This window comes from Anolis sagrei, chromosome 9 (genome assembly GCF_037176765.1).
Source record: "Anolis sagrei isolate rAnoSag1 chromosome 9, rAnoSag1.mat, whole genome shotgun sequence".
NCBI lineage: Eukaryota > Metazoa > Chordata > Lepidosauria > Squamata > Dactyloidae > Anolis > Anolis sagrei.
Window position 1 is genome coordinate 14790225 of NC_090029.1, and position 72089 is coordinate 14862313.

Below are 72089 nucleotides of genomic sequence, written 5' to 3' on the forward strand. Positions count from 1 at the left end.
GGGGAGGAGGAAAGAAGGAAAAAAGAGAAGGAGGAGACGGAAAAGGAGGAAGAGGAGGAAAAAGGAGGCGATGAAGAGAAGGAGAAGAAGGCGAAGAAAAGAAGGAGAAGGAAATGGAAGAAAAGGAGAAGAAGAGGAGAATGAGGAGGAAGATGAAAAAGAAGAGAAAACAAGAAGGAAAAGAAGAAGGAGGAGGAGGAAAAGGAGTAGAAGAAGAGAAAGAGAAGAAGGAGAAGCTGAAGGAGAAGGAGAAGGAGGAAAAGAAGGAGGAGAAGATGGAGAAGAAGAAGAGAAGGAGAGAAGGAGAAGAAGAGAAAGACAAGAAGGAGAAGGGGAAAGAGAGGGAGAAGGAGAAGGAGAAAAGGAGTAGAAGAAGTGAAGGAGAAGAAGGAGGAGAAGAAGGAGAAAAGGAGTAGAAGAAAAGAAGGAGAAGAAGAAGAGAAGGAGAAGAAGAGAAGATAAAGGAGAAGAAGGAGGAAAAAATATTTGAAAACAAAAAGGAGAAGAAGGAGAAAAAGGTGAATTAGGAGAGGGAAAAGTAGGAGGAGAAGGAGAAGAAAAGGAGGAGGAGAAGAAAATGGGAAGAAGTAGGAGGAGAAGGAGGAGAAAGAGAAGGAGGAGGAGAAGAGGAGGAGGAGGAGAATGAGGAGAAGAGGAAGAAGAGCAGAGGGAGGAAGAGGAAAAACAGAGGTAAAGACCTTTCCATCTTTTTCCATCTCTGGCATCTGGAGGCTGTGCTCAACTCCAGCCACAGGGAGGTGCTGTTGCTCCATCTTCCATGCCGAGGAGCTTTGTTGTCAGTAGACGTCCTCCTGATTAAGTTGCCAGCATGACCTTACGGGTGCCTTTTATTACCTCCCCATTTAAAGCAGTACCTACTTATGTACTCACATTGCTGTTTTTGATCTGCTAGATGAGCAGAAGCTGGGCCTGATGGTGGGAGCTCACCCCAACCCAGACTTGAATCATAGAATCATAGAGTTGGAAGAGACCTCATGGGCCATCCAGTCCAACCCCATTCTGCCAAGAAGCAGGAATATTGCATTCAAAGCACCCCTGACAGATGGCCATCCAGCCTCTGTTTAAAAGCTTCCAAAGAAGGAGCCTCCACCACATTCCGGGGCAGAGAGTTCCACTGCTGAACGGCTCTCACAGTCAGGAAGTTCTTCCTCATGTTCAGATGGAATCTCCTTTCAATCTGCAGCTTGGCGGTTTAATCTGCTGTGCTAAGCCTGGCCCCTTTCAAGACAAAGTGAATGTGACATTTCCACTGAAAGTTGATTTTAATTTGTAGAACTACTGTGGTGGCGCAGTGGGTTAAAGCACTGAGCTGCTCAGCTTGTTGACCAAAAGGTCACAGGTTCGATTCCAGGGAGCGGTGTGAGCTTCCGCTGTCAGCCCTAGCTTTTCCTAACCTAGCAGTTCAAAAACATGCAAATGTGAGTAGATCAATAGGTACCGCTCCTGCGGGAAGGTAACGGTGCTCCATGTGGTCATGCTGGCCACATGACCTTGGAGGTGTCTATGGACAACGCTGGCTCTTCGGCTTAGAAATGGAGATGAGCACCACACCCCAGAATCAGACGTGACTGGACTTAATGTCAGGGGACAACCTTTACCTTTAACCTTTACTACTGCTTTGATTTTTTTTTGCCAGTTGCTTGAGACTTCCAGTTGCTTGAGTTCCGGATAACTGAGAATCTACTATAATTTGTTAATGCAATGGGATGAGCTGTAAACAATGAATGGGAATGGTTTTCCCGAAGGCTGCTTAGTCCACCCGCGCAGGAAATCCAAAACCAAGAAATGGCGCCTCTGCTTGACATTCAGTACATCATAAATCCATATGCATGTGTATATAGCCTGGGGAGTGGAGAGGCAGAGACAAGGCAGCGAGGGGGCCTTCGCATCCGCCTTTTGTATGGAATATATATTCTGGAAGGTTTTGAAGGAGTCAAAAATGTGCGGGGAACAGGTGGCAGATATAAATCCCCAGCTGTGCCTTATGGCTTATTTTATTGCCATTTTATAATCTTGTCAATGCCTATTTTATGGCAGATTTCCCCCTGTATCCGACATTGCTGTAAATCTCGTAGCAAAATAAATGACTTTATGAAGGGTGGAAGTTACTATGGCGTCTCCTCCCTTCCTCATTGCAAAGAATTCCAAGGGATCCAACCAATGTATTGGTGGAGGAGAGGCTGCGCAAATGGTGAGCAGAAAATAAACTCGGCTGGTGGGACACGGGATTAAGGAGTTTGTTGTGTAACAGTTCTCAGTTCTCCCATCTATGGTCAGTCAAGCCTTTTCTGCTTCTATTATCCACTAGATGATGCTAGAAATAAACACTTAATCGCTTCAGAGGGTCAATGTTTAGTCCTTATTGGATGGATCTTACATTACAAGGCCTTCAGTCCTCATTTCAAACCATCATGTTAGATCAGGCACGGACAAACTTGGGTCATAGAATCATAGAATCATAGAGTTGGAAGAGACTTCATGGGCCATCCAGTCCAACCCGCTGCCAAGAAGCAGGAATATTGCAATCAAAGCACCCCTGACAGATGGCCATCCAGCCTCTGTTTAAAAGCTTCCAAAGAAGCAGCCTCCACAACACTCCAGGGCAGAGAGTTCCACTGCTGAACGGCTCTCACAGTCAGGAAGTTCTTCCTTATGTTCAGATGGAATCTCCTTTCTTGTAGTTTGAAGCCATTGTTCTGCATCCTAGTCTCCAGGGAAGCACAGGCATGTAGCCGGAGGGGGGGGGGAGGCTTGAGGGGGGGGGGGGGGCTTGAGGGGCTTCAGCCCCCCCCCCCCCCCGAAATTCTCATGGTGGTTCGTGAAAAGGCCTTATTGGTGCATTATTTAAACTATTATGTTTATTCCTATCATGATCTGATCACCATACTCAATATATCCCATATGCAAGGGGGTCTTGGGGTAACGATACAAAAGGTTTGCTAGGGTAAACCCTCTTTCACTCAGACTCAGCCCCCCTGAAACATACTCAGCCCCCCCCCCCCCCCGAATTGAAATCCTGGCTACCGGCCTGAGGAAGCAGAAAACAATCTTGCTCCCTCCTCCCTGTGACTTCCTCTCCCATATTTATACATGACTATCACATCTCCTCTCAGCCTTCTCTTCTTCAGGCTAAGCATGCCCAGCTCCTTAAGCCACTCCTCATAGGGCTTGTTCTCCAGACCCTTGATCATTTTAGTCACCCTCCTCTGGACACATTCCAGCTTGTCAATATCTCTCTTCAATTGTGGTTCCCAGAATTGGACACAATATTCCATGTCGTCTAACCAAGCCAGAATAGAGGGGTAGCATTACTTCCCCAGATCTAGACACTATACTCCTATTGATAGAGGCCAAAATCCCATTTGCTTTTTTGCCGCCACATCACATTGTTGCCTCATGTTTAACTTGCTGTCCGCGAGGACTCCAAGATCTTTTTCACACGTACTGCTGTTGAGCCAGGCATTGTCCCCCATTCTGTATCTTTGCATTTCATTTTTCCTGCCTAAGTGGAGTATCTTGCATTTGTCACTGTTGAACTTCATTTTCTGGGTCCTCCAGAAAACCATACTGAAAAACTGCTACATGCAGAGGGAAAGCAGAAAATGCCCCAGTTCTCAATGGCCCCAACTCCTCTGTTTTCATCAAAGTCCCTAGAAGTGTTAAGATCCCATTTTGAGAGAGAAACAGAAGGGAAAAATGGAGGTATTTTGGCACGTTTGGTCTGTGTGGTCCTTGGGGATAGGGAATTGGCCCCTGACCACAATTGCTCACCTCTGATCTATCTAAAAATGCAAGTCCAATTGTGTTTGCACTATTCATTTCAATCCATGCCACAAAGACTCCTGTTTTGACCAGATGTATGGGTTCGGTGTGCTTATGCCACTGCGTATGTAGTGCTGTGCAAGTAATGCCCATTTCCCCTCGTTCGTTCTCTCAGCAGCGATCATAAGGGTACATTAGACAATGATGCTTCATCACACCTCCTAGGCACGCTTAAGACCACATTGGGCCGCTTTATGCTCTCTGCTTGAGTTTAATGCCGATCATTTTCTTATGTCCTAGAATCCACATTATGGGCATAATGGGACTTGCCGGGCAGTATTTGTCAAACCTAATTGTGCCTTTGAATATGAGCGGTCCGTCTTCAAGATGCACAGAGCGCAACGCAAACCCCACCGAAGGGTATCTATAGATGTGCTTTTCTCCCTGCCTGGAGAACTTGGCCTCTTCGAACATTTAGCATCAATCTCATTTTGCTTAATTATTATTTTTAGTCTCTAGTCATGGTGAGGTACTGAACAGAAGTCCTATTATTTCTGTGCTCATTCAAGGAGTGCAAAGAATTGTTAGTACTCATAGCAGCCTGTAGCTGTCCCAATGCTTTGTTTTCTTTTTATGTTGAACCAAACACTTTTATTGCAATCCACAATATTTTGTTGTTGTTCATTTGTTCAGTCGTTTCCGACTCTTCATGACTTCATGGGACCAGTCCACGCCAGAGCTCTCTGTTGGTCGTCACCACCCCCAGCTCCTTCAAGGTCAATCCAGTCACTTCAAGGATACCATCCATCCATCTTGCCCTTAGTCGGCCCCTCTTCCTTTTTCCTTCCATTTTCCCCAGCATCACTGCCTTCTCCAAGCTTTCCTTTCTTCTCATGATGTGGCCAAAGTACTTCATCCTGGCCTCTGCTATTCTTCCCTCCAATGAGCAGTCAGGCTTTATTTCTTGAAGTATGGACTGGTTAGATCTTCTCGTGGTCCAAGGTACGCTCAGAATTTCCTCCAGGACCACAGTTCAAAAGCATCTATCTTCCTTTGCTCAGCCTTCCCTATGGTCCAGCACTCACATCCATAGGTGACTATGGGGAATACCATTGCTTTAACTATGTGGATCTTCATTGCCAGTGTGATATCTCTACTCTTCACTATTTTATCAAGATTGGACATTGCTCTCCTCCCAAGAAGTAAGTGTCTCCTGATTTCCTGGCTTCAGTCTGCGTCTGCAGTAGGGCTGGGCGGTTTCGTTTCGTTAATTCGTAATTCGTTAAAAATTCGTTATTTTTTTTATAACGAAGCGATAACGAACCATTCTGGAGCAACTTAAAAACGAAACGAATTTTTAAATTCATTTCGTAAATGCTTCGGATTCGTTATGTATTCGTTTCATTATCGGTTTGAGGTCGTTTCGTTATTATTTCCGCATGTCTGGGGCAAGTTTTATAGTTGTTTTTTGTTTAATTAGTGAAAAAAATTATAATATCACACCAACAGTCAACAACAGAGGGAGAGGGAAGCTTCAGAAGTTCCCCCTGTCCCATTTGGAGGTTTTTTAGCGTATTGCGCTGTCGCGTCCGCCATTAACGAATCGATTCGTTATTGTTTCGTATTTGTTTCATTAATGTTTCGTAATTTTTTTTAACATTTACGAAATTTCGTAAATATCGAACTTTTTAAAAGAAAAATTTCGGAATTCTTTTAAATATCGAAACACAAAAACCCCCAAAAAACGAATCGATTTTAGAAACAAATTTTTCCGTTGTTACCCAGACCTAGTCTGCAGTCATCTTTGCACCTAGAAATACAAAGTCTGTCACGGCTTCCACATTTTCTCCCTCAATTTCCCAGTTGTCAATCATTCTTGTTGCCATAATCTTGGTTTTTTTAATGTTTAATTGCAACCCGGCTTCTGCGCTTTCTTCTTGATTAGAAGGCTCCTCAGCTCCTCCTCGCTTTCTGCCATCAAAGTGGTGTCATCTGCATATCTAAGATTGTTAATGTTTCTTCCAGCAATTTTTACCCCAGCCTTGCATTCCTCAAGCCCCGCACATCGCATGATCTGTTCTGCATACAAGTTGAATAGGTTGGGTGAGAGGATACAACCCTGTCGTACACCATTCCCAATCTTGAACCAGTCTGTTGTTCCATGGTCAGTTCTTACTGTTGCTACTTGGTCCTTGTACAGATTCCTCAGGAGAGAGACAAGGTGATTTGGTATGCCCATCCCACCAAGAACTTGCCACAATTTATTATGATCCACACAATATTTATTTACAGTTTATTTACAGTATTTATATACCGCCTTTCTCACCCCTGGGGGGACTCAAAGTGGGTCTTTTTTAATTGCTTCTGTTTTACTTTGGTGATGCTTGCTAGAGTAAACATACATCAACATTCAAAATAGTAATAAACTGGAAGGAAAGGCCTTTCGTAGCCTTCTGAGGAACACACTTCCAAAATGAGCAAAGCCAAATTCAATCAATAGTACAATTAGGATAAGGCACTGTAATAATAGGGTGCCTATAGCAGAAACACCTTGTATATTTGTGAAAACTATGAATGGGAAGATACATTGGCCCAAATCCTATTTTAGTAGACCCACCAACCAAGGTAATCTATTCCACTGCCAAGCAGTTCTTATAGTAGAACATTGTTCCTACTATTTAGGTGGAATCTCTTGTCCCTTGAATCCATATTTCATGTGATAGTTTCTTGAGCAGCAGAGAACAAGTTGGCTCCACCTCCTATATGACATTCCTTCAGATATTTAAAGATCTCAGTCTTCTCTTCTCCAAGCTAAATGCATCCAGTTGCCTATGTTGTCCTTGGTTTCCAGGCTTATTGTTGCATCTAGACACATGCTATCCTGTCAGTGAAGAATGGCAGTACTTTGGGTGGGGTTAACCAAGATGATACCATCTACTGATGGAAAGCTGTAGGTAGTGTCTTGTGTTGGATAGAGTACTGGTCAAGGATTGGAGGACCTGGGTTGCATTCTTTGTATTTCCATGAAGACTACTTGAAATGCTTTGAATGCGATTTTCCTTCTTCTTGGTAGGGGGTTGGACGGGATGGTCCACGAGGTCTCTTCTCTCTATGATTCTATGATTCTAATCATTGGACAAGGATTGAGAGACCTAGATTTAATTCTTTGTACGTATTTCCATGAAGACCACTTGGTGACCTTGGACCAGTTATTAGTTCGACTAGGATTGGGAGACCTGGTTCAATTCTCTATATAGAATCATAGAATTATACAGTCAGAAGAGACCACATGGGCCATCTAGTCAAACCTCCTTCTACCATGCAGGAAAAGCACCATCAAAATATCCTTGACAGATGGTCATCCAGCCTCTGTTTAAAAGCCTCTAAAGAAGGAGCTTCCAGCAAACTCCAAGGCAGTGAGTTCTACTGTTGAACAGCTCTTCTCACAGTCAGGAAATCCTAATGTTCAAGTGGCATCTCATTTCCTGTAATTTCAACCCATTGCTCTGAGTCCTAGTCTCCATAGTTCCATGAAGATCACTTGGGCCAGTTGATAGCTGGATTAGGATTGTAAGACCTGGGTTTCATTCTCTGTATTTCCATGAAGATCCCTTGGTGGCCTTGGGCATGTTTATAGCTGGACTAGAATTGGGTTTCATTCTCAGTATTTCCATGAAGACCACTTGGTTGTCTTGGGTCAGTTAAAAATTGGATTAGGATTGGGTTTCATACTTTGCATTTCCATGAAGATCACTTGGTGGCCTTGGACATGTTAATAGCTGGACTAGGATTGGGAGACCTGGGTTTTCATTCTCTGCATGCCCATAAAGATCACTTGGTGGCCTTGGGTCAGTTAAGAGTTGGACTAAGATTGGGAGACCTGGGTTCAATTCTCTATATTTCCATGAAGACCACTTGGTGGCCTTGGGCCAGTTTATTTATTTATCGTGTCATCAGCAACCATTGTATTACAATTCTAACAGAGCAAAACAAACACAAAGATTAAAAAGAAAAAGAAAAAAAAAGGAAAGAAAAAAAAACCACACAGATTTTGTAAATTTGGTATTTGGTTAAATGTCCTTTGACCAGTATCTGGCCACTTGGAGTGCCTCTGGGGTTGCCGCAAGAAGGTCCTCCATCGTGCATGTGGCAGGGCTCAGGGTGCATTGCAGCAGGTGGTCAGTGGTTTGTTCTTCTCCGCACTCGCATGCCGAGGATTCCACCCTGTAGCCCCATTTCTTAAGATTGGCTCTGCATCTTGTGGTGCCAGAGCGCAATCTGTTCAGCGCCTTCCAAGTCGCCCAGTCTTCTGAGTGCCCAGGGGGGAGTCTCTCATCTGGTATCACCCATGAATTGAGGTGCTGGGTTTGGGCCTGCCACTTTTGGACTCTCGCTTGCTGGGGTGTTCCAGCGAGTGTCTCTGTAGATCTAAGAAAACTATGTCTTGATTGAAGTCGTTGACGTGCTGGCTGATACCCAAACAGGGGATGAGCTGGAGATGTCTCTGCCTTGGTCCTTTCACTATTGGCTGCTACTTCCCGGCGGATGTCAGGTGGTGCAATACCGGCTAAGCAGTATAATTTCTCCAGTGGTGTGGGGCGCAGACACCCCGTTATAATGTGGCATGTCTCATTAAGAGCCACATCCACTGTTTTAGTGTGATGAGATGTGTTCCACACTGGGCATGCATACTCAGCAGCAGAGTAGCATAGCGCAAGGGCAGATGTCTTCACTGTGTCTGGTTGTGATCCCCAGGTTGTGCCAGTCAGCTTTCGTATGATGTTGTTTCTAGCGCCCACTTTTTGTTTGATGTTCAGGCAGTGCTTCTTGTAGGTCAGAGCACGGTCCAAAGTGACTCCCAGGTATTTGGGTGCGCTGCAATGCTCCAGTGGGATTCCTTCCCAGGTAATCCTCAGAGCTCGGGATGCTTGTCTGTTCTTAAGGTGAAAGGCGCATGTCTGTGTTTTAGATGGATTAGGGATCAGCTGGTTTTCCCTGTAATAGGCAGTAAGAGCACCTAGAGCTTCGGAGAGCTTCTGTTCTACCATCTCAAAGCTCCCTGCTTGAGCAGTAATGGCACGATCATCAGCATAGATGAAACTCTCTGTCCCTTCTGGCAGTGGCTGGTCATTTGTGTAGATGTTGAACATGGATGGAGCAAGCACGCTCCCCTGAGGCAGGCCATTCTTCTGCCAGAGACGACTTGGAGACGACTTGGGCCAGTTAATAGATGGACTAAGATTGTGTTTCATTCTCTGTATTTCTATGAAGATCCCTTGGTTGTCTTGGGCCAGTTAATAGCTGATTTAACATGGCCAGTTAAGTAGTCATGTTAAATTGCTGAACCCTGGGCAACTTTCCTTTGGTTTTCTTTTGTGTCCTAATTTTCTTTGGAGGCTGGTTCTCAATAGGTGTCAGAACCCAGACAACTTAAAGAGCCAGATTCAGGAGTATGTCCAAAAGAATGGTTTGTTAACACAAAGCAAAGGGACTCAGAGACACTTACTTCAGTGTCCCTGGTCAAAACTCAAAAGTAGCAGCAAGTTTCATCTTAAAAACAAACTAAAGTAATAATCTGGATTATCCAGAGAAAAGATCCAGATTAAACTGAATTGCTTCCAAAGTTATGCAAAACAACACAGCAAATGAAGGACGAACAAACAAGAGCTGTGAAGCAAGAGCCATAGTCAAAAGAAGTCCGAGGTCGAAGAAAGCCAAGTCCAAAGTTGCGAGGTTCCAAAGTCCACGTAGGCAGCGTCGTCAAAAGCAGTCCGAAGTCAAGGAAGGGGAAATCCGCACTCACGAGAATTCAAGCCGAGATGTAACACGAATGGTAGCAGCAACCTGCAGATCCAGGACCCAAACCCAACACGAAAGCAGCAGCGACAAAACCCAAGGCACAAAACCAACACTTTGCCTTCTGCAAAGATCTTACATTTCAGTGCCTACTTTTATCTTACACCTCATCATCCAATGATGAGCTGACCTCCACCCCGTTGTTATTCCTTACAGCTGACTTTGCTTCTACACCTGAACGCCGACACCCATCCCTCCAACTCTTCCACCTCTCGTCAAGACTTAGTTCTCCCCAGGACTCCACAGTATCTCCCTATTGCCAATCTCCATCACCAGAAAACCCCGCAAACGTGTCACTTAGACGTTGGCTGAGTACATACATCTCGAACCTCTTGCACCTTGGTCCAATCCAGTGAGTCATCCCCATCCCCATCCCCATCACTCCCAGACCCATCACTCCCAGAGAAATCCATGAAACCCTCTTCTTCTGTGGGAGCAGTAAGTATATCCTGAATCTTCTTCATCTGTCACTCCTCATCCGATTCCTGCTCCCGAGTAACCCTCTTAGTTCTCTTATTCACATCTACTGAATCTCCTTCCTCCTCCTCACTCATTGACCCTTCACTCTCAGAAAACCCTTTGAAGGAATCTTCGTCAGTAGGTGACATAAGTATCTCCTGGATCCTTTTCCTCTGTTGTTCCTCATCTAGCTCTTGAGCACTCCTTTTCCCTCTTCTGCCACCCATACCACCACTTGTAGCATTACCAACAGGCTCTACTACAACAATAGGTTAGTACCCATGTTCTCCATCTGGGACACAAAGGTGATGATCCAAGAATATCCCTCAATGATATGCATTTTATATATATATATATATATATATATATATATATATATATATATATATATAGAATAGATTTTTATTAAGTTTTATTGAATACAGCGAAAGAGGGGGAATATAATCAAGAAGATAGTAAAGTAGGAAATTGATAGTGATAGGAGACTAAAAACAAGTGAGCTATTAGAAAAATATGTGCAAGAGAAAAAAGAAGAAAAAAAATACCCAAAAATACCGAAAAAATTCCAAAAATACAAGAGAAAATAATAATAATAATAATAATAATAATAATAATAAAAATAAAAAAAATAAAAAAGGACTTCCTTCTGATTCTGTCCGTATACGTTCTATTTAGTGTCTAATATTATATATTTCTTCTTTCCAGTTTGTTGTTACCTCAGTTCCATTAAATAATTTTGTACCCAATTCCAATATACTCATCTATTATCGACCAGTTTGTCTGTCTGATTGGGTTACCAGTGTTTTTTTTTAAGTAAAAAAGTTAGTTTGTCCATGTTTTTAATTTCGTTTATCTTCTTTATCCATTCAAATTTGTCTGGTACTTCTTTCTGCTTCCAGAGTTTTGCAAAACCCATCCTGGAGGCTGTTGTGAGGTACATGAATAAGATATCTTCGTTGGGGTCGAGAGTTATTTCCTTGTCTGTAATTCTGTTTAAAATCTTAAAAGATGATGCCGTCAAGGTGATGCATGCCATTTGCCAGCAAATATGGAAAACACAAGAATGGCCATCAGACTGGAAAAAATCAACTTATATCCCCATACCAAAAAAGGGAAATGCGAAAGACTGCTCAAACTTCCGTACAGTGGCCCTTATTTCTCAGGCCAGTAAGGGAATGCTCAAGATCCTGCAAGGAAGACTCCAGCAAGACATGGAGCGAGAGTTGCCAGATGTTCAAGCTGGGTTTAGAAAAGGCAGAGGAACCAGAGACCAGATTGCCAATATCCGCTGGATAATGGAGAAAGGCAGGGAGTTTCAGAAAAACATCTATTTCTGCTTCATTGACTATTCTAAAGCCTTTGACTGTGTGGATCATAATAAATTGTGGCAAGTTCTTGGTGGGATGGGCATCCCAAGCCACCTTCCCTCTCTCCTGAGGGATCTGTACAAGGACCAAGGAGCAACAGTCAGAACTGACCACGGAACAACAGACTGGTTCAAGATTGGGAAAGGCGTACGGCAAGGCTGCATCCTCTCACCCAACCTTTTTAACTTGTATGCAGAACACATCATGCGATGTGCGGGGCTTGAGGAATGCAAAGCTGGGGTGAAAATTGCTGGAAGAAACATTAACAACCTCAGATATGCAGATGACACCACTCTGATGGCCGAAAGCGAGGAGGAGCTGAAGAGCCTTCTAATCAAGGTGAAAGAAGAAAGCGCAAAAGCCGGGTTGCAGCTAAATGTCAAAAAAACCAAGATTATGGCAACAAGAATGATTGACAACTGGAAAATAGAGGGAGAAATCGTGGAGGCCGTGACAGACTTTGTATTTCTAGGTGCAAAGATTACTGCAGATGCAGACTGTGGCCAGGAAATCAGAAGACGCTTCCTTCTTGGGAGGAGAGCAATGTCCAGTCTCGATAAAATAGTGAAGAGTAGAGACATCAGACTGGCAACAAAGATCCGCCTAGTCAAAGCCATGGTATTCCCTGTAGTCACCTACGGATGTGAGAGCTGGACCTTAGGGAAGGCTGAGCGAAGGAAGATTGATGCTTTTGAGCTGTGGTGTTGGAGGAAAGTGCTGAGAGTGCCTTGGACTGCGAGAAGATCCAACCAGTCCATCCTCCAGGAAATAAAGCCCGACTGCTCACTGGAGGGAAAGATACTAGAGACAAAGTTGAAGTACTTTGGCCACATCATGAGGAGACAGGAAAGCCTAGAGAAGACAATGATGCTGGGGAAAGTGGAAGGCAAAAGGAAGAGGGGCCGACCAAGGGCAAGATGGATGGATGGCATCCTTGAAGTGACTGGACTGACCTTGAGGGAGCTGGGGGTGGTAACGGCCGACAGGGAGCTCTGGCGTGGGCTGGTCCATGAGGTCACGAAGAGTCGGAGACGACTGAACGAATGAACAACAACAATTCCGAGAAGATAGTATTCCGCTTTTCTCGGAATTTTTTTATTAAAAATTAACTGCATTTCTTTGTGAATGTCTTTCCAGTACTTCTGGGTGACTGGGCACGTCCACCATAAACGAAAAAAACTGCCGTCCTGTTCTGAGCATTTCCAACAGGCTTTCGATGTTCCGATATGCATTATATTTTAACAGGTTCTCATGGCGGTCCAGAAAATGGGAAGGGAAGCAAATGAGAAGACTAGGAGTATCTATTCTGATTGGCTTGGAGTGACCAGAACAGTCTTGTTAAGAAGTAGCCAGTAAACACCTGTCACCATCTGTAAGGAAACCTAATTGATTCCCCAAGGAACTTGCCAGAACTCCATCACCTTGTGATTAATGCACTCACACTGTTTAGAAACAAATAAACAAACATGTTTTAAATGACAATTAATGCGCTTAACATTCCAAACGATGCTTTGCATTCCCTCCCACTGAACAATGCCAAAATGGGGAAACAGTCCCTGGGTGGAAAAACTTCACTGTCGCAACAAAACAAAATATGGATAAATGATTCAAGAATTAAAAATGGAAAAACTAGGGATTTAACTCGTTTTGAGCGGAGCTAGTTTTGGATTTACTGAAACAAAAAAGTTTTGCATGCATTTAAAAAGAAAGACAAAACATTTTCTTAATACTGGGTATTTGTTAAAAAAGACAAATGTGGCTATATTGTCTATCATTTTCATTGGGAGATCATTATGTTTACAATATGTCTTTAATTAACCTAAGATGCACAATGTTCGCTTTTAATTTGTTTTAAGAGGAAGGGAAAAATCCAATTTGGGGCAAAATAGTAAAAACAATAGTGATCATGTGGACAAATTAAATTACGCAGGCATCATCTTTCGCCAATTGTTTATTTTTCAATAACAGAAAAAGAAAATGTTTTATGGATCATCTTGCAAACTGACAAGTGCCGTAAATCATCCTTTGCTGGATCGCTCAAATACATTTTTATATAATATCTTTGGTGTAGGAAGCAAAAGAATGCAGGAAAGGACAACTGCAAGTCTGGTATCTTTGGAAGTAAAGCACTTTGACTGCATTTTAATTGCCACAACTCAATGCTATGAATCCTGGGATTTGCAGTTTAAGGAGAGCACTCTTTGATCAAGAAGACTAGAGCTACAACTCCCATAATTCCATAGTACTGAGCTGCATTAATCCTACCGTATAGACTCACTTACAGACTAACTAGGTTTATTTAAGGATGGAGACAGACTCAATGTTGGCTCTTTAGTGTTTTATCTGGTTTAATTAATCAGTATCTTCCTCCTGGAATTAACTTAATGCTGAAATTAGAGCTTAAACCAATTAATTAAGACAAAAATTAAATGGAACTAAGTCTTCCCTTTCCATTAACCCCCCCTTCCTAATTAATTGATAACTTTATTGATTTAAATATTTAGCGCCTATCTTTGTGACTGCCAGAGCCAGCCTGAAACTTCACCAGAAATCCCTGCTGACTGCTAATATGCGGATACTTGCAGACTCTGAACCACACAGAGCTCCAAATGTATAACCATAAGGGGGAAACAAGAGAGGCTGGTTTTTATGGATCTTGGGAAAACTTTACACCGACGGGACCATGCTATATTTACTGATGGTTTTGCCACAAAGTCAGCAGACCTGATGGGATCCCTGCTGGTATCTTTAAAGAGGGTAGATCTGAGCTGACACAACAACTCACCAGCTCACTAAAAAAGTGTGGGCAACCAAGAAAATCCCAGCAGACCTCAAGGATGCCACCATCATTACCCTTTACCAGGCATGTAGCCGGGGGGGGGGGGGGGGGGAAATTCTCAGGGTGGTCTGCGAGAAGGCCTTACTGGTACATTATTTAAACTGTTATGTTTATTCATATCATGATCTGATCACCATGCTCAATATATCCCATACGCATGGGGGTATTGGGGTAACGATACAAAAGGTTTGCTAGGGTAGACCCTCTTTCACTCATACTCAGCCCCCCCCCCCCCCCCGAATCAAACTCAGCCCCTCCCGAAACAAGATCCTGGCTATGGGCTTGCCCTTTACAAAAAGGGGGAAAGAACAGAAACTATCAAGGTATCTCCCTTCTAACCTCAGTTGGGAAAATCCTTGTAAGAATTCTTGGAAACCGCATTCTCCCTGTGTCAGAAAACACCCTCCAAGAATCCCAGAATGGCTTCTGCCCCTCCAGAGGAACAGTTGACATAATCTTAACTGTATAACAGCTCCAAGAAAAATGCAGGGAACAAAACCAACCTCTGTACATGGCATTAATTGACCTCACAAAGGCATTTGACAATAAACTGCAGCGCTCTTTGGACCATCCTCCAAAAAATTGGGTGCCCTGACAAATTTGTGAACAACCTGTAGTATCCTCCACAATGGCATGATGGCAACAGTCTTAGACAGCTCCCAAACATTCTTGGACAGCTCCCAAAGTGACCAATTTAAGGTGGAATCAGGTCTCAAACAGGGATGTGTTATTGCCCCATCCTTATTTTCCATCTTCATTGCTATGATGCTGCCCCTTGTTGATGGGAAGCTCCCCGCCGGAGTGGAAATCATCTATCGGACAGATGGCAAGCTATTTAACCTCAACAGACTGAAAGCCAAAACCAAGGTCACAACAATATTTTATAGAACTCTAGTATGCCGATGATAACATAGTCTGTGCTCATTCAGAAGACCTACAGGTCACTCTAAACACCTTTGCAGAAGCATACATCGAGAAAACCAAAATGGTCTTTCAGCAAAAGGGACCAGCCAATCCCTCTGCAATGCTAGAAATTCAGCTTAATGGTGTAATGTTAGAAAATGTTGACAATTTCTGCTACCCTGGCAGCCACCTCTCCACAGAAATCAACATCAACAATGAGATACAACACCACTTGAGCTCTGAGTGTGAAGTATTTTTCTGAATGAAGCACAGAGTGTTTGAGGACCGGGTCATCCATAGGGAGGCCAATATGCTTGTTTATAATGCTGTTGTCCTCCCAACCCTGTTATATGCCTGCAAAACGCGGACCATCTATAGACATCACTCTCAACTCCTGGAATGATTCTATCAGCTTTGCTTCCAAAAAATCCTGCACATCTCTTGGGAAGGAGACAGGTGGACAAAGGTTAAAATAAAGACAACTAGCATTGAAGCGATGATCCTCCACCATCAACTCCCCTGCCACATTGTCCAAATGTCTATAATGCACAGATATCTATGTAACAGTATAACAACAATGGTTTCAATGGTTTGCGATTGAAACCATTGTTGTTATACATTGTCCAAATGCCCAAAGATCACTGTCTCCCAAAGCGGTTACTCTTCTTCCAGCTCAAGAACAGAAAACATAATGTTGGTGGACAAGAAAAGAGATTGAAAGATGGGCTTAAAGCCAACCTTACCAACTGTGGCATAGACAATGGGGGAGAAGTGGGAAGCTCTGGTCCTTGAGTATTCTGACTGGAGGTCAGCTGTGGAATTTGAAGAGGCTCGAATGGAGGGCGAAAGGGAGAAACATGTCAAGAGGAAGGAGGTGCCTTAAGCTAACCTCGACTGGGACTGCCTTCTATCTGGAAACTGATGTCCTGGCTATGGAAGATTTTTTGTTGTTGTGTCAGGAGCAACTTGAGAAACTGCATGTCGCTTCTGGTGTGAGAGAATTGGCCGTCTGCAAGGACGTTGCCCAGGGGATGCCCAGATGATATGATGTTTTTATCCTTGTGGGAGGCTTCTCTCATGTCCCCGCATGAGGAGCTGGAGTTGATAGAGGGAGCTCATCCACCTCTCCCCGGATTCGAACCTGTGACCTGTCAGTCTTCAGTCCTGCCGGCACAGGGGTTTAACCCACTACACCACCAGGGGCTCCATGGAAGAAAATGCAGATCAAGAATATGTCTCTATAGCCACCCTACACTTGGAAAACAATGATACTCAGACATGAGGGATCACCAATGGATGAATTAATATTTACTGAGTAGAGCAATGGAACGTGATTTCCTGCCTTCGTTGGCCGGTGTTTATTTTTAAGCCGTTGAGCCATGTTACGCAATGGTAACACATTCCCAAGCCAATGTTTGGATGGCTCAGTTCGATTCGTGCCACTTTCTATTCTTCTCCTCTAAGTCATTCTAGGACAATGCAGACGTATTAGCATTTTGCCAAAAGTACTATTAAGCATACAGTTGAAACACTTAGGGTAAATATATGCTGGCTTTTTAAAGCTCACCTCAGTTCATTTTAAAAGTGCATCAAGAAATTTTGGAGGTTCAGAAAAATAGCTCTAAATCGATACAAGATGTAGGATTGATTCCTGATTTCCTGAATACCAGGATTTATATTAACACCAAGATGTCATTTCCGTATTAGTTTGGAATGTTTATCATTCGGAGTCCAAAATATCTGGGAAAAGCAAGTATGGGGAAATGTGCTCTATGCACAAATTCAGAGCAATTCTAAAGCATCTTGTATAGAGATGGAAAGAGAAGCAAAAGCCATGCTCTCTCATGGATCTGTGGCCATTCCCGAATGATCTGACCACATATCCAGGCTTCACTTTGATACTTTTAAACTATGGATGTACTTGTCCAGTAGCCCACAGGCACTATTGATTTATATAACAATTTAATTAATTAATTTATTTCATACATTTCTATCCCGCTCTTCTCCCCACAAGGAGACTCAGAGCAGCCTCACATAGGCATCAACAGGCCTGTAGCCGGGTGTGTGTGTGTGTGTTAGGGGTTCAACCCCCCCCCCCCAAATTTTCAGGTTAAAAAAAACCTGGTTTACTCATGAATTTTAACTGGTTAACCAAATCCCCATGCGAAGTCTGTGAGATGCAAAAAAATTAAGAGTCCCTCCAGAACTGCAAGCACTATCTCAAGCAAATATTGACAATTTATTCACACGGTCATTACTTGCAGCAGTAGCCGATGTAGCGAAGCAACCAAGTTGTGTGTGTGTGTGTGTGTGTGTGTGTGTTGAATGCTCTCATTAAGGAGGCCAGACTTGGTGGAGGTGGTTGACAGGGGCGGAGCTGCAGGCTATTGAAGGCTGCTCTGCCCCCTGCTTTGCTCTTTGCTTCAGCGTGACCCTAACACCCCCCCCCCCCCGAAGCTTCGTGATGGTTCATAGCAGGAGATACATTCGGACAACTAATCTGGGCCTGAACTGTTCAGAGCTTTAAAGGTTAAAACCAGCACTTTGAATTGTGCCCGGAAACCAATCGGCAGCCAGTGGAGCTGATGCAACAGAGGAGTAGTACACTCCCTGTATGCCGCTCCAGTTAACAACATGGCTGCCGACCGTTGGATTAATTGAAGCTTCCGAGAAGTTTTCAAAGGCAGCCCCACGTAGAGAGTGTTGCAGTAGTCTATTCTGGATGTAACCGGAGCGTGGACCACCGTGGCCAAGTCAGACTTCTCAAGGAATGGGTGCAGCTGGCACACAAGTTTTAATTGTGCAAAAGCTCTCCCAGCCACCACCGAGACCTGGGGTTCCAGGCTCAGTGGTGAGTCCAGGATCATTCCCAGGCTACTGTGACCTTGGTCCCAAAGCACCGCAGACATGTGACTGATTTCAGTACACGAAGTAAAACATTAGAATACTTTGATATCTGGAATTCTATGTGCCAGTGCTGTTTGAAGATGCTTCTCTCCTGCATGGCTTGTTCCTTATCAAAGAAGCTTGTCAATGTACACTCATGTAAATAATATGGACCGGGCTACGGTGTAGTAAAAGGGCTACACATGTGAATACTTGCGCATCTGTTCTCAGTTTGCAAAACAAAACAGTTCCTCTCTATGCTTCGCGTGGCAAAGTCATGGGTGGCGACTGTTTGTTTTGCATGGAAAAAACAACCTGTCAGTCTCAAAATATCATCCCAAACAATCAAGGAGTAGGAGATTGCACTAGTTTTGTTCTCTCAATCTTTAATTCCCTATGTACCCTAAAAATATGCGCCCAGAGCACTTTCATAGTGTGCAAAGGGAAGGTTTGTATAGGGCATGGGGGGTTTGTGTGTGTATTATGGTAGTTTCTGCTGATTCTGGTGGACGCTTTGAGAACTGGCAGAAGCCCACAATTGTTGCATAACCCAGGGGGAAAAATCATTTAAGTGTTCTGTGTACTCGGGAGTGAAGGAAACGGCAATTTTAAATGGGGAAGTTGGTGTTTTGTAACACACTTTCTCTCAAGCCAACAATGTAATACTTTTTGATTACAGTCCAAACCCTAAAAATACATATCTTGGTGCAATGCAGATCCCCGGACACAGCCTCTTGGGCGTTTTTCTTGTTCAAACCACATAGCTCTTAATATTGACCAATTTGCATTCTAGGTTGATGTGAGTTTTCTGGGCTGTATGGCCATGTTCCAGAAGCATTCTCTCCTGATGTTTCACCTACATCTATGGCAGGCATCCCCAGAGGTTGTGAGGTCTGTTGGAAACAAGGCAAGTGGGGTTTATACATATATCTGTGGAATGATGTCCAGGGTGGGAGAAAGAACTCATCTGTTGGATGCAAGTGTTGCCATTTGCCACCTTGATTAGCATTGAATAGCCTGGCAGCTTCAAAGCCTGGCTCCTTCCTGTCTGGGGAAATACTTTGTTGGGAAGCATTAGCTGTCCCTGATTATTTCCTGTCTGTGATTTCCTGTTTTCTGAGTTTTGCCCTTTATGTACTAAGAGTGTTGCTCTTTATTTACCTATACACTAAAAAAATCCAAGAAATGCTCCCATTGGCAAGAGGGATCTTCTCACCTCTGCAGGAGTCTACCATATACCATGCAGCTGTGGACAAATCTACAGAGGAACCACCAAATGCAGCATTGCCCAGGCACAAGATCTGTTGAAAGGGGATTTGACTTTTCTTGAGGCTGTGTGCCTTGCCCGAGTTCAGAGCCATAGTCCAAGGTTCAAACCATGATGGCCCCTTCCATACTGCTCCTACATTCCAGGATCTGATCCCACATTATCTTCATATCCCAGATTATCTGGCAGCATATAACCCAGTTTGAAGCAGATAATCTGGGATGCGATCCTGGGGGTTGGAATGGATGGGCCATGAGGTCTCTTCCAATTCTATGATTCTATAGGGCAGTGTAGAAGAGTTCTGAATTCTCAATTCCTTCTTTTTCCTCCCTCCATTTCAGTCTTGCTTTCCTTCCTCCCCCACTTCTTAGTGACCTTGCCTTTCCCCCCCTACTTCCTTCCTCTTTTCCTTCCTTCTTTGCTTTTTTCCTTCCTCCCTTCCTCCTTTTCCTTCCCCAAATCTCTCCTTTGCTTTTCCTTCCTACCTTCCTTATTTCCATCTCCAGCTCTCCTTTTTTTTCTCCTTCTCCTTCCTTCCTTTCACCTCTCCTTTCTCCTACCTCCACCTCTCCTTTTCCTCCCTCCCTTGCTCTCTTTCCTTCTTTCTCCTCTCCTCCCTCCTTCCTCCCCAGATGCAAATGGTGGTGGTATCGAGGTGTGTGCGAATGACGGTGATGCTAGTAGCGGCAAGTCTGAACTTTAGGTCGTGGGCTGTGTAAACGACCTTGGCAGGTCATATCCAGCCTATGAGCCATAGTTTGAGGGCCCCTGTTTTAGAAGATGCCGCAACTATCGTGAAGGGATTTTCCCTCAGGAAAATAATAATAAACAAGAGCCTGTGATCTCCAAGTAAGTGCAGACACATAGAGAGAAAGAATTATGAAAGATTTTAACAGCCAAAACCATTTGTGCAAAGCCACCACGCTGTGCCCCAACACGCAATTAAGACACAAATCAAGACAGGTGGACACTTTTGTTATTTGTTTTTATTAAAAAACCAGAACCCATAGGGTTCATACATTCATATAAAATACAATCATTTCCCATTTTTACTCGGTTTTTACACTGTTTTACAGTTGCTGAGAAAACCCCCCACATTATTAAATTCATAATTGTGCAATATATATATCTTTAGGTGAAACATTCTGCCCTTAAATGTTAGAGGCAGACCGCTGCCTTTTCCATTTCAAATCAGTCCCTTAGAAAGGTAATGCCATGCTTCTGAATAACCTAAGGCCACAGTTTATTTGCAAGTAACCCAGAAAGTGATCCCAAGATTAAAAACAAAAGAACAGCATCTCGATTGGTTGCGCTGACGCCGCTTGTTTTGCCTCACAACCACAATGATATCAACCAACTGCCAACTCTTGTTGGTATTAGTCATTGTAAGCACCTAAGTTATCAATGTTTTACTTTTACTCTAAGACATGCATATTATACAGCCACGTTATTGCTATTCAAGTAATGGGAAGGAGCCAAGAAGGAGCATGTTTAGTTTCCTTCTGATGCAAATCTCGCTATATTATTTCATAATATTCTCATTTCTTAAAAAAGGCATAGGTGATCCCACAGAAAATTTGGTTTTAAGACAACTGTCGTTCCCAGAATAAGCTGCAATGTGGTCTTGGTTAAAGCGTTATAGGGATCTTTTAAAAAAACAAGTGGGGCATAGATGCCAGGAGGTTAAGTGCACTTTCTTGCCTCATTTAGACAAGCAAGATGGTCCAGACATTTCTAGCCTCTTGCACCAATAAATAAGCTTTTGCAGAAAAGAAGGGAACAACATTTGGTAACTCTGTTGTGAAATACGATGTATGGTTTGACTGGAATTGTATGAAAGACATATGGTTGGGGTCTATATAGTCTAGGGATGCCATCCTAAGATGAAGCCTGAAAAACTACAAGGAGGTGGTAAAGCATTCATGGACTACAATTAAAAGTTGCTGATGAGAACTGTGACAAGGATTAACTGTTAAAACTTTTTGGGGAAAAACAACATGTTTATGTTATCAGAGACAATGGCTCTTTAAGTTAAGGAAATGTTTACAAGGTTCCTTACATTAAGAAGGAAGTTAACACAAGGCTCCTTATGTTTAGGGTAAAGATTTTTCCCCTGACATTGAGTCCAGTTGTGTCCAACTCCGGGACTCTGGTGCTCATCTCCATATCTAATCTGAAGAGCCGGCATTGTCCGTAGACACCTCCAAGGTCATGTGGCCGGCATGACTGCATAGAGTGCCATTACATTCCTGCCGGAGTGCCATCTATTGATCTACTGACATTTGCATGTTTTTGAACTGCTAGGTTGGCAGAAGCTGGGGCTAACAGTTGGATCCCATGTCGCTCGCCGGATTAGAACCTGCGACCTTTAGGTTAGCAAGTTCAGCAGCTCAGCGGTTTAACCTATTGCACCACCGGGGGCTCCTCCTTATGTTTACCAACACCAATTAAAGAGAGTCAACATCTGCCCAGAATTGAGATGAAGCCAGGATGTTTTAGGCTGGAAAAAAATCTATCATTCATTTACAACTTTGGAACAATATGAGCAAAAAATATTGCTATGTAAGAGACCTTATTACAATCCAATCTTGCAGGATCTTGCCAGGGCTTGCAGCTGAGCGCCAGATGACTAGTAAGAGGCGCTCTGCACTCCGCTTGGTGCTCAGCTGTAAGCTCTGGCAGTCATGGGCACTTTGGGCCTGCAGGCCATACACACACTCTTAAAGAGAGTGTCTTTCCAAGTTACTGTGTGTTGAACAGTACAGGGGGGGGGGCCTTACTACTGATATTAAAAGATAATGGAGCCTGAAGAAGAGCCAAGGGCTGCAAAAACAGCATCAATGAGCCACAGACTGCATTTTGCCTGTCCGGATTCAGAGACAGGGGTTTATCCCACCAACCCTAACAACTCAAATGAATGCTGGAGAGAACCTGAGAATTAGTGAAATGGCCCTAAAACTGAGGGGAAGGAGAGTGTGGGACTGGGAAGCCCCTCCATGCTGCCCAATGGGACGAAAAATGTTGTTCATTCAGATGAAATAATAAAACAGCTGGGTTGTTGTAGGTTTTTCCGGGCTATATGGCCATGTTCTGGAGGCAATTTTACATGGCCATATAGCCCGGAAAAACCTACAACAACCCAGTGATTCCAGCGATGAAAGCCTTCGACACTACAATAAAACAGCTCATTCAGAAAATCCCCGTTTTCGGAAGCAGCGTTTGAAAACGAAAATGGGGCCATACGAATGAAACAAACAGAAACTGATAGTGATTCTATATAAAAGCACTCTGAAGTAAGTAGTTCGTGAATGGATGATTTGTGCCCACTGTACTTCAGAAAGGCCACACTTTGCCCACTCTGAGATCAGTCAGGAACCAGATCTGGTTACCTACTCCGCTCTCTCTCTCGTGCCATTGCACAATGGGCACCTCAAAGCCTCAAAGAACTAGAGACAACAAAAAGGAGTGTGAGTCTCCCAAAACAGTGACAGCCACATACACTCCCAGCAAAAGATGTCCCACACTTTCTGTTCCCACTCAGAAACTTATTAAAGAGGGAAACATTTGAGGGTAATGGGGTAAGGACAATGAAATAAAAACATATTTTTTGTTTTCTTTTTTTCACACAATATATAAATTGTATTACAGAGAAATTATATCCAAGATGGGATAGACTGAAAAAATTATCCCCATCTAAAATGAGCTAGAAGCAGTACAAACTCTGGAGTGACCTTTTGGTATTTGCTTATAACCCATATCCAAGAAAGAGGTAGGTCTTTTGCTTTTTCTGAAACGAGGCAATGAAGAGTGCGACTTTAAATTCTGATTAAATCTTCCAACACAGTGTCAAAGCCACGCGGCTGCCTTCAGCCCAATAGAATCAAATAGTTGGAAGAGACCTCATGGGCCATCCAGTCCAACCCCCTGCCAAGAAGCAGGAATATTGCATTCAAAGCACTCCTGACAGATGGCCATCCAGCCTCTGTTTAAAAACCCATTGACTCCAAATGGGGCCAAGCTGATGAAGCTACACATCTGGCTGCTCCCTACATCAGATCACAGCAAACCCATAAAAGCAAAAAGAGAAGCTACTCTATTCACCTTGCAAATAAATACTAATAAATACAAAAAAAAATCCCAGCAGGAAAACCCAATCTGCAAAGAAATTACAACAAAACCCATATTTGCCGTCACGGTGCTGTTCCTTCCACTTCTAACAATAAATGCTTGCAGCTTCATAACATGGAATGTAATACCATCATCTTCCATTCAAAATTGGAATGAGATTTAGTGCTAGTATTTGACTTGATGCCAGAGGTGCAATTTTTGAACTAATCTTGAAGATTCTTGTGAAATAGTGAAGTTGAAGAAGCACTTGAAACCTGTGCAGTGGATTGCAAGGATACAGACAAAATGATTCCATTTGCTCACTCTGCGTGTAACTTTTGCATCTCCCTGTTGCAACTTCCTTCCTTTTACTCTGTGCAGCAACTTCTATGGCTTCTCTCCTCTGATACATTCTGTCTTTCCATCCAAATAAAAGAGGGTCCACTTCATCCAGGAACGGTTCACTTTGCTTCTTCGGTGCCAACCAAACCACAAGGCTTTCCTTTCTTTCTTTCTTTCTCTCTCTTCTCCACAAAGAGGCACAACTTATTTGGACCTGAGACTTCAGGCACGGTTTCAAATTCACGGTAAGAATGCCGCTTTTTAAAAAAAGCATTTTAAGCAGAAAACAGACAACCAAAATCAAGACATCCGTGCCATCCGAGAAAGATGCAGTTATTTCCAACTAATCCTTATGCCATGATTGAAACCGGTTGACTGTCTTCTACTTCAGTTGGATGTGGATCAATCTGGAAAAAAAAATGAATGCATTTAATGTCTGGGATTCTAGAATTCATGTATGTTTTTTGGGAGGAGATATTGTTGGTGCAACAGGTTAAATTTATTTATTTATTTAGAACTTTTATATCCTGGTCTTCTCAACCTCCGCAGAGGGACTCAGGCCGACTAACAACAGAAAATGCATACACAAGCTAATAACATCATAATACATTAAAATACAAACAGAATAAATACATAAAGCCAAATCGTCAAGATAAAATCACATTCATCACAGTCCGCCAGTGTGGTGAGTAGTTATTAGGTTATTGTTGAAAACCTTGTGCTGCTGAACTGCTGACCTGAAGTCCCTTCAAGGAGATGGTGGCAGGATACAAGAATAAAATTGTTATTATTATGATTATTATTATTATTAAGGTTGGCAATTCGAAGCAGCATGTCCGGGTGAGCTCCCACTGTTAGCCTTAGCTCCTGCCAAGCAGTTCGAATACATGCAAATGTGAGTAGATAGGTACCAATTTGGCAGGAAGGTAATAAAGGTGCCCATGCAGATATGTCGGCAATATGATTGGGAAGATGTCCATGGACAACACACTCCTTGGCATGGAAAATGGAACATGAGCACCTCCCCATGGCTGGAATCTCCAGACACCAGAGAGTAAAAAGGGGCCTTTACCTTTGTCTGTGTACTGTATGTATTTGTTGTTAATTGTATAATGGCATTGAATGGTTTGCTGTGAGTTTTCCGGACTGCATGGCCATATTCCAGAAGCATTCTCTCCTGATGTTTCGCCCATGGCTATGGCAGGCATCCTCAGAGGTTGTGAGGTCTGTTGGTAATGAGACAAATGGCTTTATATCCCTGTGGAATAATGTCCAGGGTGGGAGAAAGAACTTGTCTGCTTGATGCAAGGGTGAATGTTGCAATTGGCCACCTTGATTAGCGCTGAATGGCCCTGCAGCTGCAAAGCCTGGCTGATTCCTTCCTGGGGAATCCTTTGTTGGGAGATGTTAGCAGACCATGATTGTTTCCTGTCTGGAATTTCCCTGTTTTCTTCCTCTTTATTTACTGTCCTGATTGAATAGCCTTGCAGCTATTCAATGCTATTCAGAGGTGGCCAATTGCTACATTCATACCTACCCCAAACAGACAAAGAGTTCTCTCTTCCACCCTGGACATCATTCCACAGGCATATAAACCCCTCTTCCCTAGTTTCCAAGAGACCTCACAACCTCTGAGGGTGCCTGCCATAGATGTGGGCAAAACGTCAGGAGAGAATGCTTTTGGAACATGGCCAAACAGCCTGGGAAACTCATAGTAATTCAATGATTCCGGACATGAAAGCTTTTGACAACACATGCCATTGAATGTTTGTCATATATGTATTCTGTAATCCACTCTGAGTTCCCTCGGGAAGATAGAGCGGAATACAAATAAAGTATATTTACTGCTTACGATTCTGGAATTCATATTTTTATTGGGAGGGGGGGGGATATTGTTTAAAGATTGCACAACTTCTCAACAAATCGCCCCTTACGAACCTGCGAGGACTTTAAGATCATCTAGAGAGGCCCTGCTCTCCGTCCCACCACCATCCCAAGTACGGCTGGCGGGGACGAGAGACAGGGCCTTCTCAGTGGTGGCCCCTCGGCTATGGAACGCCCTTCCTAGGGAGATTAGATTGGCCTCTTCGCTCCTATCATTTCAGAAGAATCTTAAGACATGGCTATTTGAGCAGGCATTTGCGAATACTGAGTAATGGATATAATAACGGAATAACTACATGACGGGACTAGACATTGTTTTAATGAGCATTGATAGAAGTATATTTTATTATAATGTGATGATTTTATTGTTGTTGATCTTTTATACTGTATATTGTATTTATGTTTTTGATGGCATTGAATTTTTGCCTTGTAAACCGCTCCGAGTCGCCGGAAGGCTGAGAGGGGCGGTATATAAATATACTAAATAAATAAACAAACATATTGTTTCGAAGTTAACTTCCCTCGACTTGGATCACGAAGCCACCCTGCATCTTAATTTTACCTCTGAATAGAGCGGAGGAGGCTGAAACCGAAATTCTTGAATGTAGGCAAACAGAGGGCAACACAGCTGTTGTTCATCACAGTCAACCGGGGCCGGGTAAGCAGTAACGTGTCGGGAAAACTCTTCCTCGGATACGATATCAGCATAATTGGGTGGGGCTAGAAGGCAAACAACATGCAAGTCAGTTCAATTACTAATCTGTTGGGGGCATTTATTTTTTGGCCACGAATCTGTTCCTAAGCTGTAACTCTGATAAATGCTGCCCCAAAACTCAGAAGTAGTCATTTCCTTTTAAGAAGCTGCAACTATTTTTGTACATTCCTCTGTCCAGCTTCCTAAGAGATCTGCAAAGGTTTATGCTGAAGATAAAAAGGTGTGTGTATGTATAGGGCGGGTTTTGGACTCTGGAAGACCAGGCTCCAAACTTTTCCTCAGCCACAGAAATCCACTCAAGTGACCTTCAAGCAGATCACACACTCTTGGTTTTAGAGAAAGGCAATGGCCTCCAAAAACCTCTTATATCATTAGAAAATCCATAGGAATAGACTTGGGAACACACACAAATCTATGTCTATAATAGAAGTCAGTGTTTGTATGTGGAGGGAGGACAGTGTATGTGGCAGCTTTCTGATTGGCTGCCACTTTCACACGTCACTGTGATCAGAATGGCTGGTGGACCTGGATCAAACTTGGCACGCATAACCCCCATGACGCCCTTTACATCCTGGTGAGGATTGGGGGAGGATGGACAAAGGTTGATGGGATCTGTAGTACTTTCAAACCCATCGGTTCCCACAGACCACTGTGGCCCCCAACAAAGACCAATAAAGAGCAAACTTGGCACACGGAATCCCCATGACCCACTCTACATCCTACTGCAGTTTGGAGGAGGGTATACCATGGATGATGGGACTTGAAGTACCTCCACTAACTTCCTGAGACCGCTGCGACCAGCATCCAATGACTGATCAAGACCAAACTTGGCACACATAACCCCCTTTACATCCTGGTGAAATTTGGGGGAGGATGGACAATGGATGATGGGATTTGTAGTACTTTCACAGACCACTGTGCCCCCTCCCAAAAGACTGATAAAGACCAAACTTGGCACACAGAGCCCCCATGGCCAACTCAACATTCTGGTGAGTTTTGGGGGAGAACAGACTATGGGTGATGGGACTTGCAGTACCTTAACTCATTTTCTGAGACCACTGTGACCCTCATCCAATGACTGCTCAAGACCAAACTTGGCACACAGAGCCCCCATGACCCACTCTCCATCTTGGTGCGGTTTGGAGGAGGATGGACTATAAGATGATGGGACTCGCAGTACCTTCACTATACAATACAATACTGACTTAACACTGACTTCTAAAATGGAATCTCAGTCTGAATAGTCCCAGATCTGGTCACATGGTCTGCAGTCCCTCCCACAACCTCACAACCTTAAACAACATAGTGTTAAGGTAAAATATACACATATACAATATAGTAAGCAACCTGAATTATAGACACAACAAAAAACTAGTATAGTATTGTAGAAGGTTGCTATTTCCAACAGATGAAGGGAGTTGGATACCCACATCTTTATGTGTTTTCTAATGAGACCATTCATAAAACCCAAACAATGACTACTTCTATTGTTTATCCTTAGCAAAATACTAACCTGGGTATTACTGGGTACCTTTGTTAGTATGTTGTGTGTATGTATGTATCATATATGTATATGAAAGTCCAACTATGTCTGCCTGACTGAATCACAAAGGCTTTTGTTAGGGAAGGAAAGAGTCAACAAACAGAGCGAGGCTCCTGTGGAAACATTGTGAAGCCCTCTCAAAGCTGGAGAATTGAAAAAAACAAGGGGAAGGAAAGGCAGGAAAGAAAGAAGAACGAAAAAAAAAGAGAAAAAGAAGGAAAAGGAGGAGGGAAGGAGGGGGAAGAAAGGAAAAGGAGACATGGAAGGAATGGGGGGAAAGTATGAGCAGAGGAAAATTACTATAATTGCTGTTGTTTATTTATACCATTCATTTTCTCTCCACAAAGGATACTCAAATGAAAGATGAAGAAGAAAGGAAAGCAGGGGGCTGTAGCCCCTCTGACACCAAATGGATATACGAGTGTTACAATGGCCCAAAGGAGCTTCTCAGTTTTCTCCAAATCCAAATATCAATGCACAATGCTGGCTTTCATTTCATAACAGCTTCCAATATCTACAAGATATCTGCAATATCTGTTCCCGCTATGGAGGACTAAATCAAAACCCCCACATCAATACCTTCAGGATGTTCTGGCATGGTCAGCGCCAGCCAGCTCATATCCACACTGAACTGGCTGACGAGGCTGGAGTTTCGGCTGGCAAACGCAGTGCATGGGATTGTGCCAATGACCAGAGGCAGTTCAAGCATCAGCTTTTTAGCACCAGGGATATGAATGTAGACCTGCAAGGAGGTATTGTTATTACTACATTGCTTTATGTACTTTGTAAATAAAAACCCAAACCTTTATACTTCTGTAACATTACTGTTAACTACATATGCCTGTAACATCAGCCTGATAAATTCACATAATCTTATACTGACCAGCCAATCTGCTGCTATGTCTCTGGACTCTTTATTCAGTCAAGAGTAGTTTAAGGTACAGACCTTTGAGTGTGAAGAACTACTGCACACAGAGAACAATTTGGGCTTGATTTAATATCTGGAGAGCTGGTTTAAAGTTGTGAATTTTAATCTGACTTTCATCAGGGAGTTGTAACTTGTTTTTAAACTCTGTTAAAGACAGGTTCAGGGTTGGGAAAGGAGTACGACAGGGCTGTATACTCTCACCCAACGTATTCAACTTGTATGTAGAACACATCATGCAGGGCTTAATGAATCCAAGGCTGGAGTTAAAATGGCTGGAAGAAACATTAACCTTAGGTATGCAGATGATACCACTTTGATGACTGAAAGCGAGGAGGAGCCGAGGAGCCTTCTAATCAAGGTGAAAGAAGAAAGTACAAGAGCTGGGTTGCAGTTGAACATCCAAAAAACCAAGATGATGCCAACCAGACTGATTGATAACTGGCAAATAGTGGGAGAAAACGTGGAGGCAGCAACAGGGTTTTTATTTCTAGGTGCGAAGTTGACTGCAGGTGCAGACTGCAGCCAGGAAATTCTTGGGAGGAGACCAAGGATCAATCTTGACAAAATGGTGAAGAGTAGAGACATCATACTGGCAATAAAGATCTGCATAGTTAAAGCAATGGTATTCCCCTGTAGTAACCTATGGATGCGAAAGCTGGACCATAAGGAAGGCTTAACGAAGGGAGATAGATGCTTTTGAACTGTGGCGTTGGAAGACAATACTGAGAGAGCCTTGGACCACGAGAGGATCCAACGAGTCCATACTCCAGGAAAGAAAGCCCAGCTGTTCACTGGAAGGAAGGATATTAGAGGCAAAAATGAACTCCTTTGGCCACATAATGAGAAGACAAGAAAGCGCTGAGAAAACAATGATACTGGGGAAAATGGAAGGAAGAGGGGCCGACCAAGGGCAAGATGGATGGATGGCATCCTTGAAGGGCCTGGCTCAACTTTGAAGGAGCTGCGGGTGTCAACAGGGAGCTCTGGCCTGGGCTGGTCCAGGAGATCACCAAGAGTTGGAAGCGACTGAACAATAGACTTAGGTAACCCTGGAAAAATTTGGTTCTAAACTCGTTTTGTTTTTAGGGGGCCCTTGCGTTTCGTTTTTTTTAATAATTTCGAAATTTTCCTTTTAAAAATTTCGAAATATATGAAATTTCGTATAATTACGAATTGATTCGTTAATGGCGGACGCGATTGCGCAATATGCTAAAAAAACCTCCAAATGGGACAGGGGGAACTTCTGAAGCTTCCCTCTCCCTCTGTTGTTGACTGTTGGTGTGATAAAACAAACAACAACTATAAAACTTGCACCAGACATGCCAAAATAATTATGAAATAAATTGAAAAAATTGTTTCGAATCTAATTTACTTCTCACACTATTCCTGCATGGCTCAATATTGGATCGTAAGCTAATTTAAATACGAATTAATAACGAATTACGAAATTAACGAACGAAACCGCCCAAGCCTACTGAACAAATAAACAACAAAAAACCCTCTGTGTATCTTGTATGTGTTTTGATAGTGTTTCATCTTTTTTTTAAAATGACGTTATACCCCTCTTTGAGTTGCACGGAGGCAGGCAATAAATATTATTATTGTTGTTGTCATTCATAAGTGGCACATTTTCCCCCAATTCAGTGATATAGTCTAATGGTCTGAAGGTTATTAAGTCTAGGCAATATATCAACGTTATTAAGTCTAGGCAATATATCAAGGAATACAATAGGGCAAGGCTTAGCACAGCGGGTTAAACCACCAGCTGCACAAAATCTTACTACAATGCAGCCTGAGCCCTGCCACATGCACAATGGAGGACCTTCTCACAGTGATACCAGAGGCACTCCAAGTGGCCAGCTTCTGGTCAAAGCAATTTAGTATCATGCCAAGTTCTTAACTTTGTTTGTGTTTTTAAATAAGTTATAACTGTCCCCTAAATTCGCTTCTGACACGATAAATAAATAACTGGAACAGTTGAGGGGAGTTGTGATACAGTAACACCTGGAAGGCTACAGTGTGATCTCTTGAGTTTAAATCCAGATACAATGCTTGTGGAAATTATGCCTGACTCTAAAATCTCCTTTAACCTGTCCCCGACCTCAGAGCCACAAGTGGCATTGAGTTGCAATCCCCATCATCCCCAGTCTGCATGGAGGACAAATAAAAGGGATGGGAGTTGTTGTCCAATAACATCTAGGGCAGTGTTTCTCAACCTGGGGGTCAGGACCCCTGAGGGGGTGGCGAAGGGGTGTCAGAGGGGTCGCCAAAAGACTATAAGAAAAACAGTATTTTCTGATGGTCATGGGGATTCCATGTGGGAAGTTTGAGCTAATTCTATCGTTGGTGGAGTTCAGAATGTTCTTTGATTGTAATGAACTATAAATCCCAGAAACTACAACTCCCAAATGTCAATATCTATTTTTCCCACACTCCACCAGTGTTCACATTTGGGCATATTGAGGATTTGTGCCAAGTTTGGTCCAGATCCACCATTGCATGAGTCCACAGTGCTCCCTGGATATAGGTGAACTACAACTCCCAAACTCAAGGTCCATGCCCATCAAACCCTTCCAGTGTTTTCCATTGGTCATGGGAGCCAAGTTTGGTTCAAATCCATCACTGGTGGAGTTCAGAATGCTCTTTGATTATAAGTGAACTATAAATCCCAGCAACTACAACTCCCAAATTACAAAATCAATCCTCCCCCAACCCCACTAGCATTCACATTTGGGTGTATTGGGCATTTGTGCCCAGTTTGGTCCAGTAAATGAAAATGCATCCTGCATATCAGATATTTACATTATGATTTATAACAGAAGTAAAATGACTGTTATGAAGTAGCAACGAAAGCAATATTATGTTTGGGGGTCACCACAACATGAGGGACTGTATTAAGGGGTCACGGCATTAGGAAGGTTGAGAACCACCGATCTAGGGACACAAACTGGGTAAAAACTAAACACACACACACACATATATATAGAGAGAGGGAGTTGGCTCTTCATATTCATGAATTCTCCCTCCATGGATTCAGAGGCTCTTTGAAGGCAACCATAAGGATGATGTGGCCCTCAATGGAAATGAGCCTGACACCCCCAGTTCTAAGTAAAGCTGAATGATGAAAAGCTACACTCACCGCCAAGGAATAGTCAACTCTGATAATGCAGCAGTCAAGGATGGAAGGGGTCACAGGTGGGATTTTCAGAGTTTTCCCATTCCATGTGTCCGTACTGCCAGAGGCAACATGGTTTCCCCGCACATTGGCTACCATCTGACGGAATGTTTTCGTTTTCCCGCTTGCAAGGTAAGTCTGTGTTTGGAAAATGGCAGCTTTTGGAACAATCAAACGAGAGGAGCAATTCTCAATTTCTGCATAAATCGGGATGGCTTCACCTAAAATATAAATGTATCAAGAAGGAGTGAATTAGTACATTAATAAGCACAATGCTGCAGTTCACCTATTATGAAATAGAAAGCATTTCTTAATTTTGCAATGGGCATCGTGCGGAATGCAAATGGGCTGAGCTAACGTTTGGAAAACTGTGTTCTACTTATGCCACAAAAACAAAGGCCTTTAAAGGGAGGACACTAAGTTTGGAACTTGATGGTAGTAAGCAAACATGGTATTTTAAAATTATGGAGTATTACTGCGACACAATGAATGCATGATACTAGCCCTGATCCAGCCCTCTTACAGTTATTCATCAGGCCCGGGAAATGAATAATTAGGGCCATTAGTTAGGGCCCTGGTTCTGCACTTTATTTATGCCACCTTTTCCCATTGGCCCAACCCCCTTACAGCTGTGCGGCAAGCCTTGTAAAAACTGCTTCTGCTAGGTTGGCAGGAGCTAGGGCTGACAGCCGGGAGCTGACCCCGACTTGCGGCTTCAAACTGCCGACCTTTGGGTCAGCAAGTTTTTTCTGCAGCTAGAGGTTTAACTCGCTGTGTTACCACGGCCCTATATTCCCCCTATGTATTTTAAAAGAAGAGTTAATTTTCATTTATCGTATCAGAAGCAAACCAAGGGTACAATTTTAATGTATTTAAAAAAACACGTTTTAAAACTTGATTCTCAGGTTGTGCCAGTCAGCTTTCGTATGATATTAATTCTAGCACCCACTTTTTGCTTGATAGTCAAGCAGTGATTCTTGTAGGTCAGAGTACGGTCCAGGGTGACTCCCATTTATTTGTATGTGCTGCAATGCTCCAGTAGGATTCCTTCCCAGGTAATCCCCACAGCTTGAGATGCTTGTCTGTTCTTAAGGAAAAAACACATGTCTGTGTTTTAGATGGATTAGGAATCAGCTGGTTTCCCCTGAAATAGGCAGTAAAGGCACCTAGAGCTTCAGAGAGCTTCTGTTCAACCATTTCAAAGCTCCCTGCTTAGGCGGTGATGGCACGATCGTCAGCATAGATGAAACTCTCTGTTCCTTCTAGCAATGGCTAATCATTTGTGTAGATGTTAAACATGGATGGAGCAAGCACGTTCCCCTGAGGCAGCCATTCTTCTGTTTTCGCCATCTGCTTCTCTGCTTTGGAACTCAACAAAAAAGCTCCTGTTTTGTAGTAGATTTGCTATGAAGCGGGTGAGGTGGTAGTAGGTTGATTGAATCCATGAATGAAGATGGAGGGTCAATTGTATAATGACACAGTAGAGAAACTGGACTATGTGACAAATTAATATCAATTATCTTCCCTTATTTTGAAACAGAACAAAACACACTCACCATTACAATATCCCTTCCTTTCAATTTTGGCACTCAGAGAAACTGGTCCAGAGGTGAAGAACCAGCATCCAACCATCTTTTCCTGGCACTGCCTTGCAGGAGTCTGCAAAGACAGAGATGAAAAAGCCATGAAAAAGGATTAAAGTACTAATAGCAATGTACCTGCAACTACTATATCAATTCTGGGTTGGAACGAGGCTCATAATAGCAAATTAGCTTTGGTAGCATCCATGCCGGGGCAAAGATGGCAAAATAGGTATAGATCAGGCCCGGGCAACCTTGAGCCCTCCTGGTGTTTTGGGTTGCAACTCCCACCATTCCTAACAGCTTCAGGCCCTTTCCTTTCCCTCCAGTCACCAATTACTGCTGCCCTTTGGTGCCCATCAAAGCTCTCAGGAGAGGAGAAACAAAACTTGTTCATTGAGGTAATCATTATGTTATTAAGCTCTACTGTTATATATATTGTTTTCTTCAGTGTTGTGAGCATTGCTGACTTGGAGGCCTGGTTCTACAAAGACAGCGCTTCCATACTGCGCATGTGGTCTTTCCACTGCTAAGATCATTCCAGGAACTTCTGGTAGTTTCTGTTGTTTATTCCTGTTTTGTTTTTTTTTTTGGACACACAGCACATCATATAGAAACCTCCCCATAGGATTGTAACACATCCAGGCATTCCCTGGGCAACATATTTGTAGATGGCCGTTTCTCTCACACCAGAAGCGACTTGTAGTATGCAACCAACCAACCAAACCAACGGGCCCTTTCAGGACCAACTATGACAACAATCTCAATCAACATCGAAGGCATGTTAGCTGCCAAACAACATATGCTTTATGAATTGTGTCGAGATAAGAAATTCTGCAGAGGAAAAGGGGAAACTATTACATGAAAGAACTGCTGAAGTTTGCAGAAATTACTATAATTTTCCCTACACATTGGAATGCTGTTTGCATTAACTTATTTTAGTGTTATTATAATCAACTAAATGTTTGACAATAATAACTGATTCTATACATATTGGTGGCTGCAAATAATCACACTTCTGGACTTTTGGGAGAGGTTTTCCCCTCCATGGGATCCAAGGAGCATTTAGATGTGCATTACCTTCCCCTACAAACAACAGCTCAGCTCTCGTAATTTAATAGCTGGGAAGCTGCACTGACAAGTTCACCTTCTCCAACATCCAGCGATGGGTTGTAAATGGGCTCCTGCCCAAAAGAGATGGCCAAAAAGCCTTCTTCATGTTGGGAGGGCACTGCAGATGGCCCTGCGCCCAGAGGACATTCTTTTAGAAAGCAGTTTCAACTGGACTGTTTACATTACCATTCCATTTCACAATACTGTGGGAAAGTGGGACTGTTTGTTTAGAGAAACAAAATAAATATATATAGCATGCAACCCATTCGTTTGGATAACTCAATTATTTGGAAAAGTTGTTTTCCAGAGCTAAATCAATTACACTTCAGAAAGGATGTTAAACTAATATTTTAAATTAATACAGACAAAATGAAAACGTCAAACTTAACAGAATTAGGAACGGCCACCTGAGGCCAAATTTACATTTCCTGTGCTAAACACTAATAGGCTTCCTTAAGAAAACAAATATGTAAGTTGACATGATGTGAAAGGCATCTTAGCAAGGACAGAATCCCTTCTGATGACACGACTCCTGGTACAGAGGTATATAAATAGGTAAAAATCAAACATATGCTGATAATAAGCCAGTTTAAGGAGAACTCCGAAGCAACAATACCCAAACAGACCTAAGACATGTTCAATAACTCTGGCCAACACAAAATTGGGTGCCTCAAATGTTAGCCCTGTTTCTGGGTATATTTGACCTGCTGGTTCTAAAAAGGACACTAGTTTCCCCCTATCAGCTCTGGTTTTTGAGATACAGAACATCTTCCACATACCAATCTCCGTCTGGGCCGGGCTTTAGAACAGCAGGTTAACTGCCAGCTGAAGTAAATCTTGCCGACTGAAAGGTTGCCAGTTCAAAGCCCGGGTTGGGGTGAGCTCCTGGCCTTTAGCCCAGCTTCTGCCTATCTAGCAGTTTTGAAAACCACAATGTGAGTAGATAAATAGGTACCGCTTTAAGCAGGGAGGTATTAAGGGCACCCATAAGGAAATGCCGGCGATTTGATCAAGGAGGAAGTTTACAAAGAAAGCTCTTCGGCAGGGAAGATGGCGCAAGAGCACTCTCCGGTGGCTGGAACTAAGCACAGCCTCCAAGGTGCCGAAGATGGGAAAGCCTATATATACACTTCTACCTATGTACAGTTGTCTGTCTTGTCAGTGTACAATGGCCCTGAATGTTTTCTGTATATGTGTTCGGTGATCTGCTCTGAGTTCCCTTTGGGGTGAGAAGGGCAGAATATAAATACTGTAAATAAATAAATAAATAAATAAATAAATAAATAAATAAATAAATAAAATAAAAAAATAAAAAAAAACTGCCCGCCCATAGAAAACCATCATAATTGTATCTAGAAAACTAGAGCTGATATGGTCTAGCCAATGCAGTTTTCTGAATCAGGCCCTAAATAACCCCAGGAACAGCAAAAAAAAAATTAAAATAAAATAAACCAACAAAACAACAACAACAAAAAAACAAGACACCAAGGGAAAAATATGGTTGGGCCGTGTAATCATTCAAAGTTCATTTAATATATATATATATGTGTGTGTGTGTGTGTGTGTGTGTATCAGCTTATTTTAATGACTAAGTTGAAGGCAGGTTTGAGGTCTAACCTTATGGATTTTGGTATAAGTCAATGATCAAAGAGCAAAAGGGCATCACCAATTTCCCACCTAGGTTCTTGTTCTTCACCACTCCATTCAGAAAAGGGCATAGCTCTTTTTCTGGAAAGTGTTAAGGTACAGTACAGACCCTAAACTATGGGGAAACTGAGCCAGGATTTGGGGTGAATGTTTTGACTAAAATCTCTAGACTTATACTGTATTCCATGTAGCCAAATCCCTCGTAAGTAAATAATACGGAAAAGCACAAGAGGCAGGTGCAACTGTGCACTTAATTCTGGAACGGACACCATGTAAGCAAAGGGTTGCTGTGCGTTTTCCGGGCTGTATGGCCATGTTCCATACAGAAGCAATCTCTCCTGACGTTCTGCCCACATCTATGGCAGACTTCCTCAGAGGTTGTGAGGTCTGTTGGTAATTGGGCAAGTGGGGCAAAATCTATGGAATGTCCAGGGTGGGAGAAAGAACTCTTGCCTGCTTGAGGCAAGTGTGAATATTACAATTGGCCAGCTTGATTAGCATTTAATGGTCTTGCAGCTTCCCGCCTGGGGGAAATCCAGTAAATAAAGAACAACACTCAGAAAACAGCGGATTTCCAGACAGAAAATGATCAGGGCCAGCTAACACCTCCCAACAGTGTATTTTAATATTGAGACAAATGTTTTAAATGTTTATGTATACATAGAATGAATTCATGTTCCGGCATTGAATGTTTGCCATATATATGCTGTGCCCCGAGTCTCCTTCGGGGTGAGAAGGGCGAAATATAAATGTTTTAAATAAATAAAATATTACAAAGGATTTCTTCAGGGAGGTAGCAGACAGGCTTTGAAGCTGTAGGGCCATTCAATGCTAATCAAGTTGGCCAATTTTAACATCCACACTTGCATCCCACAGAAGAGAGTTCTTTCTTCCACCGTGGACATCATTCCACAGGGATTTATATAAATCCCACTTGCCTAGTTTCCAACAGACCTCTCAACCTCTGAGGATGCCTGCCATAGATGTAGGCGAAATGTCAGGAGAGAATGCTTCTGAAATATGGCCAGGCAGCCTGGAAAACTCACAGCGACCCAATGATTCTGGCCATGAAAGCCTCAGAGAACACAACATAAAAACACATTTCATTTATTTATTTCTGATTTATTGAATTATGTAATAAAATGGCCAGAGCTTAAATCGAGCATGAAAAGTGATAGCGTACTACAATTACTGTTTCATAGCTTACGATTACTGGAGAGGCTGAGGGCCCTGTGGTCCTGTAAATGTACCCTGTACTGTGATAAAGTAAATATTTTTCTCCCCGCTGCACTACTATTAAGTCTTAATGGCTGTCAATCCTCCTCCAATTTCTGCCACAGCAGCTGTGCCAGCAGGTTTGGAATCAATGGCACAACATCTCCCCTCCCTCCTCTAACATACAAACTATCTGCAATTTATGCTATCTGGAACTATATATTTATAAAGAAAGCTTAGCAAGTGAGCTCATAAGAACTGGGACAACAGTAAAAAGACTGATCAGAGTAATGCAAAGCCAAGTTACAGCTGATAAAGAATGGCCACATGCTGAGAACATGCAAATGACTCCATGGAGAGTACGGCTCTTACCAGTAAAAGTGGTGAATTCACATCAATGTGGCTAATAACCTGGAATTCCCTCTTGACGGACTGAGTGGATGCCATTGGCCTCTCTAGGATCGCTTCGACAAAATATTGGATGCTGCCATACTTCCCAGTGAAAGAGGTCGCCAACGGTCTGAAAGAAAGGTTGGTATGATGTTTGTATATGGTTTGATGTCATGGGATCTTCAACCCATTCACATTAGTACCGGAAAATCGGGTAAGAAATAAAAAAATATATAACAACAACAACAATATTCACCTTTTGAAGGTAGGGAAAACCGTTCGTCTGCCATCAGGCATTTATAAACTGATATGGTGCAGGCTTTTCAAGATGGTGAGATTGATGTCAAGGTGGGTTAATTTATGCATTTAAATATTCCAATTTTTAATGGTTTAATTAACATAGTAGAATTACTTTTTTAATTTTTTAATATTTATATGTATTCACATTGTTTTAATTTCATTTTTTATTATTAGCATCCTTGAGTCCCTATATAAAGGGAAAGAAGGGGGTAGCAAGCAAATAAATAAACCAACAAGACCGCATCACAGTCTACGAACCCACACGCTCACTCCGGTCATCAGGAGAGGCCCTGCTCGTGATCCCGCCCGCGTCGCAGGCACGTTTGGTGGGGACACGGGACAGGGCGTTCTCTGTGGTGGCCCCCCGCCTCTGGAATGCCCTCCCGAAAGATCTCAGACAGGCCCCTACCTTGGCGGTTTTCAGAAAGAACCTGAAAACCTGGCTGTTCCAACGTGCCTTCTCAGATTAGGAACCCCACTACCAAAGCCCAGAAGCACTTTAGTAGAGTCAAGATCACCCTCACCGCACACTGCACTTATATTCTAATCCCATATCCCTCCGACACTGCAGCACTTTTTAATCCTGTACCCCACTCCGGCCGGCTCAGTTTTTAATAATGTCCTGTTGTACTGCTACTGTTATTGTTTTCTGCTTTAACTGTTTTATTTGCTATGTATTGTATTGTTGTATTGTGTTGGGCTCCGGCCTGTTGTAAGCCGCATCGAATCCCTTGGGAGATGCTAGCGGGGTACAAATAAAGTTATAATATTATAATAATAATAATATAATAACAATACATATAATAATAATAATAATAATAATAATAATAATAATAATAATAATACTGTGCAAGGAAGCCGAAGAAACCATAGACCATCTCCTCAGCTGTTGCAAGAAAATTGCACAGAAGAACTACAAACAGAGGCACAACTCTGTGGCCCAGATGATTCATTGGAGCTTATGTCACAAGTACCACCTGCCAGCAGTAAAGAATTGGTGGGATCATAAACCCAAAGGTCATGGAAAATGAACATGCAAAAATACTGTGGGACTTTCGAATCCAGACTGACAAAGTTTTGGAACACAATACACCAGACATCACGATTGTGGAAAAGAAAAAGGTCTGGATTATTGATGTCGCCATACCAGGTGACAGCTGCATTGAGGAAATATAACAGGAAAAACTATCAAGACCTCAAAATTGAACTGCAAAGGCTCTGGCATGAACCAGTACAGGTGGTCCCAGTGGTCATTGGCACACTGGGTGCCGTGCCAAAAGATCTCAGCCGGCATTTGGAAATGATAAACATCGACAAAATCATGATCTGTCAACTGCAAAAGGCCACCTTACTTGGATCTGTGCGCATCATTCAAAAATACACCACACAGTCCTAGACGCTTGGGAAGGGTTCGACTTGTGATGTTGTGATACGAAATCCAGCATATAGATCTCGTTTGCAGTGACATACTGTACTTTTGTGTCAATAATAATAATAATAATAATAATAATAAGGGTTGCTGTGAGTTTTCCGGGCTGTCTGGCCATGTTCGAGAAGCATTCTCTCCTGACCTTTCACCTACATCTAGGGTAGGCATCCTCAGAGATTGTGAGGTCTGTTGCAAACAAGGCAAGTTGGGTTTACATACATATCTGTGGCATGATGTCCAGGGTGGGAAAAAGAACTCTTGTCTGTTGGAGGCAAGTGTGAATGTTGCAGTTGGTCAGCTTGATTAGCATTGAATGGCCTTGCAGCTTCAAAGACTGGCTGCTTCCTGTCTGGGGGATCCTTTGTTGGGAGGTGTCAAACTGGCACTTGGTTGTTTACCGTCTGGAGTTCCCATTTTTTGAACGTTGCTCTTTATTTGCTGTCCTGATTTTAGAGTTTTTAAATACGGCATCCAGATTTTGTTTCCAGACAGTAAATAAAGAGGAACACTCAGACAACAAGGGAATTCCAGACAGGAATCAATCAGGGCCAGCTAACACCTCCCAACAAAGGATCCTCCAGGCAGGGGGAATCAGCCAGGATTTGGAGCTGCAAGACCATTCAATGCTTATCAAGGTGGCCAATTGCAACATTCACACTCCCACCCTGGACATCATTCCACAGATATGTATATAAACCCAACTTGCCTTGTTTACAACATACCTCACAATCTTTGAGGATGCCTGCCCTAGATGTGGGTGAAACGTCAGGAGAGAATGCTTCTCGAACATGGCCAGACAGCCCGGAAAACTCACAGCAACCCTTATTATTATTATTATTACTACTACTACTACTACTACTATGATTATTTTATGTATTGTTGGTGTTTTATTTATTTGCTTACTTCCCCCCTTCTTTCCCTTGATGTAGAGACTCAAGGAGGCTAATAATAAAAAGTTAATTAAAACCATGTGAATACATATAAATATAAAAAAAATTGAAAAGTAATTGTACTCCCACCCTGGACATCATTCCACAGGGATATATATATAAACCCCACTTGCCTAGTTTCCAACAGATCTCACATCCTCTGAGGATGCCTGCCATAGACCTGGGTGAAACGTCAGGAGAGAATGCTTCTGGAGCATGGCTAGACAGCCCAGAATGGGAAAGCATCCACTGAAGAGCATACACAACCAAAGGAGGTTTGTTGGCTGGATTGATACCATCACATTGAAGGCTTTCTGTGAAAAAGGAAAATCTCCGAACATGGTTTAGAACAGTCATGGGCAAACAGGTCCTCCTGGTGTTTTGACTGTTAGAAATTGTGGGAGTTGAAGTCCAAAACACCTGGAGGGCCCAAGTTTGCCCATGCCTGGTTTAGAAGCTAACAGATAAAGCTTTGCATAGTAATAAGCAATTTACAATAGGTTTTCCCAACTGCTGCAAAATTCTTCCCAGATATTCTTCAAGAACACTGCAAATAAAATGTTGTAGGTACGCTGCATCACTTACTGCTGCGGGAGTTGAAAGCTGAAAGGGAATTCGTGTTTCCCAGCTTCTAATAGGATTAAGCCCTCATCACCTATGGAAAAAAGAAAAGAAAACGTGTGCTTTAAGAAGTCGATTCAAGCATCACAGCAACTTTAAAAAGAAACAGTGAAATGAAAAGCTATGTATTATGTGCCTTTTTGAAGAGGGCTCCTGAGTTATTCCACTTGAGAAGACCTAGCACATAAGGGTGGCTTTGGTTGGATGCAGTATTGTTCTGAGAGGAAGGAAGAAAAGCGGATTTCAGAATAAAGCGGAGGGGAAAAGAGAGTGGAGTAGATGCAACAACTTTTCTTTTCCACTTAAGCAGGTGAGAGGGAAGAGGAAGGGGCCTGAGGCTGTTGGGAATTGTGGGAGTTGGGAGTTCAAAACACCTGGAGGGCCAAAGCATTTTTGTCTTTTCTAGTGAACTTCTTTAATTTCGTCCTTCCACCTGGAATGTCGTCTCCCTTTTCTCCTCCTGCCTTCTAATGTTTTTGGAGACCCCCCAAACCCAGCCCTAATTTTAAAAAGACATACTGTATATACTCGAGTATAAGCCTAGTTTTCAGCCCCTTTTTTAGGTTGAAAAAGTCCCCCTTGGCTTATACTCAAGTCAAGGTTATTTATTATTTTACTCTATTATTATTTTCATTTCATTTATTATTTTATTCTATTTATTATTATTACATTTATCATTTTACTCTATTATTATACACTAGCCGTACCCTGCCATGCGTTGCTGTGGCCCTCATTGGGGTTCTATGTGGGAGTAAAAGGTAAAGGTAGTCCCCTGACATTAAGTCCAATCATGTCTGACTCTGGGGTGTGGTGCTCATCTCCATTTCTAAGCCGAAGAGCCAGCGTTGTCCGTAGACACCTCCAAGGTCATGTGGCTGGCATGACTGCATGGAGCGCCGTTACCTTCCCGCCAGAGCGGTACCTATTGATCTACTCACATTTGCATGTTTTCGAACTGCTAGGTTGGCAGAAGCTAGGACTGACAGCGGAAGCTCATGCCGCTCCCCGGGATCGAACCTGCGACCTTTCGATCAACAAGCTCAGCAGCTCAGTGCTTTAACCCACTGTGCCACCGGGGGCTCAGTGGGAGGTTTGGCCCAATTCTATCATTGGTGGGGTTCAGAATGCTCTGTGATTGTAGGTGAACTGTAAATCCCAGCAAGTACAATTCCTAAATGTCAAGATTCTATTTTCCCCGAACTCCAACAGTGTTCACATTTGGGCATATTGAGTATTTGTGTAGAGTTTGGTCCAGATCAATCACTGTTTGAATCCACAGTGATCTCTGGATTTAGGTGAACTACAACTCCAAAAATAAAGGACACTGCCCACCAAATCCTCCCAGTATTTTCTGTTGGTCATGGGAGTCCTATGTACCATGTTTGGTTCAATGACATAATTGGTGGAGTTCAGATTGCACTTTGATTGTTGGTGAACTATAAATCCCAGCAACTACAACTCCCAAATGACAAAATCAATTTTTTTGAGTGAAGGACGTACATTGGGTTGTTAGGTGTCTTGTGTCCAAATTTGGTGCCTATTTGCCCAGTGGTTTTTGAGTTCTGTTAATCCCACAAACGAACATTACATTTTTATTTATATAGAATATTTTACTGTATAATTGTTATTGCTACATTCATTATTTTACTCTTTGGACAGTCTTATCTTAAATTACCATTTTTAAAATATTCAAAAATATATAACCTACTAGTTCCTCAATTAATTTAATTTAATTGGTATCTATTTTTATTTTGCAATTTACCAGTAGCTGCTGCATTTCCCAACCTCGGCTTATGCTCAAGTCAATCCGTTTTCTCAGTTTTTTGTGGTAAAATTAGGTGCCTCGGCATATATTCGGGTCGGTTTATACTCGAGTATATACGGTACTTTGAACTCTGTGGGAATTGTAGTTTCCAAAGGACGGGAGGTCAGGTGAATTGGAAATTGCTTTTTTTAAAGTTACTTCACACAAATTAAACATACAGATTATAGCCTGATATATACACATTAAATATAATCTAATATATAAACATTTTTGGAGGCTCCATGAGAAACCTTTCCTTCAAAAATGGGCTGGAAAAGTTTGAGAAGTCCTGCTCTAGAGACATATTGTCTCTCCATGCAAACAAAACAGAAGGCACTCGAGCCTGGTGAGAAACTTTGGATAGAAAAAGAGACGTGTCCCTGAGAAGTATCAGTCTAACAAACAGAAGATACAGAGGAGAGAATAGAAAGAGACAAAGAGGGCAACGGGGGAAAGGAATTTCCCTGCCAGCTCACTCATCTGACTACCAATTTCCTTCATGAGGAGTATAAACTTGAATAGGATGGGGCTGACTTCCAACAAGTTTTCCCATGCAGGGATCCCAGAAGGTTTTTCTACCTGTCTGCGGGAAAACCCATGTTGCAAGGTGTTCCTCCCTGATCTGATGGGAAATGTAAATTCAATTCCCAGGGCCTTGAAGGCAGGGCAGGAAACATTCCTTGTTGGAGAGCACCCGCTAATCATCAGCGTTGGTGCTGGGTTTGAAGAGTCAATGGGATGAGTCAGTATAAGACAGTTCCTCCAGGTGTGAAGTCACATCGCTCTTAGTTCCAGTCACTTGCTTAAGAAAATTGCCCTGTTGGAAATAGTAACCTTCTACAAGCCTCCTGGAGAAGGTTGCTATTTCCAACACAAGAAAGGAGATTCCATTACAAAGAACTTCCTGACTGTGAGAATGGTTCAGCAGTGGAACTCTCTGCCCCGGAGTGTGGTGGAGGCTCCTTCTTTGGAGGCTTTTAAACAGAGGCTGGATGGCCATCTGTCAGGGGTGCTTTGAACACAATATTCCTGCTTCTTGGCAGGGGGTTGGACTGGATGGCCCATGAGGTCTCTTCCAACTCTAGGATTCTATGAACACGGGAAGTTTCTTAAGCAACCTTCTACAAGCCTCCTTGAGCACCCAGTGGCGCAGCAGGTTAAACTGTTGAGCTGCTGAACTTGCTGACCGTAAGTTCGGTGGTTTGAATCCTGGGAGCAGCTTGAGCTCCCGCTATTAGCCAACCTAGCAGTTTGAAAACATCCAAATATCAGTAGATCAGTAGGTGCCACTCAAGCGGGAAGGTAATGGCGCTCTATGCAGTCATGCCGCCCACATGACCTTAGAGGTGTCAAAGCCAGCTCTTCGGCTTAGAAATAGAGATGAGCACAAGAGTCCCGGAATTCGACACGACTGGACTCAATGTCAAGGGAAAATATTTACCCTAAACATAAGGAGCCTTGTGTTAACTTCCTTCTTAATGTAAGGAACCTTGGAAACATTTCCTTAACTTGCAAATGTCAGTAGATCGACAGGTACCACTCCAGCAGGAAGGTAACAGCCTCTATGCAATCATGCCAGTGGCCACATGACCTTGGAGGTATCTATGGACAACACCGTCTCTTTGTCTTAGAAATCCGAGCACCAGAGTCCCAGAGTCGGGTATGACTAGACTTAATGTCAAAGGAAACTTTTACCTTTATACAAGCCCCCTATATCAGTTATTTGTAATGTAAATAATTCAGATGGTATATGCATGTATTGGTGTGCAGTTTTCCCTTAACTCTATGTTGTCTGAGGTTGTGGGAGGGACTTCAGACCATGTGATCAGATCTGGGACAATTCAGACTGAGACTCCGTTTGAGAAGTCAGTGTTAAGTCAGTAGTGTATTACATAGTCAGTGCATTAGACACAAGACTCCCTGTACTCATTATGTTTCCTTAGTCTAATCCTTGACTTCAGTTTGTTTATAAGCTATATTGAGTTCATTTGGTTTCATGTTTTCTTTGCTGTTTGTTTAGTTATTTACTTATTGGCATTGAATGTTTGCCATTTCTGTAAACTGCCCTGAGTATCTGCTGGAAGAGAGGGAGGGTTATAAATAAAGATGAAGATGATGATGATGATTATATTAAGACAGAGAAGAGACTGAAACAAAATGCCTTAGAGAACTGTTTAAACTTTCAACTGATAAGCAATGTATCTGTATTGTCGAAGGCTTTCATGGCTGGAATCACTAGGTTCTTGTGATTCCACTCCAGTCATCCCAAAGATATATAAACCGATTTTCCTAGTTCCAACAGACCTCACTAGTACCTCTGAGGATGCTTGCCATAGATGCAGGCGAAACGTCAGGAGAAAATGCCTCTAGAACATGGCCATATAGCCCGAAAAAACCCACAAGAACCTAATGTATCTGTATACTGAATACATGGAAGTTTGTGAGTAAACCAACTATGTTATTTTTAACGAAGACGACTTATTTTTGTCTCTTGAGATCATAATTTAAAACCAAATATATTTTATGGGAGAGTAGATATACCTTTGGGCTATTGAAATAACACTTCTGATGATTTGCTATATATTTTTGTGCACTGGCATAATCTTTGTTCCTAACAGTTCAGGGAAATAACCAGGTATATCAGTCTAACAACTGAGAAACCTAAACTGCCTTGCATGAATACTAGTGGATATTTACCACTAAGGAAAAGGTTGACTCAAGAGAGTTTTTAGCTCTTCTCAGAAGGATCATACTTTACAAAAAGGTTATGAGTCTTCAAAATGGGAGTGAATGCCAATTGATCTCCAAAAGGCCATGCTTCCAAAAGGTTTTGGAGGTTCTGCTTTTCCAAAAGGTTATGATCTCAAAGGTCACCCTTTCCCCCAAAATGGCCCTCCCACTTGAACTTGGCCTGTTTCCTTAATCCAGGCATGGTCCAACTTTGGCCCTCCCTCCAGGTGTTTTGGACTTCAACTTCCACAATTCCTAACAGCCTACCGGCTGTTAGGAATTGTGGGAATTGAAATCCAAAACACCTAGAGGGAGGGCCAAAGTTGGCTTGTGCCTGTCTTAATTCCAGGAGACATCTCTCCTGAGCCATCAAGAAACTCTGAGCACATGTTGTTTCATGACACACCTATTTCAAAACAACTTTAGAGAAAGATTTTTGGCTGACATAGTTTCACTGTTACTGCTGTGTCAACAAGACATGTTGACACATTTGTGGTTATTTTAACACTGTTCCACAGGATACGTTTACAAGAGAGAATATACTGATGCCTTCATAAACCAAAAACATATACATTTCCCCCACCTCCACTATACAAATCCTTGCTAAGATACTTGGCATCCTCCTAAAGCCTGTATCTTTCTCTCAATGTTTTCCATGATTCTCTGCTCCTTGCCTCCAATAAGTATCTGCTGCTTTAATGCATCCTTTAACGGGTTGAGGAGTTTGCTGGTTGTTTAGTATATACACACTGCATTGTGTTTTGAAGGGGACTCTGCTTTCAAACTGCTTTAATCCCACTGGAACGGCAAAATAAGCAAGTGAATAATGGCAATCCCCGGGATATGAATGATGACAGCAATGCATCTCTCTGTATTATTTCCTCTTATGTAATGCGTTGGTTGCTGACGTATGCATTGCTGACATGTGGGAAATTAATTAGTCATCCCTCCTTATTCACAGATTCCACATTCACAGATTCAACCATCCATATCTTGAAGATATACCCCCTGCAAACAATAAATAAAAGCAAAACATGATTTGGCCATTCAGTTCCCTTCCTTTTCTTTCCCCTCCTCCCCTATCCTTTCCCAGTTGAATCCACACTTCTTTCTTCCTCTCCTTTTCCTTCCCCATCTTTGTTTCCTTCCTGCCCTTGTTTTCCTTCCCTCTTTTCCCCTTCTGTCCCTCTTTCCCTTTGTCGTCACTCCCTTTCTTTCTAACCATCTTTTCCCATTCTTCAGCTTCATTTCCCCTTCTTGCCTTCCTTCCCTCTCTTCTCCATCCATCCTTCTCCCTTTTCTTTCCTTTTCCTTCTTTCTTTCCCACCCTCATGCCTTTGCTTCCCTCCCTTCCCCTCTATTCTTCCTTTGCTTTCCATCCACCCTTTCTCATCCTTCCCTCCCTCTTTCTTCTCTCTCTTTCTTTCCTTTCTTCCTTCTCTTCCTCCCACCTTATTTACTTCTCCCCCCCTTTCCTCTCTTTCCTTTCCATCCATCTTCCCCCTTCTTCTCTTTCCTTTCTTCCCTCTTTCTTTTCCCTTCCCCTCCTTCCTTCCTTCCCTTGGGGCCTCTTCCTTCCCACTTTTTTTTCTTTTCCATCTTTCCTTTATTTGTCTACTTTTCCTCCTTTTCTTTCATTTTCTCTCCCTCCTTTCTCTTTCCCTTTCCATTCATCCTTCCTTCATTCCCTTTCCTTCACTTCCCTCTTCCTTTATTAGTCTTCCCTCCCTCCTTCTTTCCTTCCCTCCTCCCTTCATCTTCTCTTTCTGCTGTCTTCCTCCCTTTTCCCTCCTTCCCTCTTTCTTTTCCCTTCCTCTCCTCCTTCCTTCTGTTCCTTGGAGCCTCGTCCTTCCTTCCTTCCCACTCCCCCCCCTTGTCCATCTTTCCTTTATTCTTCTTCTTTTCCTCCCTCTATTTCCTTTTCTCTCCCTCCTTCCTCTTCCCCTTTCCATTCAACCTTCCTTCATTCCCTCTTTCCTTCCCTCCATCCTTCTTTCCTTCCCTTCCCCCCTCCCTGCATCTTCTATTCCTGCTATCTTCCTTCCTTTTCCCTTCACCCCCCCTCCTTCCTTCCCTTGGGGCCTCTTCCTTCCTTCCCACCTTCTTTTTTTCCCTTCTCCATCTTTCCTTTATTCGTCTTCCCTCCCTCCTTCCTTTCTTCATCTTCTATCCCTGCTGTCTTCCTTCCTTTTTCCTCCTTCCCTCCCTCTTCCCTTCCTTCACAATTTTTCCTTCCCCATTCTTCCTTTATTCGCCTTCCTTCCCTCCCTTCTTCCTCTCCCCCTTTCCATTCATATTTCCTTGTTTCCTTCCCTCCCACTTTCTTCTCCTTCCCCTCCTCTCCTCTCCTTCCTTCTTCTTTCCCCCTTTCCTTCCTTCCTTCCCACTTTCTTCTCCTTCCCCTCCTCTCCTCTCCTTCCCTTCTTCTTTCCCCCCTTCCTTCCTTCCTCCAACCCTCCCTCCCTTTCTCCTTCTTTCCCCGGCTCACCTTCCTGGCTGCGGGCCTCTTCCTTCCCGAGCAGGGTCTGCCGGAGGTCGAGGTACACGGCGTGGGCTTGGAGCCGGGTCCCGGGGTGCGGGGCGGCGGGCTCTCCCCTTCCTCCTCCTCCTCCCCCTGCTGCTTCCTTCCAGGCGGCGGAGGCTTGCCCGGCGGCGCGGAGTCGGAGGGCGCGGAGGGGCGAGGGCACGTCCAGCTGCAGGCCCACCCAGCCGGACACGGCTTCCCCGCCGCAGTAGCCCCCCTCGCGGGGAGGCAGCCCCACCTGGAGGACCACTCCTCCCGCCGCCTCCATCCTGCTCTGCGCCCAGGCCCGGGCATCCCTCTTCCGCACACGCGCCGCGCGCCTGGTCCGCCGCCGCCGCCGCGTGCGCCGCGCCCCCATTGGCCGCCCCACAGGCCCGCCCGGCCAATCAGCGCGCCCCCAGCCCATGTGCACGAGCTGCGGGCGTAAACAAAAGCAGCACCGGAGGAAAACGAGGGGGCGTGGCTAACACGTCCAAGTGGTATGCCGGGAAGTGTAGTTGCACCCTCTCTGAGGAATCCTCCCACCTGGAGACCATCCCCTCTTCTAAACAGCCTGCAGGCTGCCATTCGCTTCAGGCATCATGACATGGTTTTCTAAGATCTACAGAGATACTCGCAGGAACACCTCAGCAAGCAAGAGTCCAAAAGTGGCAAAATTTTATATTGTTATGCATTCATATGTAATTATGAATAATATATAATATATATTATTATATGTAATTATATATATTATATGTAATTATGAATAATATATAATGTAGGTTCTTGTGGGTTTTTTCGGGCTATAGGGCCATGTTCTAGAGGCATTTCTCCTGACGTTTCGCCTGCATCTATGGCAAGCTTCCTCAGAGGGTGTGAGGTCTGTTGGAAGTAGGAAAAATGGGTTTATATATCTGTGGAATGGCTGGGGTGGGGCAAGGAGCTCTTCCCTGCTGCAGTTAGGTGTGAATGTTTGGCTGATCACCTTCATTAGCATTTGAAGGCCTGCCTGAGCCTGGGAAAATCTGTTGCTGGGAGGTGTTAATTTGTGCCTGGTTTTTTTTCCTCTCTGTTGTTTAGCTGTTATAATTTTAGAGTTTTTTAATACTGGTAGCCAGATTTTGTTCATTTTCACGGTCTCTTCCTTTCTGTTGAAATTGTCCACATGCTTGTGGATTTCAATGGCTTCTAACTGCAGCAGGGAAGAGCTCCTTGCCCCACCCCAGCCATTCCACAGATATATAAACCCATTTTTCCTACTTCCAACAGACCTCACAACCTCTGAGGAAGCTTGCCATAGATGCAGGCGAAACGTCAGGAGAAATGCCTCTAGAACATGGCCCTATAGCCCGAAAAACCCCACAAGAACCTAGTAATTCCAGCCATGAAAGCCTTCGACAATACAATATATAATGTATATTATAATATAATATATTATAATATGTAATTATGATGTTGTTTATTGTTTTCATTTTCGGTTTTATTTTGCTGAAATTTGTTGTTTGGGCTTTGTTCAGTCTTCCAGGAGCATAGTTTGCAAGTTTGCATTACTTTTTAGTTGCATGGGATAGCATTCTTTTGCATTTCCCCAGGGTTGCTACAATCTCAGCTGCACTCTGAAAGTTAACAGCCTGCAGGCCCCTTTTGCAGCTATTGGTTCAGAAAGTATCTCTTTGGGTTTAGAGACCACCTTTTTTCCTGGGTTGAGATCTCCATTTTGGAATCTCCCCTGCCCCTTCAGTAGGAAAGAAAACTTCAGATGTGCTGTTGGTCAGGCAGGTAACTCTGAAAAAGACATTGTAAGAACAATTGAGATACTATAAATAAAGAAGCTTATTGAGTTATATAGATAAAGAAGCTAATTGAGATAGATAGATAGATAGAATAGCAATTAAGTAATTGAGCTATTGAGTTATAGATAAATATTGAGTTACTGAGAAATAGTTATTGAGCACCATTTGCTTCATCTCTAAAACTAACCTTGGGCTGGAATAGGGAAGGCCTATGTTTTCTAAAAGATAGTGGCTCAGGGTTTGGGGTAAAAAGATCTTAGGATTTTTTCTACCATTTGGATGACGGCAGCTCAGTGACTAGAGGAAAAAGGAAAGAAAGAACATCTCTGTGGTTTCACCAATTGACTGTTTTGTTTGTCACTTTAACAAGCTGTGCCAAGTCTGCAAGGACTTTGAGAAATAAATATTCTGTTTTGATGTTCAAAGCCTGTAGTAGCCTCAGTTGCTGGGAATCTCAAGCTTCTAAAGAAAGATCTCCCCCCCCCCCCCCCCCCGGTCCGCCCAGACAAAGAGAGAAGCACATCTTAGTTTTATTTTTATAAGGTCTGGGTGTGACGGCACAGGCTTGGCCTTATGTAAGCCGCCCCTGAGTCCCCATTGGGGAGATGGTAGCGGGCTATAAATAATAATAATAATAATAATAATAATAATAATAATAATCGAACCATTCCCACCCCAAAGAGAACTCAGGGCAGCCTCACAAAGGCACAATTCAGTTCTGTGTATATATCATTATGTCTCTAAACATCTTAACAGTTTGCATTTCGTTTCAAATACCATTATCCCTTTTTTGGAGCCCGAAGCTACAAGAATGGAATCCATGAGAAGATCTTGTTCATCAGCAAAGCTCTGAACTGGAAAGACGAGGTCTTCCATAAAGGCCAGTGAAATGCGTTATCTGCCTGGATCAGCTTCTCCTTATCTGTCCTTAATGTGCTTAAGAGCACGTAGTTCTTCCCACTCCCCCCCAAAAACCACATTTCTTTTCCTAAGAAGCAGCTTTGCACAATGTTCAATGTTTTTGTGTTGGCAATGTTGTTGTGTTTTGAAATATTTTGATCCTTCCTTTCTGTCCCAAGATGCCAAATGAGTTTTACTTTTCCCTTATGAAGTCTCCAAACCCCTTTGGATGAGGAGGATTGAATGGAAAGTGGCCTCAATTGGACTATCCACATCCCTTTTGCTCCATTTGAGATTCAAAACAGCCCTACAGGAAGGAAGGGAGCCCTTGTAAGGCAGGCCTCCCAGTCCCATCCCAGTGAGATGGTCCAGGAGGATACCATGATAAATGGTATCGAAATATGCTGAGGGATTCAGGAGAACCAACAGGATCACATTTCTTCTGTCTCGCTCTCTTTGTAGGTCATCCATCAAGACGACCAAAGCTCTCTGTTCCATCGCCAAGTCTGAGATTAGATTGAAATAAATCTAGATATTCCATTTCATCCAGAAATCCCTAGAGTTGGGAGGCCACCTCACACTCCAGAACCTTGCTCAGAAATGGTCGATAATTGTCCATTATAGAGGGGTTTGTGTAATACATTAAGATTAATGTATTACATAAATCTTTTAGGCTTGGGTAACCACGGAAAAATTGGGTTCTAAACTTGTTTTGTTTTTAGGGGGCCCAAGCTTTTTGGGTTTTTTTAAGAATTCCGAAATTTTCCTTTTAAAAATTTCAAAATATACGAAATTTCGTAAAATTACAAATTGATTCGTTAATGGCGGACGCAATTGCGCAATATGCTAAAAAAACCTCCAAATGGGACAGGGGGAAATTCTGAAGCTTCCCTCTCCCTCTGTTGTTGACTGTTGGTGTGATAAAACAAACAACAACTATATTATATATTGTTGTATATTATATTATAATATTATTATATTATATTATTGTATATTATATTATATTATTATAATATTATATATTATATATATATTATATATATTATATATTTTATATTATATTATTATAATATTATTATATTATATTATATTACTTTATATTATTATATTATTATATTATATATATAATATAATATATTATATTATATTATAATATACAATTATAATATAATAATATAGTAATATAATATATAATATATATTATATTATTATAATATTATATATTATATTATAAATGTATATTATATTATATTATATTATATTATATTATATTATATACTAGCTGTACCTGGCAACGCATTCCTGTGGCATAGAGTGAGGGTATGAAAAATAAAGTAATGAGAAATTTTGGGCAAGAAGGATGCCAGGAGAAAGAGGAGGGAGGGGGGAATGTGGGATTTGCCAGCTGGAAGGAAGGAAGGAAGGAAGGTAGCCCAGTGCAGCCCAGAGTGAGGCAAGAAGCAGCATGAGGAAAGAGGAGGGAAGCAGCAGAGCAAAGGGACCGGAAGTGGGGTAAATGCGAGATTGTAAAACTTGCACCAGACATACGAAAATAATTACGAAATAATTACGAAATAATTACGAAAATTGGAAAAATTGTTTCGATTCTTAATTACTCCTCACACTATTCCTGCATGGCTCAATAATGGATCGTAAATACGAATTAATAACGAATTATGAAATTAACGAACTGGATCGCCCAAGCCTAAAATTTAATATATAAATCTGAGTAAGTATTGTAATTCATCAAACTGGTATTATGGCTCAGTTGCCCTTGAATCAAACCTATTTTGAGTGCACCGTTGAAAGCAACCAAGACAGGTGTTGTTACATGTGATTTTGGCTCTTCTAGTTCTCTTTGTGATGCCTACAAAGGCCAGTTAAGTGTTTTTCAGAGCAGGAAGGTGACATTCAGGCACAGGAGGCAAGAGGTACAATTTGCAAAACTTGGGGCCAACGGATTTCGATATCTTCTAGTCAACACAACATGCTAAAAACCAGCGATTATACTGTTGAAGCATTTGCGACGTGCAGGGATCTTTTGCAAATCAAATATTGAACCAACGGCTCGGGAGTGTATTTGTGCCCATTATAATCTCGGCAGGTGTTTGCTCTCAGGGCACACATGATAAAAACCGAGCCAATTTTAGATCACAGAAACAAAACCCCACTGAAGGGCCTATCTGCCCCCATTCTTCCCAGTGTTAATTCAAGGTTATGGGAATACAATCCAAGGCATTCTTTTTGGGACAATTGAGCTGTTGTTCACCCACAAAGGAATGTGACACTTCAGACGAATATCCCTTATGTGTTATTATTTGTATCTTAATAACGTATTGATGTACCTTTAATTTCTTTCCCCATAGAAGTGCATAGAAGACATACCAATGGAAGCAAATAGAACATTATTTGCAGGAAAATCATGTCCAGTGACTTTCTGCTCTCATGTTAGATATTTTTACTCATTACTAATAACCAATCATGAAATTAGATGAATTGCTCACCTTAAGGCAGTGTTTCTCAACCTGGAGGTCGGGACCCCTGAAGGGTTGCGAGGGGGTGTCAGAGGGGTCACCAAAGACCCTCAGAAAACACAATATTTTCTGTTGGTCATGGGGGATCTGTGTGGGAAGTTTGGCCCAATTCTATCATTGGTGTGGTTCAGAGTGCTCTTTGACTGTAGGTGAACTATAAATCCCAGCAACTAAAACTCAAAATCTATTTTCCCCAAACTTCACCAGCGTTCACATTTGAGTATTTTTTTTCCTGGATTTCGACAACGGGAAGGCATCTTTCCAGCCAGCTTAAAGCAAGCTGTAATAAAACCGCTGTTGAAAAAACCATCACTGGACCCCACTCAATTCGTCAACTTCCGGCCTGTTTCCAATCTCCCCTTTTTGGGCAAAGTCCTGGAACGTGTGGTGGCCTCACAACTCCAGGCATTCTTGGTAGACACGGATTATCTGGATCCGGCACAGTCTGGCTTCAGGCCGGGGCATGGTACTGAGACAGCCTTGGTCGCCTTAGTGGATGATCTGCGCCGGGAGCTCGACAGGGGGAGTGTGTCCCTGTTGGTGCTTCTGGACCTCTCAGCGGCCTTCGATACCGTCGACCACGGTATCCTTCTGAGACGCCTCGCGGGAATGGGTCTTGGAGGAACTGTTTTACAGTGGCTCCGCTCATTCCTCGAGAGTCGGTCTCAGAAGGTGTTACTGGGAGACTCCTGTTCAACCCCACAACCTTTGTCTTGTGGGGTTCCTCAGGGCTCAATATTGTCTCCCATGTTGTTTAACATCTACATGAAGCCGCTGGGTGAGATCATCCGGAGTTTCGGAGTGCGATGTCATCTGTACGCAGATGATGTCCAACTCTGTCACTCCTTTCCACCTGCTACTAAGGAGGCTGTCGAGGTCCTGAACCGGTGCTTGGCCGCTGTGACGGTCTGGATGGGGGCGAACAAATTGAAATTGAATCCAGACAAGACAGAGGTACTCCTGGTCAGTCGCAAGGCCGAACAGGGTATAGGGTTACAGCCTGTGTTGGATGGGGTCGCACTCCCCCTGAAGACGCAGGTTCGCAGTTTGGGTGTGATCCTGGACTCATCGCTGAGCCTGGAGCCCCAGGTTTCGGCGGTGACCAGGGGAGCATTCGCACAGTTAAAACTTGTGCGCCAACTGCGCCCGTACCTTGGGAAGTCTGACTTGGCCACGGTAGTCCACGCTCTGGTTACATCCCGTTTGGACTACTGCAACGCTCTCTACGTGGGGTTGCCTTTGAAGACGGCCCGGAAGCTCCAACTAGTCCAACGTTCGGCAGCCATGATACTAACGGGAGCGGAGCGCAGGGAGCATACAACTCCTCTGCTGCACCAGCTCCACTGGCTGCCGATCTGCTACCGGGCTCAATTCAAAGTGCTGGCGTTGGCCTTTAAAGCCCTAAACAGTTCTGGCCCAACTTACCTATCCGAACGTATCTCGGCCTATCAGCCCGCCAGGACCCTAAGATCTTCTGGGGAGGCCCTGCTCTCTATCCCGCCTGCTTCACAGGTGCGGCTGGCGGGTACGAGAGACAGGGCCTTTTCTGTGGTGGCCCCGCGGCTATGGAACGCCCTGCCCTTGGAGGTAAGATCTGCCCCTTCATTGATGATATTCCGAAGAAGATTGAAGACCTGGATGTTTAAGCAGGCATTTGGTTAACCCAATGCAACGAATGGTAACTGACTAAAGGACTGGCAACATGGATGACGAACTGGATCACGTTTTTTAGTTAAGAGTCGAACTGGATTGGTATTGATGTATGAATTGTGTTTTTATGTTTTTATGTTTTTTATGCTTTTAACTGTATACTGTTGATTGTTATATTATGTTGTAAACCGCGTTGAGTCGCCGGCTAGGCTGAGAAACTGCGGTATATAAATATAGCAAATAAATAAATAAATAAATAAAACGACAACGATTCTTTATTGATTAGTCTATTTTGACCATATCAAAACATGCAAAACATACAAAACATACACACTTGTCCGTACATACAGTAAAACCATATATGAATACAAGGCATCCCGGCCTGCTGGTCTGTCAACCTACTACCTAAATGATTGTGCAGCTACAAGATAAAAAATAAAAAGATGTTAAGATCTGTTTAAATGATTTATAAAAACCCACCGACTATCTGAAAATCTGAATATTTCTCTATTCAGATTTTCCCTGTCCTCATCCGTAATTTTATCCAATTTCATCTGGATTATATATTTCATAATATCTTTCTTTAATATCTTATCATTCATATATAATTGGCCATAGAACTTTCTAAATTCCATCAGTATTTTCTTATCCGTCATTAATTCTTTATCTTTTGTACTTATTTTGGTTATGTGCTTTATTTGTTTCTTTTTTCTTACTTGATTTGATAGCCATTTCCCTGGTTTATTCGCGTTTTCAAAAGTCTGTTGCTTTAAAAATTGTCTTGCTTGGAATTCTAATTCCAATCGCACCTTTTCTTGTTTCAAAATTTAAAAAATGATTAATTCACATTTGAGTATATTGAGTATTCATGACAAGTTGGGTCCAGATCCATCATTGTTTGAATCCACAGTGCTCTCTGGATGTAGGTGAACTACAGCTCCAAAACTCAAGGTCAATGCCTGCCAAACCCTTTCAGTATTTTCTGTTGGTCATGGGAGTTCTGTGTGCCAAGTTTGGTTCAATTCCATTGTTGGTGGAGTTCAGAATGCTCTTTAATTATAGGTGAACTATAAATCCCAGCAACTACAACTCCCAAAAGACAAAATCAATCCCGCACAACCCCAGTAGTATTCAGTTTTGGGTGTATTGGGTATTTGTGCCAAATTTGGTCAAGTGAATGAAAATACATCCTGCATATCAGATATTTACATTATGATTCATAACAGTAGCAAAATTACAGTTATGAAGTGGCAATGAAAATAATTGTATGGTTGGGGGTGACCACAACATGAGGAACTGTATTAAGGAGCATTAGGAAGATTGAGAACCACTGCTTTAGAATCATAGAATCAAAGAGTTGGAAGAGATCTCATGGGCCATCCAGTCCAACCCCCTGCCAAGAAGCAGGAATATTGCATTCAAATCACCCCTGACAGATGGCCATCCAGCCTCTGTTTAAAAGCTTCCAAAGAAGGAGCCTCCACCACACTCCGGGGCAGAGAGTTCCACTGCTGAACGGCTCTCACAGTCAGGAAGTTCTTCCTCATGTTCAGATGGAATCTCCTCTCTTGTAGTTTGAAGCCATTGTTCCGCAATGTCCTTAAGGTGACATTTCCCTGTCAATACTGATCATATGTTTTGGTTAGACCACATCTGGAATATTGTGTCCAATTCTGGGCACCACAATTCAAGAGAGATATTGACAAGCTGGAATGTGTCCAGAGGAGAGCGACTAAAATGATAAAAGGTTTGGAGAACAAGCCCTATGAGGAGCGGCTTAAGGCGCTGGGCATGTTTAGCCTGAAGAAAAGAAGGATGAGAGGGGATATGATAGCCATGTATAAATATGTGAGAGGAAGCCACAGGGAGGAGGGAGCAAGCTTGTTTTCTGCTTCCCTGGAGACTAGGACGTGGAACAATGGCTTCAAACTACAAGAAAGGAGATTCCATCTGAACATGAGGAAGAACTTCCTGACTGTGAGAGCCGTTCAGCAGTGGAACTCTCTGCCCCAGAGTGTGGTGGAGGCTCCTTCTTTGGAAGCTTTTAAACAGAGTCTGGATGGCCATCTGTCAGGGGTGATTTGAATGCAATATTCCTGCTTCTTGGCAGAATGGGGTTGGACTGGATGGCCCATGAGGTCTCTTCCAACTCTTTGATTCTATGATTCTATGATTCTATGATATAAACTCAGTGTTTATGAAAATGTCCAGTCTTTAAAGATTAGCTTTTTTAAAACTAATTTCATTCTTTCTTTTTGAGAGGTCTCTATTTCATGTGTGGTCAATTCTTCTTTCCTTTCAAATGTGCGTTTTTGCCCTAATCTCTCTGTATGGGTTGGGAATCTGCAAATTCCCTAAGGCTACTGGGCTGATAAAACACTCCATTTATTCTTTTTTTTCCTGGGACGGTGTTTGGCAAACTTTACAGCAGAAAGTAACAGCTGGGGAAATGGGTTCACCAGAAGGTGAAGGTAATATAGACATGAAAAAACAAGGGGACAATGATTTTAAAAGGGATAATAGTTGTAATAACACCATTAACCTCGTGCTTCGAATTATTGAGTGTGTAGCCTTTTAAGAAAACTCATCAATGTGAACAGCGGTGGAGGAGGAGGAGGATGAGCCAATATTAAACACCGTCCTTCCTTTTAAGACACTAATCCGAACAGTGAGTTAAAGGGAAACGAGGCCATTTTAAAACAGACCTTAATTCTCAGACTCTTTGCGGGTTCTATTGATTTGAAAGAAAGAATGAAATTTGTTCCAAAACTTGACCATATTCCTATGTGGACAATGGGACTACAGAAGTGACGTGGATTCAAGGTTCAAGTTGAAAGTATGTACACATATATGCACATATGGACCTGGTATGCTCATGAATGTTGTGTGTGTTTACACACATGCATTGTTTAGGATGCATATCTATCTATCTATCTATCTATCTATCTATTGATATATTCATTTTGCACCAGGACTGTGGCGCAGCTGGCTGGGAGTCAGCTGCATTAAGATCACTACTGACTGAAAGATCATGAGCTAGAAGCCAGCTGGGGTTGGAGTGAGCTTCTGACCAATTTGTGTAGCTTGCTGTCGACCTTTGCAGCCCAAAAGACTGCAAAGGTCGACAGTTGCATCTGTCAAGTAGGAAATTTACATACCGTGTATGGGGGAGGCTAATTTAACTAATTTACGATGCCATAAAAATCTCCAGCAAGGATGCAAAGAATGAGGAAGTACTTTATCAGTGTCACAAATGGACAGTGAAGTGGCAGCTCCCCTGGTGGTCAGAATACCCTCATCAAAAAAAAAAAAAAAAAAGCTGGGATGTTAAGTAGCCTCTGTGCGTTTGTCTATATATGTTGTGTGTCTATGACATTGAATGTTTGCCGTGTATATGTACATTGCAATCCGCCCTGAGTCCCCTGCAGGGGAGAAGGGTGGAATAGAAATACTTTAAATAAATAAATAAACACACACACACACACACACACACACATATTAGGAGTGTGCAATTATTTCATTAGTCATCATAAGTCGTATAAAATTCATTAAATTCTTACTTATGACGTACATACTACTTATGCCTGCGCCAAAAACTTAAGAATTGAAACTTATCCAATACTTTTTCATTTGAGTTTTGTAAACCTTGGAAGCCTCCCAAACTCAGTTTCATGTTCAGCACAAGGAAGCAAAGCAAAGCCAAAAAGTCTGCCTTTCCTCTTTCAATGAATGGTCTCTCACCATGAGGAGAGAGAAGCAGCAGGGAGGAAGCAGAGTTCAATGGGAAAGAGATGGAGAAAGGACAGGATTCTGGGAAATGTAGTTTGGAAAGGCAAGGAAGTCTATTGCAGAGAATTCCAAAGGCTCTGCCCTGAACTACATTTCCCAGAATTCTGCTCAGCATATGGAAGCCGCAATCAGGAGAGGAAGAGATGTGTCCCTCTGTCACAGCAACCAGCCAGAGTTCCAATGAATGGTTAAATCTCCAAAGAGGAGGACAGGCTGAGACTTCTAGGAAGTCAATCTTTGTGTTGGGCTGGGAGGAAACTCCTACATGGAAGTTCTATTGGTTCATATGAGAGAGAGACATTCAATGAGATCGCTATTGTGACTTAAAAAAAGTTTTTATCAAAACTTTTAAAATTCTCTAAAATTAGTAGATTTATGAATATTTCTGAAAGTTGGGGAGTGGGGTGGGATGATACCCTGTTATCTTGTGTTATTGGATTGAAAATTCAAGGAGATGGCTATAAAGACTAGTATCTATGGCAAACAATTGCTGGACAGGGGGTAAAGCAGATCCCAGCAACTGTCCCTCCAATATAAAGAATTCACTGGCACCTATATAAGGTTTGAGGGGATATCTCTCTATTTAAACTTCTGCTGCCACCATAAACTACAATGCACAGGAACACTCTAGCTGTTTAAAAGATTAAAAATGCTTTTAAGGACCACCAAGCACTGTGTGTTCTTATTTGTTTCTCTAAAGGAAAACAAGTTGAGGTTGTTTGAAAAAGGGACTATAGATACAAAGGCACACTTGACTCAGGCTTTTTGAGTTTTAAACTAATCAAGGAAAGTTTATTGAAAGAAATACAGAAGAAAGCAAGTGCTGTTTAAAAACTTGGCTGTTACAGAGAAAATGTTGGTTCTTGAAAGCGTACTGGTTACAAGTAAATGGCTCTTTCTTTGTTACAAAACAGAGATTTTCTTCTCTTTAAAACCAAGTATACTTGACAGGAGCTGAATCTCTGTCAAGATACAACTGCAGCTTAGCTATCCTAAACTATGGCCTAGCTAACTACAAATCCAGCTATTTTTCCCCTAATAGCTGTTTCCAGTTTGCTACAGCTTACTTCCCTGGCAAACCTAAGGCAAACTGCCTACTCTTAACATGAACTCCTAAAACTACCTTCCTATTCCTACTCTCTAACAACAACAGACTGACTGAAAAAGCCCTCTTCTTTCCCTCCAAACCATGCTAAACTCCGCCCCCTTTTTTAAACCAATCCTGGCTGTTCTAATGCTAACTCAGGCCTAGGACACTCCCCCTCTCTAAAATGGTGTTTTCCCTGAACTAAAATGGCTCCTGCTGCCCTCTGCCAGGCCTTCCAAGGCTGAAACTAACTAGCCTGCCTCTCCTAGGCCCTGCCATCCAGGCTGGAAAGGTAAGGGATCTTTACAATGGCTCTTGTCATTTGTTAAAATGTTGTTTAAAATTCTCCCAAAATCAGTGGTGAGTGAAACATTCTGAAACTTGATGGGCTCACCGTGGTAAATGTGCTCTATAATCGTAGCAAGTTTAGCCCAGACAGCTGTAAAGATGAGGGAGAAAGGCACCCCTGAAGTTTCCCCACTTGCGCAATTACTATAATGAAAAAGTAACAAAAGTTCATAACTCTCATTATAGCAACAAAATTTCACTAACAACACTTTAGAAACACTTTGGAAATGCAACACCTAATTTTGTAATGAGTTTTCAGATTTTTTAAAAGTGATCACACAGCCCTAATATGCATACAGGGAGAGAAAGAAGGAATGAGAGAAGGAGGGGATGAATGGAACAGATGTGCAAGCAGGCAGGCAGATTTCTTCATGCAGACCTCACCTCTCTCCCAGATGTTCGATGTGTGCCAACACTTTATGACCATGTTATCTCTCTCTTTAAGAAGATTACCCGAAGGAGTGAATGAATGGAGATGGACTAATTGATAGTGTGAGTGAAGGGGGTCATTCTAGGTTCAAACAGACTGTTCCATGTAATCAAAATCTCATTCCCATCAGGAGGCCAAACCGCACTGCAATGACGCAACTGGGATGTTACAAGATGAGCGCACTGTGAGCTTTTTTTGGGAGAGGAACAACAATAATGATAATGATAATAATAATAATAATACTGTAATAATAATAATATTAATATTGTAATAATATGGTAATAATAATAATACTGTAATAATAATAATAATAATGTAACAATAATAATAGTTATTATTATTATTTCAATCCTGCTTTATATCTCATAAAAAAGAGACACAAAACATCTAACAATAAGAGCAATCCAATGCTTTTCAGGATTTCAGGACAGGTTGTATATTGATGGATACCTTTATATCTTGCCATTTCCCCAGGACAGGGCTCTTGTTGTTATGCTTGTTCTGACTGTTCTGGTACCCTTGTGTGCTGACCATTAGGGGGTCCAAGGGTTTATTTATTTATTTATTTATTTGGAGTGCTTCTACCCCGCCCTTCCCAACCCCCTTGCGGGGACTCAGGGCGGCTTACAAAAGACACAATTCGATGCCCAACAATTCACAAAATACAATATACAAATTACAATATAACGATAACAGTTATAACTAATTAAAACAGTCAAATTAAAACAATAGCAGCAATAAAATCATCTTGTGGTCAATGTTCGTCAATTCATAAATCCATAATCCATCCAGCATTGTCATTGTCCTTTCCTACTCTGGTCGTCATTGTCTTTTGTCCACTGCCAGCTCACCCAAAGGCCTGGTCCCATATCCAGGTTTTTAACTTCCTTCTGAAAGAGAGGAGGGATGTTGATGACCTAATTTCCCCGGTGAGCGCATTCCACAGGCGAGGGGGCAACACCGAGAAAGCCCTGTCCCTCGTCCCCACCAGTCTCACTTGTGATAAAGGTGGGGCCGAGAGCAGGGCCTCCCCAGAAGATCTTAAACTCCAAGATAGGACGTAGAAGGAGATACGTTCGGACAGATATGTTGGGCCAGAGCCGTATAGGGTTTTGTAGGTCAGAACCAGCACTTTGAATTGTGCTTGGAACGGGTTGATTTTGCATCACTTTAATCACCATGATCCAATGCGAGGAAAGCATGAGAGTTATCATTTGCAAGGTCTCTAGCCTTCTCTACTAAAAAGAGTGTCGATTCCTCTCCAAACTCCAACTCTATAGCATTAAAGTGGTGTCAAATGGCATCAATTCTACAGTATAGACCAGGTATGAGCAAACTTCGGCCTTCCAGATGTTTTGGACTTCAACTCCCACCATTCCTAACAGCCTCAACCCCCTTCCTTTTCTTCTCCTTTTCCTCTTAAGTGGCTGAGGAGGAAAAGTAAAGGGCCTGAGGCCAGGAATTGTGGGAGTTGAAATACAAAACACCTGGAAGGAGGGTCCAAGTTGGCCCATACCTGTGCTATATGTTGTTAACATACTGAAGGATGTTGTCCAGGTAGTGAAGGAATTGTGGTAGTTGAAATTCATAACACCTAGAGGGCCCAAGTTTGCCCATGCCTGGTGTAGACATACTCTTCCTCTAAAGGATTGTGATGCAACGGGATTGTGGCGCAGCTGGCTGAGTGTCAGCTGCATTAAGATCACTCTGACCAAAAGGTCATGAGTTCGAAGCCAGCCCGGGTTGGAGCGGGTTTCCAACCAATTGTGTGTAGCCTGTTGTTGACCTTTGCAACCCGAAAGACAGTTGCATCTGTCAAGTAGGAAAATAAGGTACCACCTTAAAGTGTGGGGAGGCTAAATTAACTGATTTATGAGGCCATAAAAAAGACTCCAGCAAAGCATTCCAGCGGGGAAGCATGTGGGGAATGCGGAAGTGCTTCATCAGCGTCACAGATGGACGATGAAAGCGATAGCTCCCCTGGCGGCCAGAAAAAGTTAAATAGCCTCTGTGTATGTCTGTATATGTTTGTATGTCAAAAATTGGCATTGAATGTTTGCCATATATGTGTACACTGTAATCCGCCCTGAGTCCCCTGCGGGGTGAGAAGGGTGGAATATATATATATATATATATATATATATATATATATATATCTGTAAGCTGTAGAGATTGTACAGAGAAGCTTAAGTGGGCTGAACTCTGTAATCTGTAAACCTTGACTACATCTTGGCTACTTTCCACATAGGAAAGCAGTGGAAGGCATGTGCTGACTTCAATTTATGGCAACCTCATGAATGAGAGATCTCCGTGTAAAGAGGCCTTCTAAAGTCAGGGCTTCTTTGGTTGAGTGATCCATCTGGAATACAGTCCTCTTATTTTCCTTCTGCTTACTACCTAATGAAGCTTTATTGGCTTTTCTAGTGAGTCATCTCTTCTCCTGATGTGCCCAAAGTATCTCAGTCTCAATGTAATCATCTTGGCTTCTAAGGAAGACTTCAAGCTTGATTTGCTCTTGGACCCATTGATTTGTCTATTTTCGCTTTAGGCTGTAATAGATTTTGTCATTTTCTTTTGATTTAATTTCATTTTAGTGATGACGGGAAGAGGAACAACTCAAACACCCACCCAGAAATCCACCTAGAATTCCAGCGTCTCTGCATTTCCCTCACAGCACAACCCTGCCTCTGCTTCTCTCTCTCTCTCTCTCTCTCTCTCTCTCTCTCTCTCTCTCTCTCTCTCTCTCTCGTTGAATGCCACTTAAACAGTTACATCCTTTTTTCATGCTCAGTAGTTTGAGTAAACTGCCAGAGCTCTTGCTTGGCAATCGACCCATTAAATCATCTTAAATACCATGTTTTAATGACAATTCGACACCACCAGCTGCGTTATGGCAGATTTAAAAACAAAAATAAAATACATTCCCTCCCCTCCCCGCATTCCCCAAAGATATAGATGTGTGATTTTTAAACTTACGAACATGCGTGTGCAGATGTTCAAATTGGAGAGCACTTCTGCCTTTCTGCATGGCATCCATCAAGTGCGGCTGAAGAAGGAAGCACTGCTTCAGAGCAGGGGTGTTGGTGCCAAAACAAAAGCAGGCGCAAGATAGAATTATTATTATTATTATTATTGACACAAAAACACAGTATGTCACAGCAAACGAGATCTATATGCTGGATTTTGTATCACAAAATCACAAATCGAACATTTCCCAAGCGTCTAGGACTGTGTGATGTATTTTCGAATGATGTGTGCACATGGCCTTTTGCAGTTGACAGATCGTGATTTTGTCGATGTTTATTGTTTCCAAATGCCGGCTGAGATCTTTTGGCATGGCAACCAGTGCGCCAATGACCACTGGAACACCTGTACTGGTTTATGCCAGAGCCTTTGCAGTTCGATTTTGAGGCTGAGTTTTTCCTGTTGTTTTTCATCAATGCGACTGTCACCTGGAATGGTGACATCAATAATCCAGACTCCCCCCCCCCCCCCCCCCCCACAATTGTGATGTCTGGTGTATTGTGTTCCAAAACTTTGTCAGTCTGGGATTCGAAAGCCCCACAGTATTTTTTCATGTTTATTTCCCACGACCTTTGTGGGTTTATGATCCCACCAATTCTTTACTATTGGCAGGTGGTACTTGAGACATAAGTTCCAGTGAATCATTTGGGCCACAGAGTTGTGTCTTTGTTTGTAGTCCATCTGTGCAATTTTCTTGCAACAGCTGAGGATATGACCCATGGTTTCATCAGCTTCCTTGCACAGTCTGCATTTTGGGTCATCAGCTGATTTTTCGATCCTGGTCTTAATTGCATTGGTTCTGATGGCTTGTTCCTAGGCTGCAAGAATCAGGCCTTCGCTCTCCTTCTTCAGGGTTCCATTCATGAGCCATAACCAGGTCTTCTCCTTGTCAACTTTTCCTTCAATCTTTTCAAGGAACTGCCCATGTAAGGCTTTGTTGTGCCAGCTGTCAGCTCTGGTTTGGAGTGCAGTTTTTTGTACTGACTCTTTGTCTGCTGTGCTTTAAGAAGTTTCTGATTATTGACTTCAATTAAAACAGGTTATTGGCTTTCCTTATTATTATTATTATTATTATTATTATTATTATTATTATTTTATTTCTTACCTGCCTCTCCTCACAGCTCGAGATAGGTTACAACATTGCTAAAACACGTAATGGTTTAAAAACACTCTGTAGAATACACATATAAAAACATATTTCCATAAGATACATATTAAAATAGGGAGGAGGGGGAAATACGCCATCTGTGATTTCACACAAAAGTTAGACAAAGAGTGGAAGTTTAAAATTTAAGTTATTTCTCTATCCTTGGAAACTTCTCCTGGGGCAGAATTGGAGACTGTTGGACAGATCTGGAGAATATCGCTTTTTGGATTACAGCTCTGAGAATTGATTCATAGCTATAGTCCAACTCCAAAAGGATAAACTTTCAAAGTTCTGGTATGGAAGTTCATTCTCCATGTTTTCCTTTCCTAGCCGTGATTTCTGATATTTCATGAATTGAGCCCCAAAGTCTTTAGATGGAGAACTAGGAATTGGGTTGTTGTAGGTTTTTTTCGAGCTATATGGCCATGTTCTAGAGGCATTCTCTCCTGATGTTTCGCCTGCATCTATGGCAAGCATCCCTCTGAGGATGCTTGCCATAGATGCAGGCAAAACGTCGGGAGAGAATGCCTCTAGAACATGGCCATATAGCCCGAAAAAACCTACAACAACCCAGTGATTCTGGCTATGAAAGCCTTTGACAATACATTGAACTAGGTATTGTTTATACTGCAGAATGAATGCAGTTTGACTCCACTTTCACTGCCAACACAATCCAGTTTGACTTCAGAAGTGGAAATTTCTCCCAAATGAAAGAAGTGGCGAAGAGGAAGTTGAAGGGAAGAGTCAAATGTTTTGAAGGGGCCAACTTAAAAACCGCATCCGGAGATACACATCTAGGATGCATACCACGGGCCAGAAAGGGAAGTATGAAAAGGCACATGGGATGTTCATGTCAAAGGCCAAAAGAGGAAGAAGGCCACAGCATGCAAGCAAGTTCTGTCCTCATTGTTTTGGCATGCCCTGGTCTTGCTCCCCTTCCTGTAGCCTTGTCCCAGTTAGCCGCAAGAGCAGAAGGAGACTTCATGGGATTCTTAGTCATGGCCCTCATTTTATCCCTCACATATGCAAGCAAAATGTTTCAGATTTAATTTGATCTGAAACTCTGGAAAAACTGGTTTACTCAAAGAGAAAAAAAATCTCAGAATCATTAAGTTGTTCATGCATTTGTGACTGTTCTGAGTTTCCTCTAAATGTGTGGAAGCCCTGAGATGAGCCACTGCATCCAATTTCTCTTGCGTTCGGTGCAATGTTTGCAAAAGGAACAGAGCTGGTGATTTGAAGGGCAGGATTGTTTTGTGACCTTCTTCCCTCCCTCCCTCTGCATGTACCACTGTTATTGCCCTAAGTAAAGGAAAATCTATGCATAAAAGAAGCACCAGCAAGTGATGTAAATGGGCCATTTTGTGAATTAGGGAGGAGGGGAATATACACCATCTGTGATTTCACACGAATCCCCATTTCCCATCTGCGATCTCAGAGCTGCTTCTTACAGAAACCTCAAACCTGGAGTCATTTGGCATGATCAAGATTCCCCTCCAGGAGGAACCGCATGGGAACGTACGCCTGTCTTTGGGAAATTACATCTCCTCCACGAGGCAGAACGCCCCCAAGGTGCTGTTATGCTCTTACTTAAATGAGGCATTCTGTAAGGGGGATCGGGCCAAAGTACCCAGCCCACATTTATGAACGTAGGATTGTGTAACACTTTCCCACAAGGATAGGACTGCGGTGCCCAAAGGCAGATCCAGGAAGATTAATGCTGCTTTGTGCAGCACCTCGAATGTGTGTGTGAGTTTTTATGGCTCCAATGCATTGGGATAGCAGGCATTTCCTTTACTATGCCTCTAATGAACTGGATTTGTGTATACATATTATTAACTAGTACCACTTCCTTCAGGTTTTAGCTATCCTGAAGGTACCAAATCCTGTTTGATCTGGGAAGCTAAGCAGGGACAATCCTGGTTAGCACATCGATGGGATATCACCAACAAATACAGCTGATGGTGGCTATATTTCAAATGAGTATTCCTTGCAACATCCATGGGGTTGCCATAAGGTGATAAGCAACTTGAAGAAACTACGTTTTGTTAGCTCTTAATAAGACACTGCCATCAAAGTTGAGTTTAACTCAATTGTAGTCCTATGAATAAGAGACCTCAGAGTCTTTCAGTCTCAGAGCCATGGCTTCTTTGATTGAGTCTCTCCATCTCTAACTTAACACCCCTCTTTTCCTACTGTCTTTTATTATGCCAAGCATTATAGTCATCTGACTTTCTGCCGCATCTGAGGTAGACATGGTAGAAAAATGGAATCTTTGGGGCTGAAAACGAGGCCATTTGTGTGTGTACTTGTCTTGGATAGCACCTTCAAAAGTTGGACTATGAGTCAGATCGGACTTACCATGCTATTGGCATATGAGCCACCTTCAAGTAAAGTGTCATTATCCTATGGAAGTTATTACTTGTGGAACCGATTGTATAGTTTTACCATTTTTGCACACATTCAAATGAAGTTTAGAATCATCGCCATATTTAGATAGTAGACTGTGACCCCTTAATAGAAATATATTATGAGATAAATGATTATAGAACATTAATAGATAGAAAGTATTGCACTATATGCAACAAACACTTGCAAATGCATGTTTACTTAAATAAAATAAAAATAAAATTCAAAAAAAAAAAGAAAAAAAGAATAATCGCCATCAAGTATTAGCTGCATAGAACAGAATGAAAATTATTGGAATCTGTAAGGAGCCACGGTGGTATGATGCGTTAAACCCTTATGTTGACCTGAAGGTTGGCTGAACTGCAGACCTGAAGGTTAGCAGTTTGATTCACAAGATGGGATGAACTCCCATTTGTCAGCTTCAGTTCTTGCCAACCTAACAGTTCAAAAACATATAGTGTGTGAGTAGATAAAGGTACCACTTCAGTGGGAAAAGGCAAAGAGACGCTCAAAGCAATCTTGCTGGCCACACAGTCAGGAGATGACAACGCAGGCTCCTCAGCTTGAAAATTGAGAAAAGCACCTCCTCAGAGCCAGAGATTTATTTATTTATTTATTTATTTATTTACTTTACTTTACTTTACTTGTATACCGCAGTTTCTCAGCCTAACAGGCGACTCAACGCGGTTTACAACAAGGATAAAAATCAAACAGTGATATACAATTTAAAACCCTAATAACATGGTATACAATATTGACACAACAATAACAACCCAATACATCTCATAACTAGAGTCGTGATCCAATTCGTCGTCCATTTTTCCATTCCTGTATCATAACATTCATTGCACTGTTGATCCGAATGCCCGTTCAAATATCCAAGTTTTTAATCTTCTTCGAAACGCCATTAGCGATGAATTGGAAATATATTCCTTTGTTTGTGTTTGTGTGTCTCATTGTATATAATTGTAAAGGCATTGAATGGTTGCCTATGCATGTAAATGCTGTAATCTGCTGAGTCCCCTTGGGGGGAAGGGCAGAATATAAATACAGTGTGTTATTATTTGATACACAACAAGGTGAGTACACAGCAAACAAGATCACTATGCTGGCTTTTGTATTTGATCACACATCGGATACTTCCTAGGTGTCTAGGACTGTATGATGTATCAGTTAATAATGTGTGTAGACCCAAACAGGGTGGAGTTTTGCAACTGACAGATGGTAATTTTGTCAGCGCTCATTGTTTTTAAGTGCAGGCCAAGGTCTTGAGGCACTGCACCCAGTGTGCCGATCACCACTGCCAGAGTCTTTGCAGTTCAATCTTCAAATCCTTGTGCCATATAAGCTTTTTCAGTTGCTTCTCATCGATTCCGCTGTCACCTGGGATTACAACATCGATGATTCATACTTTATTTCCCTCCCACAATTGTGAGGTCAGGAGTCTTGTGCTCCAAAACTCTGTCAGTCTGAATTTGGAAGTCCCAGAGTAGTTTGACGTGTTCATTTTTTGTAACTTTTTTAGGGTCATGATTCCACCAGTTTTTTTGCCACAGGCAGATGGTATTTGTGGTACAAGTTTCAGTGGATCATCTGAGCAAGTATATTATTATTATTATTATTATTATTAAAACATTTCTTAGACACTGGCTGCATATGATGTTGGTGGGCTTTAAAGAACTGCACACGTTCTGTTCTTGCTTTGCAAATGGGACAAAATGGAGAGAGGATGAAAAAAAAAAAAACACCTTTCACAATTTGTCACCAAAGGGATTAATGAAAATTGGTGGCTTTTTGCTGTTGCTCTGTTTAATGGCCAAATTGTTCCACTCTCTTCTCTCTCGTCTGTGTTTTAATCAACTTCCTGGTCTGTTAGGAAGACGAGGAGAGTGCCGGCTATTCCATTACATCAAATAATAGCACCCCTGCTTTTATTTTTAATAGAGTATGACCTGGCATTTCCATTTCGCGCACGGCCTTCTGACATGTAATCTGAACTGAAAGCAATTTGGGGCAAGCCGGTATTCTTCGCATCGAATGGTGCGCCATGTTTCATCAGTCTTTACTCTGCCCATTCCGTACCAGTGGATTCCTCTTCACACTCCCCTGGGCGAAATGACACCGGATCTGGAGGACTCTCTAAAAAGATGGAACTCACAAAAGGGAGTGTGATATTCCTTTCTCTAGATAGGAACGATAACCCCCTGAGAGTATTTCAGAGGATCAGAGAATTGCAGAACTGGAAGGGATCCTAGAGGCCATTGAGTCCAATAATAATAATAATATACTTTATTTATATTCCACCCTATCTCCCCGAGGGGACTCATTCTGGATTACAGTACACATACACAGCAAACATTCAATGCCGTTATACAATTAACAGAGACAGATAATACATAAACAGAGGTAAAGGCTTCCCATCTTTTTCCATCTTCAGCATCTGGAGGCTGTGCTCAACTCTGTCCATGGGGAGGTACTGTCGCTCCATCTTCCATACAAAGGAACTTTGTTGTCTATAGAAGCTCTCTCAATCTGCCCCGGAGTGTGGTGGAGGCTCCTTCTTTGGAAGCTTTTAAACAGAGGCTGGATGGCCATCTGTCAGGGGTGATTTGAATGCAATATTCCTGCTTCTTGGCAGGGGGTTGGACTGGATGGCCCATGAGGTCTCTTTGATTCTATGATTCTATGAATCGCCTGGAAGTCCTCATGGGCGCCTTTTGTTGGAGCATGCAAAAAATCAGTGTGTTTGTGTTTGTGTGTGTGTATGTGTCAGCTGTAAAATAAGATGCATGAAACTGATTGGTTGAGCAATGCCCGGGGAGCAAGCTGAGCCTTGGACTTTTGGATACTGTTACATTTTTGTTCAGGCTTGAGCCTATGCAAGTGCAGAGAGAGAAGAAGAGAGAAGAAGAGAGAGACAGAGTTTGGAGTGTGCTCTAGCTTCATGAGCTACTGAAGGAGGTTATCCACATGGACAAAAGAAAGGACAAAAAGACCATCTTGTTGGCCATCTTGTTGGCCTCTCTCATAAAAGGACATTATGTGAGTTGATGCAACTGATCACATTGTATATATGTTGTTCTGAACTACTATGAAGAGTAAATAACTTGTTCTTTACTGTTCATCTGCATGACCATATTTTCTTTCTCTGGCAAGGCAGTGTGTGGGCTGATCAAACATGAGCTACACGTGGTTTATTTTACATTACACCACACCTGTCATTACCTCTCTGTCAAAGCAGTACCTATTTATCTACTCCCATTACTGTTTTCAAACTGCTAGGTGTGCAGGAGCTGGCCTGAGAGTTGGGAGCCTACCCCAACCTGGACTTGAACTGTCAATCTTTCAATTGGCAAGATTTTCTGCATTTGGAGGTTTAACCCACAATGATAAAGTTCAGCCTTTTGCCAATGCTTTGCCATGCAGGCAGGGGCGGTTCAACCCATTACGCAAAGTAAGCATTTGCAGTATAGTTGATTTTGCCCAGGGGTGCTCTTGAGGGGAAATAGACCTTGACATGTGCGAGTTGTAGTTACTGGGATGTATAGTTCACCTACAATCAAAGAGCATTCTGAACTCCACCAATGATGGAATTGAACCAAATATGGCACACAGAACTCCCACTACAAACAGAAAATATATATCAGTGATTGGTTTGGGGGGAGGGGGGGGGCACCAAAATACTGTTTGCTTACCATTGAAAGTTACCTAGGGCCGCCTCTGCATGCAGGAATATGCAACCAAAGCACTGTGGCAAGATGATCAGTCTCAATTTAATGGCTTCTGGTGCTCAGATGGTTGGGTTATCACAAATTACTATTTTTCGCAAGATGGCTCTAAAGGCCCAAGGAGGCATTGTGCTAAGTAAATCACTGGATGTTGTGCATTTTAATGTTAGCCACTTTGAGTCTCCTTAGGGAGAGAAAAAGCAGGATATAAATAAACATAATAATAATAATAATAATAATAATAATAATAATAATTCCCTTACCATCATAAAAAGAAAATTTAAATAGATATTGCAAAGCCCCATTGAAAGTATGACCACATGATAATATGGGAAGGAGAGTTAATGGTGCTTCCCTCAAAGCAAACCGCCAGCATAAGCAGAAATAACTGGTGACTCCCGTGTTAGTGGGGCAGTGAATATGCTCTGTGTCTCAGTCTGAACTGTTAGCGTGAATCACCTCTGATGGAACTTTTTAAGGTTCAGAATTCAAGGAGCAAAAGCCATTCCTCAAGAGAGAATCAGCACCTTGGATAGCTCAACATAAAACCCAACGTGAATCCATCAACAGACTGAAGGAGCCCCAGGTGGTGCAATGGGTTAAACCTTTGTGCCAGCAGGACTGAAGACCAACAGGTCTGAGGTACGAATCCGGGAAGAGTACGGATGAGCTCCCTCTGTCAACTCCAGCTCCCTATGTGGGGAAAAGAGAGAAGTTTCCCACAAGGACGGTAAAACATCAAACATTGGGTGTCCCTTGGGCAATATCCTTGCAGACTGCCAATTCTCTTAAACCAGAAGCAACTTGCAGTTTCTCAAGTCGCTTCTGACATGAAAACAAACAAACAAACAAACAACAGAGTGACAAGAAAGTTCCCGGCTGTGAATACAAACTTTCTGCTGTAAAAGGTAAAGAAGTAAAGAAGTGGTTTTACT

General features: G+C 42.5%; 1 protein-coding gene across 1 annotated transcript; it reads right to left on the minus strand.

Annotated features, from left to right (window-relative positions):
- Window positions 1–23294: 23294 nt before the first annotated feature.
- ARRDC4 (arrestin domain containing 4) lies at window positions 23295–48652 on the minus strand. Its single transcript, XM_060755927.2, has 8 exons — window positions 48301–48652; window positions 41243–41312; window positions 37982–38129; window positions 33611–33713; window positions 32019–32275; window positions 28531–28693; window positions 26256–26413; window positions 23295–24216 (listed from the first exon to the last, which is right to left on the minus strand). The coding sequence occupies exons 1-8, from the start codon at window positions 48602–48604 to the stop codon at window positions 24160–24162; spliced, it is 1260 nt and encodes a 419-aa protein (XP_060611910.2). The 5' UTR covers window positions 48605–48652; the 3' UTR covers window positions 23295–24159.
- Between the last annotated feature and the right edge of the window lie 23437 nt (window positions 48653–72089).

Bases quoted from the DNA above. Each gene is read 5' to 3' on its own strand.
- ARRDC4 (XM_060755927.2), bottom strand. From the start codon at position 48,604: ATGGAGGCGGCGGGAGGAGTGGTCCTCCAGGTGGGGCTGCCTCCCCGC. The intron at 41,313-48,300 runs GTGAGCCGGGGA...TTTTTTCCATAG, and splicing joins AGAGGCCCGCAGCCAGGAAG to GTGATGAGGGCTTAATCCTA. The intron at 38,130-41,242 runs GTAAGTGATGCA...CCTTTCTTTCAG, and splicing joins AGCTTTCAACTCCCGCAGCA to ACCGTTGGCGACCTCTTTCA.